The sequence below is a fragment of the Tachyglossus aculeatus genome, chromosome 23, assembly GCF_015852505.1.
Source record: "Tachyglossus aculeatus isolate mTacAcu1 chromosome 23, mTacAcu1.pri, whole genome shotgun sequence".
Classification (NCBI taxonomy): Eukaryota; Metazoa; Chordata; class Mammalia; order Monotremata; family Tachyglossidae; genus Tachyglossus; species Tachyglossus aculeatus.
Window position 1 is genome coordinate 8835423 of NC_052088.1, and position 72089 is coordinate 8907511.

The following is a 72089-nucleotide window of genomic DNA, read 5'->3' on the forward strand; positions in this document are numbered from 1 at the left end:
GTCTCCCCCTTTTAGACTGTGAGCCCGCTGTTGGGTAGGGACCATCTCTATACGTTGCCAACTTGGACTTCCCAAGTGCTTAGTACAGTGCTCTGCACACAGTAAGTGCTCAATAAATACAATTGAATGAGTGAATGAACAAATACCATTATTGTTATTATCATTATTACTGTTATTATTATTATTATTATTATCATTCCCTCCCAAGGCCGACACCCATGATGAATACATTTATCGGGCAATAGTTCATAAGTTGAACAGCAGGGGGAGCAGAGTGTAATATTGAGAATGTGATTGAAATATTAAAAACAAAAGAATTGGGGTTGAGCCATAGGGGAGGGGAAGAAGGAACCAGTTTAGAAACCTTGTGTGCATGTGGAGAGGCCGGTAATTTCATTTCTGGTCCTAAATCCCATGCAGGTGACACAAAGCGGCGTGGCCTAAGCACTTAGTACAGTGCTCTGCACACAGTAAGCGCTCAATAAATACGACTGAATGAAAGAGCAGAAGCCTGGGAGCCGGAGGAGCTGGGTTCTAATTTATTCATTCATTCAATCATATTTATTGAGCAGTTACTGTGTGCAGAGCACTGGACTAAGCGCTTGGGAAGTACAAGTTGGCAACATCTAGAGACGGTCCCTACCCAACAGCGGGCTCACAGTCTAGAAGGGGGAGACAGACAACAAAACAAAACACGTGGACAGGTGTCAAGTCTTCTAATCCTGGCTCCTCCACATTCCTGCAGTGTGACCTTGGACAAGTTGCTTCACTTCTTCTGTGTCTCAGTCCCCTGCAAAATGGGGATTTAATACCTGTGCCCCCTTCTCCATCGAATGTGAACCCCCTGTGGGCCTTGATTATCTTGTCTCTACCCCAGCGCGTGAAATGAATATCACAATTATTATTATGTGTGACCTTGGGCAAGTCACTTCACTTCTCTGTGCCTCAGTTGCCTCATCTGTAAAATGGGGATTAAGACTGTGAGCCCCACATGGGACACCCTCATCTCCTTGTATTCCCCCCAGCACTTAGAACTGTGCTTTGCACATAGTAAGCGCTTAACAAATACCAACATTATTATTATTATTATGAGGGTGGAGATCATAACTACCGACCGCATTGTTCTCTCCCAGGCACTTAGTACAGTGCCCTGCACAAAGTAAGTGCCCAAGAAACACCACCAATTGATCAGTTGATTGATTTTAGGCAAGACCTGCTTATTAGGATCACATCCTGGGGCGCTCCTAAAATCGAAATGTGCAAGCCAGGTCCTTCACTGGACTGTTTATCAAAGGGGCTTGAAACCATCCAGCAGTTTGGGCTCAGCCTTCAATGAGGAAGAAGGGAAATTCAAGAAACATTTTTTACCAGAAAAGAAACAAGCCAGAGCTCAGCAGCTTTTAACCTCCCCTGGTGAGATGATTAAGGATGCAATCACTCTCTGCTACCTAACCTCACCATTTTAGGAAAGCCTCCAGGAGAGAAAGAGGCCTACCTGATTTGGAATACCAAATTCCAAAGCTAAGATCCTGTCAAAAGGATGCTCTTCAGCATATCAAAGAGGCTACATCCCTCTGAACATGGCTAGTATCTGGAAAATAAGATGACTTTGGGCATTGCTTAGATTCAGAACTTTTTTTAATACACGGCAGGCCATCTAACAATGAACAAGTATTAACCACAGTAACAATAACTTGGTTAGTTACTCCGCTCCACTTTTCACTAACCATGCATCACCTATTACAATAAGAGGTATTTTAATCTATGTGGTAGGAAAGTCATAACACCAAGGCTCCTGCTTTACCAAGATGAATGATTTGGCTTTGCCACCAAACAGATTATAAGACGTCAGAGTGCAAACAAATTCCTCTAGAACTTAATTTATCATTCTTTGGTTTTGAAAAGGTGGCTTTTTTTTTCTTAACACGGTTCCTAAATGTTCCATCTTTAGCAGACACTTTTGTCCAGCCCTCAGATGAACATATCTGCAAAACCAGCCCCCAGGTAATAATTCAGTGCTGCTAAAAAGGTTAGATTCTGTTTTCCCTTTAGTACATTAAGTAATCATCACAAAAAGTGCACTGTAACAAGAAGGTAAATCGCCGAAAGGAAATGTAGAAATTAATAAAAAATTCCCAAACCAAAATGAAAAATCTCCCTCCCCTCTTAAACGTATGTACTTTGAAAATGGGTCACCCTCCCTGTGAAACAGCACAGCACACTTGTAAAATGCCAACACTGTGGTGAGAATAGTGAACTTTACCCATAAGTATAGATCCGTCTGAAGATATACCAAAATGGGACTGACTAGCCCCTTCTCAGGAGCCACCCCCAAAACCTGTCCTTTGTAATTAGCGGCCCTCTCTCCGCCTTTGTAGTTTGCTTCTCGACAGACTAGATGGATTAGTTTGGGGCCACTGACCTCCGAGAGACTGAGGCTGAAGGAAATAGTCGACCACAACTCTGCTCCGTTTCAGGTTGGATTTTCCCTGCATGTATGAAAACATTTCTTTGACCTTCTCCCACTCTAGATTGTAAACTCACTGTGGGTAGGAAATGCGCCTACCACGTATGTTGTACTCTCCCAAGCGCTTAGTTCAGTGTTCTGCACACAGTAGGCACTCAATAGATACCATAGTTTGACTATTGGGTCGATTCTTTCCTTGTGGTTACACACTTACTCTCCTTGCCGCAGATGCCTGGTCCTCTCAGACTAAGCCCTCATTTCCCTGTGTATATATATAGAAATATACACACACACACAAACATACACGCATACATACATATAATGTTGACAGCTCAACCCCAGTGTTTTCCAAGCCACTAATGCTGCCTCCAAACTTATCCTGAGAACTCTGACATCAACATGACTGTTTGATTGACTGGATGAATTTTGGGTTTTCCCAAAACCCTGCAAGATCTTAGGCTGGTAGCCCCATTCAGAAGCCAACAAGTAAACTCCTGACTCCAGTAGGATGTAATCTCTTGGAAAATATCCCTACTTCCACCAGGAAGTCTAACACTTTTTAGCCCTGACTTGAAATGAAAAATATGACGACCCATTGAGAGTCCTATTGGATAGAGAAGCAGCGTGGCTCAGTGGAAAGAGCATGGGATAAGGAGTCAGAGGTCATGGGTTCAAATCCAGGCTCCGCCAATTGTCAGCTGTGTGACTTTGGGCAAGTCACTTCACTTCTCTGTGCCTCAGTTCCCTCATCTGTAAAATGGGGATGAAAACTGTGAGCCCCACATGGGACAACCTGATCACCTTGTATCCTCCCCAGCGCTTAGAACAGTGCTTTGCACATAGTAAGAGCTTAACAAATGCCATCATCATTATTATTATTATTATAGAGCTCGGGACTGGGAGTCAGAAGGACCTGGGTTCTAATCCCGGCTCTGATGCGTATCTGCTGGGTGACCGTGGGCAAGTCACTTCACTTCTCTGGGACATGGCTACCTCCTCTGTAAAAATGGGGATGAAGACTGTGAGCCCCATGTGGGACAGGGACTGTGTCCGACCTGATTAGCTTGTATCTACCCCAGGGCCTAGTGTTCGTAAGCACTTAACAAATGCCATCAAATTAAAAGATAATCCCACTTGGGGGCACGTGTGAAGGGTGTGGACACTGTACAGTAAATTTCTCTTTCAAGCTGTTGTTGGTTGAGTTTTCCACAGACATGAAAAGGCATGCTAGCCTTCTTTTTTTTATAGTATTTGTTAAGCACTGACTAAATCAATCAATCAATCAATCAATCGTATTTATTGAGCACTTACTGTGTGCAGAGCACTGTACTAAGCAATTGGAAAGTACAAGTTTGCAACATATAGAGACAGTCCCTACCCAACAGTGGGCTCACAGTCTAAAAGGGGGAGACAGAGAACAAAACCAAACATACTAACAAAATAAAATAAATAGAATAGATATGTACAAGTAAAATAACTGTTCTAAGCACTGGGGTAGTTACAAAGTAATCAGGTTGGACACAGTTCATGTCTCACATGGGGCTCACAGCCTTAATTCCCAATTTACAGATGAGGTAACTGAGGCTGAGAGCAGTGAAGTGACTTGCCCAAGGTCACACAGTGGACAAGTGGGGAAGCCAGGATTAAGAGCCCAAATCCTTCTGACTCCCAGTCCCCAGCTCTATCCACTAGGCCATGCTGCTTCTCAGCTGCTTTTCTTGATTCGATTTTCTATTTCTTGGTCTATCTTGCAAAAGATGAAAAGCAGGGTGGCCTAGTGGAATGTGCACGGGCCTGGAAATCAGAAGACCTTGCCGTGTGCCTTGGACAAGTCCCTTAACTTCTTTGTGCCGCAGTTATCTCATCTGGAAAATGAGAATTCAATCCTGTTCCCTCCTCTAAGAACTGAGAGCCCCATGTGGGACAGCCATTGTGTTCTTTAGCCTTTAAATTCATGCCACACGGAGAGTCCTCTAGCAGTCTCAATCAATGTGACTCAGAAATCGGCAAGATGCCGCCTCTACAGAGTCTGCACAGTCAAGCTGCAAAAATTATTTATGATTCACCAACAATATCACCAATCTTTAGAGTAAACATAACGAAAGAAGAGTTACACTAATTTCAGATGCCTAGCTTCGAAACCTTCTAACTGGCTCAGGTCAGAAAAGCCAAATAGTTCCTGTTAGACCTAAATTCAGCTCTTTAGAAATGATTTTGCTTAATTTAAAGCGTATGTAACTATGCCATGTCACATAAGGTGAGCCACTCCGTGAGAGAAATTCAGATATTCATAAAGGAAAAGGGAGAAACCAGAGAAGATACGACCAATGTAACATCCACGTGTTCGTTCTGGTTTTATGCTCTGTGCTCTCCCGGCCCTTCTGACTTGGCATCCAGCTGGGTTGTGGACATTTGGTGAGGGCGATGCGTTGGTGGGGATGTTTGCTGGGATGCAGCATTGACGTTAGAAAATAAGTCCCCCACCCACATATCTTTGGTTTCAGTTTCTATGTGCAACAAACACAATTATGCAAATATTCCTCCTAGCTGTCCTCCCATCCTTCAATCAGAAGTCTGTAGTGTGAATTGTACCAGCAGCCTGCCGTTCGGTGGAATTCACTTAGGTCTCATATTTAAGCAGAACACATAAAACCTTGAAATGCTTTTCCACAGGTGTCATGGCTTTTTCCAGAAGGCAAGCAGGAGTCTCACGTTCTCCAGCATCAGAACAAGCATCAGAAAGGCACCATCCTGAGTCTTCCCATTTCTGCAACGTGGGAAGCAGTGTGGCCTAGTGGAAAGAGCCTGGGCTAGGGATTCAGAGGACCCGGGTTCTAATTCTGGCTCCGCCATGAACCTGCTGTGTGTCCTTGGGCAAGTTACTTCGCTTCTCTGACCCTCAGTTCCCTCATCTGCATAATGGGTATTCAATACCTGAGCTCCCTCCTCCTTCGAATGTGAACCTCGTGTGGGATCTGATTATCTTGTATCTACCCTAGTGCTTAGTACAGTGCTTGGCACATAGTAAGCACTTAACAAATGCCGATATCACTAATACATTCTCCCCCAAAGGTATTTCGGAACACCTTTATGCTCAAAGATGCCACTTCTTTCAGGTCCGCTTTTTCTGAAGTTCTGGGGACAGATCTGATTTAGGGAATAAGGACGTTACGCCCGCTTTCCCATGGTGTTTACAGAAGGACTTTAAGAAAAAGTCAGCCTCCAACTGGGGAAAGCTATATAAGAAGAGCCTCATCTTGCTATGACTTTCTGTTGAATTTACTTGTAAACCTCCAAATAACATCTGTTCCAGCATGGATTCTGCAGTCAGATCCAGTATATGAAGATTAAGTCATGGAAATTGTTAAAAGTAGCCATAAAGCAGAATGTTCTCTATTTTCCTAAAAATGAATTAGGGACAGCCATTTCCTACTACCTAAGGGCATAAATAATTCTAATAAGCTGTCTCATTTTCCTTTTCATTTCATGATAAATGCCTAATCCACTCAACATGTATGTATTTATTCAGAGAATAAATGTTCTCTCTACCTCTTAGATTGTGAGCCCTAGGTGGGACATGGCTTGCGTCCAATCTGATTATCTTGTATCTGCCCTGGTGTATCTAGCAAGCGCTTGAATACACCCCACAGCTAACCAGAGCTCTGAAACTCACCAAGTCTCCCTCAGCAGATGTGCATAAAGCTGAAGGTCTGACTAACTTTCAGGAGAGTAATGTGTATCTCTCCACACATCCCCTGCCTTAACCAAAAATTTTACTCAACTCTCCATTATGAAACTGATTAGCAGCAGAGTCATTTGAGGGGGTGGTCACAGCTGGGAATCGAGCGGAATGACAGATCCGTGAAATATCGTTTGGTTTTGCGAACTTCTTATTGTTTATAAGTCATTTTTCCCCAGTAAACAACTGCAAACTCTACCCGTCCCCTTCTGTCTCTTATTCCACTTTCTTTCCCTCCTTTCCTCCATTAATTGTGAAGCACAGACCCAAGAAAAGGCTGAGAAACTAATGAAACATATCCTACCTTAGTCTGACACCATCTAGGACCAACAAAATGTGTTATACCTTAGTCAGACCCCGTCTTGGACCAATGAAATGGGTTATGATTTAATTTTACCCCATCTTGGAGAGCTCCACTACTAGAAATCAATCAATGGCAATTATTGGTGCTTATTATGTTCAGAGCACTGTACCATCAATCATTCAGCAAGTGCTTACTATGTGTACCACTCAGGAGAGCACATTACAGCATAGTTGGGGGATACATTCCCTACCCACAAAGAGCTTACACTCTAGAGAGGGAGCAAGCAACACAAATGCACATTTTCACTTTCTAAATAAGTTAATGATGAATGCAATGATTACCTCGGGCTCACAGTTATTTTTTTTTAATCATAAGACTTCTTAACCATTTTTTCCACCTTCTGAATTCTAATCTGGAAATCTCTAGGTCTGTCAATTGCTGGAATATGGAAGAATATGGAAGATCATCAGCTCACTTCTCCTCATAACAGCCCTCGAGTAAAAAAAGAAAGCTTTCCTTATTGTTCCTGTTCCTCTAGAAATCTAGATAGGCAGGAATCTTTTCAGAACCAACAAATCCTAAAAAAGAAAATGTAAACAAAAGAACTTTTGAATGAACTCAGCCTCACATTCACTTGATTGTAAACTGCATGGTAAGCTCCTTGAGGGCAAGGATGGAATCTACTCAGTTGTATGATACTCACCCAAGTGCTTAGTAAGGTGCTCTGCATACAGTAAGCACTCAATAAATATCATTGCGAGAAGTAGCATGGAAAGAACACTGGCTTGGGAGTCATAAGATCATGGGTTCTAATTCGACTCTGCCACTTGTCTGCTGCGTGACCTAGGGCAAATCACTTTGCTTCTATGTGCCTCAGTTATATCCTCTGTAAAATGGGGATTAAAACTGTGAGCCCCACATGGGTCAGGGACTGTGTCCAACCTGATTATATTGCCTCTACCCCACCACTTAGTCTAGTGCCTGGCACAAAGATAGCATTTACAAGTACAATTAAAAAACTTGATTGACTTTGCATCAGCTGAAATGGGAAAATTAAAATAAGGCTCTTTGTCACCCCGTAAATGATCACTCATTTGGATATGTGAACCTTGGTTTCAGATCTATAAACAGAAGCATTTATGAAATTACACTGTTCCCTGAATACTACTACTACTACTAGTAATACTTTTTTTTTGAATAGCACTTTCATTCTTCCAAAACCCTTTCACATTAATTACCTTGTTTTAAACTGACAACATCCCTGGTAAGTAGGGAGAGGCAAGTATGATTGTCCCCATTTAATAGATGAGAAAAACTGAGGCATAGAGATACTAAGCAACTTGCCCAAAGTCCCCCATCAAGACAGTAACTGAACTGGATGCAGAATTTGGTTCTCCTGCGGATAAGCGCATATCCTGCTTCTTTCTGCCTATTAAAAAAAAGGAAGGTGTGAGCTTTAGGGTATTCCAGGATCTTATTTCGGCAGTCATTTGGACCTTCATGTAAATTTTCAAGAAGAAATTGCACTTTCTTCATTAATAAATGCAAACGTACTTGGGTGAGGTTGAAGTCTGGTTCTGAGTACTCAGTTAAGAAATTCTGGTGAGTCCCTCTTCTGGACTGTAAGCTCCTTGTGGGCAGGGAACATGTCTATCACCTCTGATGTACTGTAATAATAATGATGGCATTTATTAAGTGCTTATTATGTGCAAAGCACTGCTCTAAGCATTGGGGAGGTTACAAGGTGATTAGGTTGTCCCACAGGAGGCTCACAGTCTTTATCCCCATTTTACAGATGAGGTAACTGAGGCACAGAGAAGTTAAGTGACTTGCCCAAAGTCACACAGCTGACAAGTGGTGGAGCCAGGATTTGAACCCATGACCTCTGACTCCAAAGCCCAGGCTCTTTCCACTGAGCCACGCTGCTTCTCAGTTTCCTGACACAGTAGCTGAAATCTTTCTCCCCAACAGCTCATTATGTTGATATTTTCTAGACTGAAAGCTCATTGTGAGCAGGGAACACGTCTACTACCTATGTTAAGTTAAGAAGCTTTCCTTATTGTACCTGTTCCTCTAGAAATCTAGATAGGCAGGAATCTTTTCAGAACCAACAAATCCTACAAAAGAAAATTTAAACAAAAGAACTTCTGAATGAACTCAGCCTCACACCCTCAGTGAAACCCTCAGACACACACAGAATTAAGTCCACTCAAATCACAGCTTAAACCAGCAACACCCACTGCTAAGGAAAAAAATGAAAAAGAAAAGGAAAGAAAAAAATCAACACTAGGGAGCTGCTTTCTATTTAACTTCACCAATCAGGAATTTAGCTTAGATTTCAACAAATAAACTTGTCCTGGCAGTTTTAATATCAAGGGAGAATATGTTCAATAAAGGAAGGGGCATCACTATGGAATAAGAAAATGTTTTGGGTTGTTTTTTTTTGCCAACCAAAAATCATGTTTGCCCATCTGAGAAAGAATGACTAAATTTATTCTGTTTCTTTAAATGTGAATTTTTTATTAACATAAAAATAACTTCCCTAGTTTATGAAAAGGATGGAAGGGATTTGGGAGAAGAAAGCATGGTAGTGGGAACTCACTAAATCTGGGTAAGGTTTCTGGGGGCAAGGGAATGTGTCTTTTATACTGTTATACTGTACTCTCCCAACCACTTAGTATAGTGCTCTGCACAGAGTAATTGCTCAATAAATATGATTGATTGATTTTGGGTTTTATACTAAATTTTTAGCATGGTTTTTAGACCTACTATTTCTCACACAAGAATCAAAATCAGTCAATCAATCATATTTATTGAGCACTTACTGCAGAGTACTGTACTAAGTACTCGGGAGAGCACAGGTACTGTAGACATGTTCCCTGCTCACAGTGAGCTTACAGTCTAAAAAATATCAACATAATGAGCTGTTGGGAAGAAAGATTTCAGTTACTGTGTCAGGAAACTAGGAAGCAAATCTGAGTTACAGCTCAAAGGATGGCTCAAATCTTGAATGGGACATTTGCTATAACAATAATAATAATAATAATAATAATAATAATGGCATTTATTAAGTCCTTACTATGTGCAAAGCACTGTTCTAAGCACTGGGGAGGTTACAAGGTGATCAGGTTGTCCCACGGGGGGCTCACAGTCTTAATCCCCATTTTACTGATGAGGTAACAGGCACAGAGAAGTTAAGTGACTCGCCCAAAGTCACACAGCTGGCAACTGGCGGAGCTGGGATTTGAACCCATGACCTCTGCCTCCAAAGTCCATGCTCTTTCCACTAAGCCAGGCTGCTTCTCTAATAATTATAATAATGATAATAATACTAATAATAATGATGATGGCACTTTTTAAGCCTTCACTCTGTGTCAAGCACTGTTATGGATACAATATGATCAGGTTGGACACAGTCCCCGTCCCACAAAGGGCTCCCACTCTAAGGGGGAGGGAGAACAGATATCGAATTTCCATTTAATAGATGAGGTAACAGAGGCCCAGAGAAGTGATGTGCCTTGTCCAAGGTCACACAGCAGACAAGTGGCGGAGCCGGCATTAGAACCCAGGTCCTCTGATTCACAGGCCCGTGCTCTTTCCACTAGACCATGCTGCTTCCCCTAGAAGGCATTTATTGAGTTCCTACTAAGCTCTCGGAAGAGTTTACCAGAAGCAAGACACACATTTGTTGCCTTAAAAGTGGTTACCATCTAAACCATTAAACCTGCAGAGATGCAAAATACCAAGAAGCAGGGATAAAAGCTGAATGAGAATAACAGCATTTAAAACCAACATTCACAGACCGAGAACCGATACGATTTATGAGCTCGATGTGCAAACAGAAGAACAGGAAAACACGTCTCCAGAAGAGATGGAGGCCTTGGAAAGAGGTAACACGATTGATAAATGACCTGTGAAAATCAAAGAAACCTGAAAGCCAACCCCCAGAACTAGACATATACTGGCAGGCAGACACTGCAGAAACAGTCTCCGACAAGCTGTGTTCCATGGCCTGCTCATGCGTTATTTCAAACACGGGCCTGAAATCTGGAAACCAGTTTGCTCATGGAAACATGAAAGTGATCCGCTCCGTGCTTGCAATTTAGTGAGTGTCGGAATCTGAGGAGATGAAGTTTGGATGTTTTGACACTCAGATAAAGCCAATATTGGCAGAGCTTCTGGCCAAGGGCTAAATTCATCTCTGGGAGAAGAAAAAAACCTAAAAACCTCAGGCTCTACTTTTTTGCTATGGCTCAATTTAAAGCCCAGAAGCCAGCAATGAACTATGCAGAGGTGAAAACATTTTGTCCTTAAGACCATGGAGATCTGGGCGCCGAAATGAACTTCGGTTGTCGGTGAGGTCACCCAGGCAACTGGCTTCAGTAACTACACTCTGGATTACAACTTGTCAGCTGTAATGTGTGGAAGCAAATACTTTAAACTCGATGTTGCAAACAAATCAAAACAACTGGGGTTTTTACATTCAGCTACAAACAGATGCAATTCATCCAGGTTTCATATCTCCTGGGCAATCTGACAGTGTTGAGACAGGTCCAGCCTGCAAGTGCTCAAAAGATACTCAAATTGCATGATCTCAGCATACATAGGAAAGTTATTTTATGAAACTTAGTACATCCTCCCAGTGGAATCCTAAATAATCAAGAAGAAGGGATACTGCCAAGAACTAAATCTTGGGCTCTACCTAGAGTAAGTTCTCTGGACTTCAGGGCAAATTTGTGATGAGGTTCAAACCAACAGTGATTAAGAAGGCTGGGAGGGTGGAATCAGCACCTTAGACTTGAAAAATACAATCCTGAACTCCAAATGCTGCAACAATATCCCATAAACAACAACCTAGAAAGCTACGCGGTGTCAAGAAACCCTGAGAAAATGAAATTGAATAGGCCAATTAAGTTCCCATTTCCCATAAGTCATGTAGGTGTGATTACATAGAACCAGTACAAAAAGGGCCTTTATTATTCCAGACCAGGGGATTTCCTCGCTTCTTGGAAGCGGTCGAGGCCACTGCTACATTCCCTAACCTGGAGGATTCTGGATGTTAAAACTGGGAATAACCAAGAGATAGGAAGAGGATCAATGAAGAATCAGAGCAGAATCCCGGCTTTAGGAGCTACTGACTCTGCTTCCTGAATGAGACTCCGGAAAATTTATTACAGTGAGAAGGAGCAGAGAGATCCAGGGATTCTCATGGTAAATCCATCATCATCATCAGAGGAATTTATTGAGCGCTTGCTGTGTGCAGAACATTGTTCTAAGCGCTTGGGAGAGGACAATACAACTGAGTTGGTAGACACATTCCCTGCCCACAACTAGCTAACAGTCCTTCTGACAAACCTCCTATTGGGTCATTCTTTCAGTAGTATTTATTGAGCGCTTACCGTGTGTGGAGCACTGTACTAAGCATTTAGTCTGCTCTCCAACTGATTGCCAGTCAGGAAAAGAGGGAGGAGGTGCCTGGGGGCCTCCCCAGCACAGGCGCTTACTATGTGCCAGACCCTTTTCTAAGCGCTGGGGTAGATACAAGGTTGTCAGATTGGACACAGTCCCTGTCCCGTATGGGGCTCGCTGTCTTCATTCCCCTTTTCTAGATGAGGGAACTGAGGCCCAGAGAAGTGACGTGACTCGCCCAAGGTCATACAGCAGACAAGTGGAGGAGCCGGGTTTAGAACCCAGGTCCTTCTGACTCCTGGGCCTGGGGTCTATCCACTAAGCCACACTGCTTCTGGCTGAATTGACTGGCCTTGGAGAAATGCTTCATCGATGGCCATCACCCTGTGCTCAGTGACCCCAATTTTGTAAATTCAATTCTCTCAATTTTCAATGCAGGAACAACACCACCACCAACAAAAGAAGTTTCACAAAGTTGAGGGAGTTAATTTGATTTAAGGGAGGAAATCACCAGCCAAACTAGTATGAAATGAATATGCGCTGCAGTACGCTCTGAGGAGACGTTACAAAAGAAAAATAAGAAAGGCTCCCTGACGTCAGAGAGGTTTCAAGCTAAAAGGGGAGAGGAACGCATTTAAAAACATGATGATTCAACTAGTTAAAAACACAAGGGCATAAATAACTGGAGTAGAGCAAGTTGGGGGGATCCCCAAATTTTTGAGCTAGCTGAATTGTTTCCAACTCTGCCGGGGAAATCTCTGCCCCTTCCATCCCCCGCACTCCGGGACCGTGGAATATGGGCAGGCCTGCTTCTAGCCAGGCTTGGACTGAAGTGAAAGGGCTGGGAAAACCCTTCAACTCCATCCCTGAATCAGAAATAAGTGTTAGATGTCTGTTGCCTCTCAGGTAACCTGAACTAGTCCGAGAAGATTAAATAACATTCTCACCTCCGCTGTAGCTTTCGTTCAATTCGATAGCATTTATTGAGTGCTTACTGTGTGCGAAGCCCTGTATTAAACCCTTGGGAGAGTATGATACAACAATAAACAGACACATTCCCTGCCCACAATGAGCTCACAGTCAAGAGGATGAGTTTACAGGGGGAGATAGTTGTGTAGAATGGTGAAGCAGAGAAGCAGGGTAAGTCAATCATATTTATTGAGCACTTACTGTGGGCAGAGCACTGTATTGAGTGCTTGGGAGAGTCCAATGTAACAATATAACAGACACATTCCCTGCCCACAACAAGCTCGAAACAGAGAAGGGAGGGTGGGGAATGGTGGGCCTCTTTGCTCTGACAGAGGAGTGTTTGCAATGAAACAGGTTTTCTTGAATGGAGTGGAGATCATTAGTTGGGAGGGAGTACATACATATTTATTACTCTATTTATTTATTTATTTATTTATTTTACTTGTACATTTCTATCCTATTTATTTTATTTTGTTGTTATGTTTGGTTCTGTTCTCTGTCTCCCCCTTTTAGACTGTGAGCCCACTGTTGGGTAGGGACTGTCTCTATGTGTTGCCAATTTGTACTTCCCAAGGGCTTAGTACAGTGCTCTGCACATAGTAAGCGCTCAATAAATACGATTGATTGATTGATTGATTGAGTACAAAAGGAAGGACAGAGAGACTTCAAACAAATGACTGATAATTTTAATTTGAAGTAAAGAGGAACAGGGAGAGACTGAAGAGTTTGGGAAGGGGTGTGATTCCTCACTGTGCTAAGCGCTTGGGAGAGTACAGTAGAACAATAAATAGACACATCCCCTGCCGACAATGAGCTGACAGTCTAGAGAGGGAGACAGACATGAATTGAAAGAAATAAATTAGAGACCTAGACATAAGTGCCGTGGGGCTGGGAGAGGGAGGGGGATTCAAGGGAGTCAGTCAGGGTGACGCCCTCGGTAAGTGCTCAATAAGTATCATCAGTTCATTCGTTCATTCAATCGTATTTACTTAGTGCTTACTGTGTGCAGACCACTGTACTAAGCGCTTGGGAAGTACAATTCAGCAATAAAGGCCATTCCTGCCCACAACAGGTTGATAAAAGAGGCCATGGTGAAAGACTGCTCAGTGTGGGCAGGGATTGTGTCTCTTTCTTGTTCTATTGTCCTCTAATTCATTCATTCAATCATATTTATTGAGCGCTTACTGTGTGCAAAGCACTGTACTAAGCGCTTGGGAGAGTACAGTATAACAACAAAGAGGCCCACTCCTAAGCACTTAGTACTGTGCTCTGCACACAATAAGTGCTCAACAAATATGATTGGGTGAATGAATGAAAGGAGCAAAAATGAGGACCTCTGCGTGCCTGTTTCTTGTTCTGTTACACTCCCCGGCACTGAGTACAGTGCTGTGCACCCAGTAAGTGCTCAATAAATACGATTGAATGAATGAATAATGGGCAGAAGAAGCAGCGTGGCTTAGTGGATAGCGCACGGGCCTGAGAGTCAGAAGGTAAGTCTAATCCCCCCTCCACCACGTCAGCTGTCCGACCTTCGGCAAGTCACTTCACTTCTCTGGGCCTCAGTTACCTCATCTGTAAAATGGGGATTAAGAGTGTGAGCCCTATGTGGGACAGGGACTGTGTCTAAAGCAGTGTGGCTCAGTGGAAAGAGCCTGGGCTTGAGAGTCATGGGTTCAAACCCCGGCTCCGCCAATTGTCAGCTGTGTGACTTTGGGCAAGTCACTTCACTTCTCTGGGCCTCAGTTACCTCATCTGTAAAATGGGGATTAAGACTGTGAGCCCCCCGTAGGGCAACCTGATCTCCTTGTAACCTCCTCAGCACTTAGAACAGTGCTTTGCACATAATAAGTGCTTAATAAATGCCATTCTTATTATTATTATTATGGGTTTGAATCCTGGCTCTGCCACTTAGCTGTGTGACCTTGGGCAAGCCACTTAACTTCTCTGTGCCTCAGTTACCTTATCTGTAAAATGGGGATTAAGACGGTGAGCCCCACGTGGGACAACTTGATCATCTTGTATCCCCCCAGCGCTTAGAACAGTGCATCACACATAGTAAGCGCTTAACAAATACCATCATCATTATTATTTTTACCTTGTATCTACCCCAGCACTTACAATAGTGCTTGGCACATAATAAGCACTTAATGAGCACCTATTATTATTATTATTATTATTAGGAAAGAAGGGGCAGCACGTGTTTCTGCAAGTGGAGGCTGTGATTTGTGAGGGGCCATAGGAAGGTCCGTGGAGAGGGTGTCATGTGGAGGGGTGTACTGTTAAGATCACCCCACCCTCCCATCCCTGGGGTTGGCAGCTCTGTAGATCTAGCTGACAGGTGTTCCAGGATGTAATTGGTGACTACCCAGCCACTCTAAAATCGAGAGGAGGGGAGAGAGGGGAATCCCCCCCATGCCCTGATAACTCAACCCTCCGACAAACTTAATGCTTGAACGAGAGACGCCAGTCACCCACTCTCTCTCCCCCCGCCCCCCACCACACCCCCGCATCAGACTTCCTACCCATCTGGACCCCCGGGTGCCAGTTGGTTTGAAGTCGACAGACCCCAGGTGTAGCCATCTGCCACGAGGTCTCTGAGCCTTCTTCGTTACCCGGAGGTCTGGGGCTGAAATCGTGAATGGTTCTGCTGTTCAGCGGATGGAGGTGCCAGAGTGAAGGAGGAAGATCTGATTCCCCCGACTGCTAATTTACTGCAGATGCACCCTATAATTCCCCTGTAATGTGAGGGTTGCCTTCTTGCAAAACCTCGCATTAAGGAAAACTCACACTCTCCTGTTCTGAAGCTTTGTCCCCGTGTACAAGCGGAGCGGTTTCTTTGATAACGTCGCAGGCCAGGGCTAAGCCAGTTGGCCTTGTCAAAAGAACGATCCCTGATTCCCTAATCACGTTCTAGCTAAAATACGCTTCGAAAACATTCATTATCGGAAGAGCTGAAAGTCAGGGCTTGGTCTAGTGGAAAGAACTCGGGCCTGGGAGACAGAGGACCTGGGTTCTAATTTTGCCTGGGTTCTAATTCTGTGACACCTCGGGCAATTCACTTTGCGGTCTCTGTGCCTCAGTTACTTCCTCTGTAAAATGGGGATTAAGACTGTGAGCCCTGGGTGGGTCAGGGATTGTGTCCACCCCATTAGTTTGCACCTACCCCAGCACTCAGTACAGTGCCTGGCTCATAGTAAGTGCTTAACAAATACCATTAAAACAAACAAACAAATAAAAAGGATGGGCCAGATAGGCTGCCAAGTTACCTCAGGTTTGTAATGTATTTGCGATTGTGGTGTGCGAACACACATAGAAGCCCTCTCCTAGGCCTGGTTTCGTGATTCTATTCCACTACCTAAATTACAGCTGCATGTGTCTGTGTGCATGGATAAATATGTGGGTGTTGTGTGTACGTATGTGTGTGTATGTATGAATAAATATAGAGGTCTTTTATTTTCAAAAATGATAGTATTGGAAGCAGTATGGCTTAATGGAAAGAGCACAAACCTAGGACTCAGAGGACCTGGGTTCTAACCCTGCTTCTGCCATTTGTCTGCTGTGTGACCTGGGGCAAGCCACTTCACTTCTGTGAGCCTCAGTTCCCTCATCTGTAAAATGGGGACTAGGACCGTGAGCCCCATATGGGACAGGGACTGTGTCCAACTGGATTAGCACATATCTTACCCAGCTCTTAGAACAGTGCTTGACACATAGTAAGCCCTTCACAAATACATTATTATCATTATCATTACCATCCTGTTTCAAGTTCTCATCACCTCCTGGCTGGATTAGTGAACACTCCTTCCAATGCATCTTACGTATAGTTGCTTGTACCATTTTATTAAATACAGATTGGAAACACAGCCCTTCCTCAAAAATCTCCAATGCCTAGTCCTTTATTCTTCACCTAAAATAAAAACTCCTAACCACTGGCTTTGTGTCTCTAACAGCTGACTCACTCTCCATCAGAAGGCTTCTCCCTTTTACCTCCCCACCCCAGGTTTGACTCTTTTCTCCTCTCAAGCAGAACTTCCTGTACCTCTCTTGGGAATTCCCTGCCTCTAACTCACTCTCACTGATGTTTTTTCTACAGCCCCAAATGTGCCTCAGCTTTTTCAAACTCCATCCCTCTGCAACTTCAGCCTTCCATTAAAAATCAACTTCAAGGCATTCAATCAATCACTCCATCAATCATATTTATTGAGCGCTTACTGTGTGCACAGCACTGTACTAATAGCTTGGGAAAGTATGACACAACAATATAACAGGCACAGCCACTGCCCAGGACGCAACAATTGAACCCTCACTTTCTAGGTTATCCCATCCCATCAGTTACCTCAGAATGAAAGAAAGCATGCATCTATTCATTCGCTGATGAGTTTGGTTGGCTCAGGAGCCCACGTCGGTTTGGGAATAGCTCATCGAGTGAGCAACTGGAGAGAATGATGAGCTCCCTGCCTGGAATAATAGAATCTTGGACTTCTGAATCATCGTAACGGGAAAACCCAGGAGAGATGTGAGGGTGTTACAGAGGCATGATGATCACAGAGTCTAGACATTTTTGTGAAAAACTTTTTGGCCGTGAATCCAATGTAGGTGACAAGAGAGAGTGACTTGGGGTGATGTGATCTGTAGGGATTTGCAGTTGTCATGGGTTCCAGCCAGCTCTGGACCTTTTCCCATTCCCATTGCCTTTTTCCATTCCCATTCCCATTCCCATTTTTCTCTAACCTAGGCATTCGCTCCCAATTCCTCACCCTTCCTAGCCCCACTTGCTCACCTGACCTCTTGGCCAAGAAGCAGAGAATGCATTTGTTTTATTTTTATATCGTACTCTCCTAAGCACTTAGAACAGTGCTCAACCCACAGTAAGTACTCAATAACTACAACTGACTGACTATGCTCCATGTTGCTTGCTCCAGACTTCTCTAGACTCTAAGCCTTACTGTGGGCAGAGAATGGGTCTACCAACTCTATTGCACTGTAGTCTCCCAAGTGCTTAGTACAGTGCTCTGCATGTAGTAAGTGCTCAATAAATACCTTGGATTGATTGACTCTGACAGGGGTGAAGGATTCGCTACTTCTGCTTGACTAGTCAACATTGAAAAGCAGCATGGCATAGTGGAGAGAGCAGGGGCCTGGGAGTACGAAGGTCATGGGTTCTAATTCTGGCTCCACCACTTGTCTGCTATGTGACAATGGGCAAGTCATTTCACCACTCTGGGCCTCAGTTACCTCTACTGTAAAAAGAAAAAAAAATGGGGATTAAGAGTGTGAGCCCAATGTGGGACAGGGACTGTGTCCAACCTGATTAACTTGTATCTACCCCAGCGCTTAGAACAGTGCTTGGCCTATAGTAAGCACTTAACAAGTACCATAATTATTTATTTATTATGTATGCTCTAGTGTCAAAGAAAGTAGGGCACTGAACTAGAAGTCTGGTAGTAGGACTGATGGGAGAAGGTATAGATACAAGAGGAGCACAAAATTCATTCTAAAAAAACCTATTAAAAAACCTATTAAAAAAACCGCCCTTTCCTCTCCATCCCAACCGCTACCCTGCTCATTCAAGCTCTCATCCTATCCCGTCTGGACTACTGCACCAGCCTTCTCTCTGATCTCCCATCCTCGTGTCTCTCTCCACTTCAATCCATACTTCATGCTGCTGCCCGGATTATCTTTGTCCAGAAACGCTCTGGACATATTACTCCCCTCTTCAAAAACCTCCAATGGCTACCGATCAATCTGCGCATCAAGCAGAAACTCCTCACCCTGCGCTTCAAGGCTCTCCATCACCTCGCCCCCTCCTACCTCACCTCCCTTCTCTCCTTCTACTGCCCAGCCCGCACCCTCCGCTCCTCCACCACTAATCTCCTCACTGTACCTCGCTCTCGCCTGTCCCGCCATCGACCCCCGGCCCACGTTATCCCCCGGGCCTGGAATGTCCTCCCTCTGCCCATCCGCCAAGCTAGCTCTCTTCCTCCTTTCAAGGCCCTGCTGAGAGCTCACCTCCTCCAGGAGGCCTTCCCAGACTGAGCCCCTTCTTTCCTCTCCCCTTCGTCCCCCTCTCCATCCCCCCGTCTTACCTCCTTCCCTTCCCCACAGCACCTGTATATATGTATATATGGTTGTACATATTTATTACTCTATTTATTTATTTATTTATTTATTTTACTTGTACATTTCTATCCTACTTATTTTATTTTGTTGGTATGTTTGGTTCTGTTCTCTGTCTCCCCCTTTTAGACTGTGAGCCCACTGTTGGGTAGGGACTGTCTCTATGTGATGCCAATTTGTACTTCCCAAGCGCTTAGTACAGTGCTCTGCACATAGTAAGTGCTCAATAAATACGATTGATTGATTGATTGATTGACTGATTAACCAATTAGAGAGAAAACGGTAAACGAACCAAAACATCTGCTGGCAGGTGGTAGTCCCCATAATTTCATTTTTTGTGTGTCTTGGGGATTTTTTTCATGGTATTTAAGTGCTGACTATGTACCAAGCACTGTACTAAGGGCTGGAGTAGATACAAGCTAATCAGGTTGGACTCAATCCATGTCCCACATGGAGCTCACAGTCTTCACCCCCGTTTTCCAGATGGAAAGTGAAGTGGACTTGTCCCAGCTCACATGGCCGACAAGTGGAGGAGTCAGGATTCGAACCCAGGTCCTTCTGACTCCAGGACCTGGGCTCTATCTACTAGGTCACAATGTTTCTTCCTTTTACATGGGTGTGGTCATTTAGATACTTGCCCATGTAGTTCAACACCTCAGGCTCACCTAAAATCATAAATGATAAATATGAAATTATTCATAATCAGATAATAGCATTTAATAAGTACTTACTACACACTAAGCTCTGGGGTGGATCTAAGATGATCAGATCAGACCCAGCCCATTTATGCCCATTTTATGCCCATTTTACAGATGAGGAAACTGACAACCAGAGAGGTCAGGCGACCAGCCTAAGATCGGAGCAGGAGGCCAGGAATAGAGCTGGGTCTGCTGATAACTGAGTCCCAGAGCCGCGTTCTTTCCACCAGACCCAGCTAGAAGACAAAAAGCAGTGAGCTTCCCATTCTGTTTACATTTTTTCTACTGGTAGTTTGAAAAATAAAGGTTTCTGAAGGCGCATGGGAGTTATGGCTGGGACAAGGCTGGATTACAGACTCACAACCTTCTACTCTCAGTGTCAGATTCGGGCCATTTCCATTGTGTTTGTGAGCCATTTCTGGCTTCCATAAAAATCCTGCAAAAATGTGGCCTGCTTTTGTGCTGTTCTTAGGTGTAAGTCATTCCAACGCAACTAGCTAAATTGATTTGTTTCTCTGGCAGCAAAAGTAAGAAATTTCTATATAGTCACATACTAAGTTTTGCAAGAAACTTCACCAGAGGAGCAGAAAAGACCAAGGAGAATATTGGAAGAGATGTCATTATCCTGGGGACCAGGACATAAAAGCAGAATTTAGATGGTCTGGATTCGATTCTCAGGATCTTCTTGGTTTCTCAGAGCTGCATTTAAGTTCTGGGAGCCGTGAAATGCCCTTCCCAACTTTTTAAAATTCTGCTCCCCCTTGAATCAAATGCAGACAGCCTCATGTTCAAAATGAAACAATTAGCAGCCACTACCCTGAGCTACATTCAGAATACAATGACAAAGCTCTGTGGGAAAATGGCCAGTTTGATGGCCAAATGAATACTGTGTCCAAGTTGGTTTATTTTCATGGTTTTAGTGATTGCTGCATATATATAAATTATAGATGGAGGTTTATCTCTCTCTACCTCTCTCTATTATATACAAATAATATCTAATAATATATGGCATATAATTATTACATAATCACATACAGTATGTAATATATTATATATTAACAAATATCATAATTATTATTAAAGGGAGGCATGATTGTTATCATTGTCTTTATTATTGTTGTTAATAATAATATATATAATATTATTATTGTTAATAATAATATTAATAATGGTATTTGTTAAGTGCTTACTATGTGTCAGGCACTGTACTAAGCACTGGGGAGGATACAAACAAATTGTGTTGGACATGTTCCTGTCCCACATGTGCCTCATAGTCTTCATCCCCATTTTACAGATGAGGGAACTGAGGCATAGAGAAGTGAAGTGACTTGTCCAGAGTCACACAGAAGACAAGTGGTGGAGCCAGAATTAGAACCCAGGTCCTTCTGATTCCTAGGCCATGCTGCTTTTCAATCTGGGAGATTTCCTCTATCAGGTGGCAATGAATTTGGGGGCAGAGTTCACACCAGACTAGGAATTTCTCGAGCCTTCTCTTGGACAGCTAGCTCTTCCCTGACACCACTCCGGACAATTTGAACCACACTACAATGATGGCTAAGGTCTCTCTCTCTTGCAGAAGAGTCACTGTCAAGAGGCTACACACTAAAATAGCTTTTCATGAAGTACCCCAAAATAAATGTCTTGACTGTAAATGGAACTATGTTATAAGAAATGCTAATTCTGGTTGTGCCCCTTCTCACCATCCCCACAGTGATTTCTGCGTGAAAAGTGTTCATTTTTTCATTTCCAAAACCTGAAACTCTTTCACTTTAATGTGTCAACTTCTCAGTTCTTTAAACTCATTTTCCCTTTAAATTCTAATGAATTGACAGTTCCTGTTTTCGGAACAACCGATAAAACATCGATGTTTAGATGCATGTTAACAATGGACCAATCCCATATCGAGAAAAGGAAGGGGGAGAACCCCTACTTAAATGTCACTCGTTCCGTTTAGTACAGTGCTCTGCACACAGTAAGCGCTCAATAAATACGATCGAATGAATGAATGAATGATCTTAGTTTCCCTGGAGGCCAGTGAAACACTCTATAGAATACTTTAAGAGTTAAACGTGTGTGTTCTAGGATGAAGGGTCGAATGGGAAGAAAGCACTTTTAAGTGTTAATTGCTTGGGTGAAAGTTCAGAGTATGATTCGGTTTTTCTGATGTGATACCCGATTTTACTGTTCTCTCTCGGACTAGCATGCTATTGCAAGCTCACTGCTTGCAAACCCTCCAATTGGAAAGGACTGAGAGATATTCAAAGTAAACATTTTCTTCACAAAGTACTTTAGAAAATGAGCTGCAATGTGGAAGAGAAGGAAGTTGGAATCTTGGTGTCTGAACTTGCTTGACTTTAGTTGCTTCATATCTGAAAGGCTTACCACAGGACAGAAATTCAGGTTAAAAACAAACCTACACATTTAAGACTTTTTTGGTGTCTCCAAAATGATCTGTTGGTTTCACTAAGGAAAGTAGAGTGTGAATCATTAAAATCTTCTTTTGGAATTTGTAAACCCAATAGTATGTGTCTGCTATTGTACTTGAATTCTGAGCAACTGGTCACACAGAATCAGAATCTTCATCTTTTTGGCATCAAATAAGCCTTCACTAATTGTTAAGAGGAATATACATTGTTTTTTTTCATGGTATTTGTTAAGCATTTACTAAGTGTCAACCACTGTTTTAAGTACTGGAGTAGACATAGGATCATCAGGTTGGACACATTCCCTGTCCCACAGGGAGCTCACAATCTTAATCTCCATTTTTATGAATGAGGAAACTGAGGCCCAGAGAAGTGACATGATTTGCCTAAGAAGACAAGGGGTGGAGCCAGGATTAGAACCCAGATCCTCTGTCTTCCAGGCCCATGCTCTTTCCACTAGGCTACCCTGCTTCTCTATGTCTGCAAACAGAAGCCCCACAAAGCCAGTGAATTCTGAGATCAAATCCGTTATCGTCAGAATACACGGAAATCCGTGAAAGCCTCTTGGGGTGATTTGGGCACCTAGCTTGAGTCCCATTATTCCGTTTCTCTTCAATCTGGGAACCATTTCTGGAGCTAGTTCTCCGCCTCATAAACAGACCACAGAAACACTCTTGCCCTCAGCCCTAATCTGCTTTGTTTTTCATGTCTATCATTGTTCTGTGATTTGGCACCAGGCCATCTTCACGTTTGTTGAAGGGGCACTCTTTGAAACGATTGGCTGGGTTTGAAATAACTGACAAGGATCGTAAGCAGCAGGCAATCGAATCCACGTTTAGCTTCACCCTGAACGGGCCCCTGTGGGAACCCCTGGCGCAGGACTGACCAGGGAGAGATTCAGCTCCCTACTTTCAAAGCTTCACTAAAAGCACACCTCCTCCAAGAGGCCTTCCCTTACTAAGCCCTCATTTCCTCTTCTCCCACTCCCTTCTGCATCACCCTTGCACTTGGATTTGTACATTCACTCAACCCTCCCTGAGCCTCACAACACTTAGGTACGTAGCCGCGATCTACGCATTTATATTAATGTCTGTCTCCCCCTCTAGACTGCAAGTTCTTTGTGGGCAGGGAATGTGATGACCCACTCTGTTACACTGTACCAAGTGCTCACCAGTGAGTAAGCGCTCAATAAATACGATGGATTGATGATGGTTGAAGAGGACCTCTACCAATTATGAGCTAAACACATGACGTTTCCAATCGATGAATGAAAACCAGGCAGAATAAGAGACAACACTTCCAGTTTCCATATTTGCCTAACCATAATTTTCTTTCTCTACAGCTTTACTACTTAACTGGAAATGCAGAAGGGCAGATTCGTAATTATTGCGATGTGAATGGGTATCACTTTTCTAGGAGCTGGTTACTTCTGACTCTATTCATTGAGACAACATTACAGATTAATAATAATATTTGTGGTATTTGTTAAGTGCTTATTAAGTTCTAGGCGCTGTACTAATCTCTAGGGTGGATACAAGCAAATCAGGTTGTACACAGTCCCTGTCCCATGTGGGGCTCACAGTCTCACTCCCCATTTTACAGATGAGGTAACTGAGGCCCAGAGAAGCAAAGCGACTTGTCCAAGGTCCCCCAGCAGACAAGTGGTGGAGCCAGGATTAGAACCCATGGCCTTCTGACTCCAGGTCCCGTGATCTATCCATTACACCATGTTGCTTATCACTTGGTCAGCGATTCAGATGGTTTGAATGATTCTTCTAGAGCATCTGTGAATGATGAATAACTTGCCCAATACTCTTCCCCTTGCATTGCCATGAAAAGATCAGGATATTGCAACACCTTCATGGTATCTGTGCACGAAATATTTCAGAGGCTCTCCAATATATAAAACGCAGGAAGCTTTGAAGTGGTTTGGGGCGGCTCTTGTCCTAAACCTTCAATTGCCAGACCCACAAGAGGAGAGACAGAGAGAGGTTCTGAAGAAGTTTTAGTGTTTGGAGCTATATTAAACCAAAAGATAGTTTGGAAGAATGAGGAAAAGTTCAGTTTATCATCTACCCTTCCTCCTTCCCTCTCCGGTGACTAATTTTATTCCGGGGAAGTTCCAGAACAGACAGTCCAACAATATTGACTAAGCTTCCCCAGACAGCCTTAATTGGAAAGGAGGTCTTATTTGGAAGATGAGGAATGCTTGGGAGTGAGCCATGTTGGCTTAATTTCCTTATTTGAAAACTCTTGGGTTGCCACTCTAGCTCACACAGCTGCAGTGAGTAAGCCGGATTGGGATTTGGTTTTCCATCCCAAACCCACATCAGAGCGGGGCTCTCCTGCTGACACCAAAGAGAAATCCCTGCTCGAATCAGCTCTACGAAGAGACCAAGCCCAGAAGAAAGGCTCCAACATCAATAATTTGACTAGGTGTTTCCCAAGCACCAGCAAAAAAACCCCCACTCGATGTCTTTGAAGATGATGATGGCATTTGTTAAGCGCTTACTATGTGCCAAGAACTGTTCTAAGTGCTGGGATAGATACAAGGTCATCAAGTTGTCCCACGTGGGGCTCACAGTCTTCATTCCCCCTTTTACAGGTGAGGGAACTGACATGTTTTGTTTTGTTGTCTGTCTCCCCCTTCTAGACTGTGAGCCCGTTGTTGGGTAGGGACTGTCTCTATATGTTGCCGACTTGTACTTCCCAAGCGCTTCGTACAATGCTCTGCACACAGTAAGCACTCAATAAATACAACTGAATGAATGAATGAATGAACTGAGGCACAGAGACAATTTATCGAGGTACCTGACGTAACACATCCCAGTTGCGAACCTCTTAAGGGTTGCAGCTTCTGAAAGGAGAAATGATTCCTGAGGCCTAGGCAGGCTCTAGGACAAGAATAAGTAAAATATGTCTCCAGTTCCCATGAGTCCCTGAGCTTTCCCTCTTCCCTTTCCCCATCCTACAGTGCCTTCCCAGGTCATCAGTCACTTTGCCAGGATTTCACTGTGCCCACTGCCGAACACGCTACAAAATATGACCAGGCTAACATAAACAAGCGTCTGTTCATTCCAAGTCTACTGCAGGCAATGATAATTCATCGACTGCAGAATTCTGTCTTGCACAAGTTTCACAGGGTGCAGATGAGAAAGTAAATGTACTCCCTGCCCTTGGAGAGTTTATCTGCGAATAAAGAAGCCAGTCAAAATTGCTGCTAATAAGTAGCTAATGCGAGCTCTGTCATCAAAGGACAGGTGATGGTTTTAGCTAGAAATACCACTGCAGGGCTGATTGCTTGATATTGGTAGCATATTCTACGAACAATGTCATCCCGGAACTAAGAGCATTTTAAAACTCAGAGTCACAAAGAACTTCTTGTGCAACGAAATTCATTTTGAAAAGTGTTGACCCATGGTGAATATGTGCAGAGATGCATATGTTCTAATGCCAGTTTCCCTGTCTTGCTTCCGTCATCAAATAATTGAACACACTGGGCAACTCACATAACCGTGCTCCGGTCAAAAGGGCTCTCTGAGAGGAGAGCGCAGATATTTTGAAGAACTAAGGTAGGGAAGGTAATCTGGAGTAGATATAAAATTTTCATGGAGGAAAAATCTAGGCTAAGATTGAGTCATCACCCAAGAGCCCTTAGAAGAGTCAAGAATGCCCATGTCTGCCTGGGTTAGACTGAAGTAGAAAAGAAAAAAGTGATCATTCAATATCTTTTCCCCTCTTTTTGCTTTTTGTCTGTCAGTGGTATTCATTTTTCCAGTGACCCCGATTCTCTCACCTACCTCCGAGCCTCTCCGTGCATGCGGTGATGACAATCTCCAATTCAGTGCAATTTTGGAAGATGAATTCGGGATGCATTCTCCTACTCTTACAAGAGAATTGTGTAAATGTCGCCCAGAGTCAGAAAGAGAATAAGCAGGAGAAAGTTGACTGTTAAAACTGAATGGCAATGAGTCATGACCACAGAAATATTTAAAATTCCAGCCCTCAGACTACAATAGCTGACACTTCCCCGTTTTGGACATCGGATGGCAGTTTCCAGTGAGCGCTCACCACCATATAGGGAGTAGGATGTGGAGAAAAGGCAGAGGGCAAGCTCAAAATGGAGCTTTAATTACCCCTGACATTGATCTTCTGCTAAGGTATTTTCTAACAGTTCTGAAAATGCTCTTCTTTGCCTTTCGATTCTATCTGGGAGGTAACAAATGATATCACCCCTGTTTTGCAGCTGTGGAAACCGGGGGATAAGGGGTGAATTGAGTATCTCAGGTTTTCGGAAAGATGGTAGTAGAACCAAGAATGTGGATCTCCTGTCTTGTAGGTTAGTACTTGACTGAGGATTTTTATCCTGAACTCCAGGTGGTTCTTGGGAAAATCCCCTTTGGTAAATTCCTATGAAGTTGTTCTGGCAAGGGAGGATAGTGATGGTCTGTTCGCTTTAGATAACTGGAGGGTCATTGTTGTGCAGAAATAACGATATGGCTTCACTGTCCCCGTAATGACATTGCAGTTTTCCATTTTGGCCCTATCAGCTAATTCTCCTTCCTGTCAGTCAGTCAGTGGCATTGCTTGAGTGCTTACTGTGTGCAGAGCACCATACTAAGTGCTTGGGAGAATACAATAGAACAGTACCATCAGGGATGATAAAATGGGCCAAGGACCACTTGAGTAAAGGAGACTGGGAGTCAGTCCTCGAGGCCCATGGTATTTATTGAGCACTTGCTATGATCAGAGCGCTGTACAGAATGCATGGGAGAAAACGCTACAACAGAGTTGGCAGACACGTTCCCTGCTCATAATGGCCATGCGATCGTACTTTCCTTCTTCTAAATGACTGTACTCTACTGTATTTATATGTGAATTTCTATTCTATTAGATGATTAGAAAGAAATGGCCAAAGGTTTTAGCAGGAGAAGTCTTTGCTGGAAGAAATGACCATCTGCGGGGTCTACGTTGTAAGCAAGAAAGCTGAAATGGAAGAGTTCTGTTATCCCCATTAAGACTTCCACTGGCAAGAGAATGGAACAGATCTTTTTAATCAAGAGAGAATGTTCCTTTTTCCCCTCAAGAATTCTGAGGCAAGTCTCCCAAGTGACTTGCCCAAGGTGGCACAGCAGACAAACGGCAGAGCCGGGATTAGAGACCAGGCCTTTGCTCTTTCCACTAGACTATGCTGCTTCACTAGTACTGTGACTAGTACTAGCTCAGTTCTAGTATGGACTAGATTCTTCTGAGTCTAACAGGATTTCCCCCTGACTAGAGCCAAACAGACACTGAAAAATGTGGAAGCCAGCCCATCCAAGCACCTGATTTTTCTTTTTTTTCAATAAGCCTGCCTGCCAGGGCCAAGGTTTATAGACAGTGAGGTCCCTTCAAATGCCAGTTGCCCCCTCCCCCTGACCCCCAGAGATCAATACAGGAGCATGGGAGGAGAGGCAGAAGGAGCTGGAAGTTAGGGCAGATTTCAATTTTTTTTTTTTTGCTCTGGTTTTACCTCCTGTGGTGAGTTTGTCTCCCCCTCTATATTGTAAGCTTGATGTGGACAGGGAATGTGTCTGTTGTTGAATTGTACCCTTCCAAGCGCTTAGTAAAGTGCTCTGCACGTGGTAAGCACTTAATAAATACAACTGAATGAATGAACGTTGTATTGTACTCTCCCACTGTAGTACAGTGCTCTGTACCAGTAAGCACTCAATAAGTACCACTGATTGATAAAGAAAAAACATCCGAAAATTGCATTTTACCCTCTTCCTCTTCCTTCCAGGTCACAGAAGGTCAGGGATTCTGTTGTAGACCACCCCCCAAAACCTGATTGCTTCCATCTCTGGGGGTGCCAGAGCAGCCACTATGTAAGTTGATGAGAGACAGACCTGTTAGATCTGGGAACCGGCTGGGATGGGAGCAAAAACCAGTTTCCCAGGCTTTGTCCAGAGGAGTGGGGGCGGATTTAAGGAACGGAAATGCTAAACATCCTTCTGGTAGGGAGTTCTCCTTCGAGCTCACCCAGAAGTCTCTTTTATTCGTTCAGTCATATTTATTGAGAGCTTACTGTGTGCAGAGCACTGAACTACGCACTTGGGAGAGTACAACAATAAACCGACACATTCCCTGCCCACAATGAGCTTAGAGTCTAGAGGAGGGGGAGATGGACATTAATATAAATAAGTAAATTAGTGATATGTACAGAAGTGCTGTGGGGCTGGGAGGGGGAAGAAAAAAGGGAGCAAATCGGGTGACGCAGAAGGGAGTGGGAGAAGAGGAAAGGGGGGGCTTAGTGAGGGAAGGCCTCTTGGAGAAGATGTGTCTTCAATAAGGCTTGGAATGCAGGGGGAGGAAGTGTCTGTTGGATTTGAGGAGGGAGGGTGTTCCAGAAAAGAGGCAGGACTTGGGTGAGAGGTTGGCAGACTGAGCCCAGAAGTGACCAGCTCACAGTGAACACTGTGTGCAGAGCACTATACATAGGGCTTGGGATGGTACCACAGAGTGAGACACCATCTCTGCCCTCAATAATATGTTGCAAACTTGCTCACAGTCTTCATCCCCCTTTTACAGGTGAAGGAACTGACATGTTTTGTTTTGTTGTCTGTCTCCCCCTTCTAGACAGTGAGCCCACTGTTGGGTAGGGACTGTCTCTATATGTTGCAAACTTGTACTTCCCAAGTGCTTAGTACAGTGCTCTAAACACAGTAAGTGCTCAATAAATATGACAGTGAATGAATAATAATAGTTATGATTATTATTGCATTCATTAAGCACTTACTATGTGGCAAACACTGTTCTAAGTGCTCTGGTAGGTACAACGGCTCAGTGGAAAGAGTCAGAGATCATGGGTTCAGATCCCGGCTCCTCCAATTGTCAGCTGTGTGACTTTGGGCAAGTCACTTCACTTCTCTGGGCCTCAGTTCCCTCATCTGTAAAATGAGGATGAAGCCTGCGAGCCCCCCGTGGGACAACCTGATTACCTTGTACCCCCCACCCCAGCGTTTAGAACTGTGCCTTGCACATAGTAAGCGCTTAATGTCATTATTATTATTACAAATTAATCAGGTTGGACACAGTCCCTGTCCCACATGAGTCAGAGGATATGGGTTCTAATCCCGGCTCCACCACTTGTCTGCTGTGCGACCTTGGGCAAATCACTTAACTTCTCAGTGCCTCAATCACTTCATCTGTAAAATGGGGATTAAGACTGTGAGCCCCACGTGGGACAATCTGATTACCTTGTATCTACCCCAGTGCTTATAACAATGTTAGGCACATAGTAAGCAATATAACACGTAGTATTATTATTATTATCTCCATTTTTAAAGATGAGGTAACTGAGGCCCAGAGAAGTGAAGTGACTTGCCCGAGGTCACACAGCAGACATATGGCAGAGCTGGGATTAGAACCCAGGTCTTTCTGATTCCCAGGCACTGGCTATACCCACAGAGCCATGCTGCTTCTCAGTTCTGCAGGGGAGACAGACACCAACATAATTTACATCCTCGACTTATCTCCGGCTCAAGGTCACCATAGACAGCAGCAACTAAGGGCACTGAGTTCTGCATCTGACGCTCTCCTTGCAATGAAGGGCTGACTCAAAAGACAACGAAAAACCCCAAACACAATGAATCAAAGAGGATTTCTGCCGCAACATGCTAATACCCTGCTGCTCCTCAGCCCAGCATGGGGAAGATTCGGCGTCTGCTAAGAATGTAGGGAGGCTACTGATGGACCCTGGGAATTCCAGATATTGAGCCTCCTGGAATTTCACACACTTTACACTGACCTCCCTGAAGCAATCATGGTGTCTCACATGTCATTTTGCGGACGTGCTCTGCTCTCACACAAAAATAGAGCATAAAAACAACAATAATAATAATAATAATAATAATAGCGGTATTTGTCCAAAAGAGAACCCCTTATCTTTCCACCCAAACCCTATCCTCCCCTTGAATTCCCCAATCACCATAGGCAACACCTTGGGGATAATGACTTTGGCATTATCCTCAACTCTTCTCTCTCACTCAACCCACATGTTCAATCAGTCGCCAAATCCCATTGGTCCTATCCTCACAACGTCGCTAAAATTTGCCTTTTCCTCTCCATCCAAACTGCTACTCTGCTGATCCAAGCACTTATCACAACCCATCTTTACTGCATCAGCTTCCTTACTGACCCCCCTGCCTCCTGTCTCTCCCCAACTCCCATTCTTTTTTACTCTGCTTGCCTGGATCATTTTTCTAACAAAAACATTCAGTTCACGTTTCCCCATTCCTCAAAAACCTCCACCAGTTTTCTATCCATCTCCATATCAAACAGAAACTCATTACCATCAGCTTTAAAGCACTCAATCAATTCACCCCCTCCTATCTTACCTTGCAGATTTCTTATTACAACCTAGCCCACACACTTGGCTCCTCCAAAACCTACTCACTGAACCCTGATCTCATCAACTTCACCACCGACTCTTCTCCCTCCTTCTGTCCTGGAACTCTCTTCCCCTTCATATATTAATTAATTAATTAATGATGGTATTTGTTAAGTGCTTACTATGTGAAAAGCACTGTTCTAAGGCAAAACACCACTCCCTCCACTTTCCAAACCTTATTAAAACCACATCTCCTCCAAGAGATCTAATCCCTCTCCCTTCTGCACCGCCAATTCACTAGGACCCGTACCTTTTAAGAACTTGGTATTCACCCCACCCGAGGTCTCCCAGCACTTATATACAGATCTGTAATTTACTTTAACATGTGCCTCTCCATCTAGATTGTAAGCTCCCGATGGGCAGGGAAAGTGTCTACCAAATCTTTTGGCTTGTACTCTCCCAAGTGCTTAGAACAGTGCTCTGCACACAGAAAACCCTCAATAAGTACCGTTGCTTGACTGATTGATTGATTTTTAAGAGTTTATGTGTCAGGCACTTTGCTAAGCGCTGGGGTAGAAATGATCCAATTAGTCCACACACTATCCCACATCGGGCTCACAATCTAAGGGGGATGGAGCCCAGGCATTTTATCCCCATTTCACTGATGAGAAAACTGAGGCATAGAGAAATTAGGTAACTTGCCCGGGGAATACGATCACTCAATCAATGGTATTCATTGAGGGCTGCCCTAGGCGCTGTTCTAAAATGGCATTTACTAACCGCTTACTATAATAATAATAATGATGGTATTGGTTAAGTGCTTACTATGTGCAAAGCACTGTTCTAAGCACTGGGGGGATACAAGGTGATGAGGTTATCCCACGTGTGGCTCACAGTCTTAATCCCCATTTTACAGATGAGGTAACTGATGAGGTACAGAAGAGTTTACTATATTCCAGGCACTGTTCTAAGCGTCGGAGTAGATACAAGATAATCAGACTGGACACAGTCCCTGTCCCACATGGGGTTCCCAATCTTAATCCCCATTTTACAGATGAAGTAATTGAGGCGCAGAGAAGAGAAGCCCGAGGTCACACAGAAGACAAGTGGAGGAGCGGAATTAGAATTAGAGAAGCAGCGCGGCTCAATGGAAAGAGTCCGGGCTTTGGAGTCAGAGGTTGTGGGTTCAAACCCCGGCTCCACCAGTTGTCAGCTGTGTGACTTGGGGCAAGTCACTTAACTTCTCTGGGCCTCTGTTCCCTCATCTGTAAAATGGGGATTAAGACTGTGAGCCCCACGTGGGACAACCTGATCACCCTGTAACCACCCCAGCGCTTAGAACAGTGCTTTGCACATAGTAAGTGCTTAACAAATGCCATCATTATTATTATTATTACTTAACTCTGTGAGCCCTATGTGGGCCCTGATTGTCCCATATTTAACCCAGCACTTAGCACAGTGATTGGCATATAGTAAACCCTTACTGCAATTACTTCCCTGGCTATCCTGATGAATAGTCAAAGTGGCCTCGTGAATACAGCCCGGGACTGGGAGTCAGAAGGACCTGGGTTCTAATCTTGACTCCGCCAGTTGTCTGCTGTGTGACCCGGGCACATCACCTCACTTCTCTGTGCCTCAGTTACCTCATCCGCAAAATGGGGATTAAGAATGTGAGCTCTACATGGGACATGGACTGTGTCCAACCTTGCATTTACCCCAGTGCTTAGTACAGTGCCTGGCACAAAGTGCTTAACAAATATAATAAATTTTAAAAAATCAACTAAATTCCCTTCGCCCACTTCAGAGTTATTCTGTGGGCAGGGAACAGGACTACCAACTTTGCTATACTGTACTCTGCCAAGTGTTTAGTACAGTGCTCTGCACACAGTAAGCACTCGATTCGTACAACTAATTGATGTTGAAGGTAACTGTTACTCCCAATTTTCGTCTATCTAAACAGCGAGGCAACTTTTTTGCACCATCTGGAAAAGTCAGTCAAACGCTTAAATCTCTTTCAATTTTTCCAGGAAGTAATCATGGGCTTGGGTGTGGTCCTGGTTCACGCTCATCATCACCCATGAGGCTGAGGAGGAAATTTGCCACCAATAATCACTGACAAACTTTTATGGCCCACCGACACGATTCCTCTCACTCCCCACACCTCGAATAACTCCCAGAGCTCTTAGAAAGAAGGGCAAAGGATTAGTTTGCTTTCCGCCTCATTCCTGCAATCTCCTCCAAGAACCGATTTCTGGGTCTTTTCAGACGCAGACGGGTAACAGGTCTCAGACAGTTGGTGTTTCAGCCTTGGCAAATGGCCACACACTGAATCAGCTTTCTTCCACTAAATTCAATTTCTAGATTTCTTTCATTTCGCTGCTAGGAGACCAGAAGCAAGGTCATTGCTGGGTCAGATCGATAGATCCATCAGGCAGTGGTATTTACTAAGTGCTTACTGGGTGCAGAGCACTGTACTAAACGCCTGGGAGGGAAACAATCAGTATTCATTCATCCAATCGTATTTATTAAGCCCTTACTGTGAGTGGAGCACTATATTAAGTGATTGGGAAAGTACAATATAACAATGAACAGTGTCATTCCCTGCCCACAATGAGCTCACAATCTAGAGAATGAGCAGCACTTATGTCCATGAAAATTGTAACTTATTTCTTTAGATTAACATCTGTCTCCCCCTCTAGACTGTAAGCTCACTGTGGGCAGGGCATGTGTCCGTTATTGTTGCACTGTCCCCTCCCAAGCATTTAAGTTCAGTGCTCCGCACACAGTAAGTGCTCAATAAATATAAATGAATGAAGGAATTAATGAATTAGCAGAAGGTCTATCCAGCCCACTAGTTGATCTTTGCATGGGATTCCTCATGCATTTGTTGCTTTCCCTGAAAACCAATCTCACCATTATTGAGATAGACTCTCCAAAATCCATAACTGTCCCTTCTACTTCCCTTGTTGTGGGTGGGGCCTACCAATTCTGTTGTGTTGTGCTCTCTCAAGCGCTTAGTATGTTGCTCTGCCTACAGTAAGTGCTCAATAAATACCATCGATCGATTGTCTGATTCCCTATCTTTCTAACAGCCCATTACGTCCCTCCTCTCCACAAAGTGACCAAAGCCCATCTTTAAACTGTTGACTTCCTGTGGTAATGAATTCCATGTTGTTTCCCACTACTCTCCAGCTGAAGAGATGGTTCCTTATGTCTTGTTTGGAACCTGCCAGTTTCCAGCTCCCATAGGAGCCCCACATCTTTTAAAGGAAGCTGGTATCTTCCACTAATAATTGCCCCACTGAACATTGGCCCAGCTGACTAGAACCCAGGTGCCCGTACCCTAATTTAGTCAGTCGATCAGTGAGTTGTATTTATTGAGCACTTACTGTGTGCAGAGCAATGTACTAAGTGTTTGGGAGCACAACAGAGTTGGTAGACATGCTCCCTGCCCAGGACAAGCCGCTGTCTTTTTCCTCAGTTATGCCACTAAAGCAGATTTATGACTGGGCAAAATACTGCTGGATAACCAATATGTTGCACTGAGGCCTGACTCTTACTGACTCTGATATTCCTTTTGGAGACTATTAAATATTAATAATAATAATGGTACTTGTTAAGCGCTTACTACGTGCCAAACCCAGTGATAAGCTCTGGGGCAGATAGTTAATCATATTGAACACGGTCCCTGTCCCACATGGGCTCACACTCTTAATCCCCATTTTTGAGATGTGGAAAGTGAGGCCCAGAGAAGTGTCCCCAAGGTCACACAGCAGGCGGGTGGTGGAGCCGGGAACAGAACCCAGGTCCTCTGATTCCCAGGCTCTATCCGCTATGCCATGCTGCTTCTCTATTTCTCATGTCAGCTGAAGAAAAGGTGCGCCCTGCCCCCCTCAGCCCTCCAACCATGGCTGAGGAACTCTCTGCCTGCTCCCAGCATGCTCTGCACCCATCAAGTATAAAGCCTGTTGTTCTGCCTCTTCGGACTGTTTTCACCTCCAGCAGGCCAGAACATCTGGAAACTACAACCTCGCCTCCCCTGCCATCCTTCAGCGCCCCGACATCCCTGCCAGACCGGATATAAAAGCCGTCGCTCTGCCGTTTCGGACCCTCTTCGTTTCTGGAGCCGAACAAAACATCCGGCATTTTTGGTTTTGCCTCACAGCGTGATTTCGATACCCTCCTCCACATGGCCGAACCAGTTGCCTTCCCTTCGGCTCCCCTTCACACCATTCTGAGGAGACCCCAGCCCTCCTGCTTTCCAGCGGCAACGAGAACAGCATCCGCAGGGAGAGGCCCCGTAGAACCTCGGGAAAGCTGATGGCTGTGGTAGCCATTGCTGTGGACTCTGAATCAGGAGGAGGAATTCTGCTCCTCTAGCCCCAGCTTCCTAGTGATTTTTGGTTTTTATTTTTTATATCATGTATTTGTCTTTGCCCCTTATGCTGTTTTGATGGCTCGGTGTTTCATTGTTTCACTGAATGGGTCTTTCTCCAGTCCTCCCCTCACCCTCACCCTATACTGATAGATTGTGAGCCCCTCAAGGGACAGGGTCTAATTCCCATCATTCCTCTTTTTCCCATCGCTCAGTACAGTGTTCCGCACATAGTAAGTGCTTAAGAAATACCACAGCTACTACTAATACTAGGATGATGACAACGACAGTGGCGATTACTATAACGACCATTACACGAAAACGGAATTACAATGAAAATGGGAAAAAGGAACTCCAGGATAGAGGCTGACTTCACCAAGCCATTTCATTCAACTTTTCCTTTGATTTCTCAAATCCCTACTTGAATTGGTGCTCCCAACCCAATACCTAGAAATAACCAACATCTGAAGCTGAATAAAAATAAGAATCTTTGGAAAAAAACACGCTCGTTTACTACAACAGGCCTACAGTTAAGAGTCAAGGCATTTTCTGTCTCGGGGGCAAAGGGGATCCTCTAAACTACAGCAGGTTGTAGAGAGAATAGAACCGTCCAATGGCTACAAGATATTGACTGCAGATTTAATCTCTCCCTAGCAACAAGACTTTTTAAAAAGCATATGCTGACTCATTTTAACCCAGAAAACCCACACACTCAAATGACTACACTGAAAAGACTTTAGTTCCCTGCCTACCATGCTAAATTCAGTGGGGTGTTTTTTTTTTTTTTATAAAAGCAAATTTACCAAAAATGCTTGTCAAAAGACATGCTTGACATTTTAATTGTTTCATTTACTGTAACTAAATTGGTCTAAAAAAAGTTTCCAACATTGGACTTAAAAATAACACAGATAGTTGCCAGTTCCTAAGCAGATGAAGCAATACCAATTTCTTTTCGATAAATCCACAAACTCTGTCTTTTAAGTTGTATTACATTATCTTCTCCCGCTGCACTGTTAGTGATCTAGACATTTTGATCCAAATGAAAACAGCACCAAAAAATAGCTTCCTGAACCGTTCATTCGGTAGATCAAAGACAAACTTCTGATTCTTCTCTTTAGTGTCCTTCTGCTGAAAATGGGCAGCTCAACTCAAAGCAGAATCAATTCAGGACAACTTTCCACCAACCCTCCGCAAAAATACAGCCCATTTCTGCACCCCTTGGGGCTCTGTACTAATTACCCCCCATCAAACTTTAAATGTTACTTCTGAACCTAAATGGACCTCGAGGGGATGATTCTACAGCTAGACACTATTATCACCACCAAAGTCAGCTACTATATCATCTGTTTCTGAATTATCCCCAGTAATGAGTCAGGAAGTTCCTAACACTCCCAGATCAAAGCACCGCCTGATTTTAGGGATGAAAGAGAGGCACGTTTCAAGTTACGGATCTTCCACGTCTGAACAAAGTTCCCAGGGTGGAACCCCCAGAACTCAGTCAGATCCCGAGGCGAACTGCAAAAACCGAGAAAATTTCAGAAACAGATACTCACCAGAGAGTAGCTGCTCTCTCCTCTTTCCTAAGAACAGAGTGCCTATGGAGATAAATAAGTAGACATTATGCATGCAGGCAAAGTGTCATTTGAATATGAGTTTAAAAAACCTAAAAAGTACCAGCCATACAAGCACAATCACTTATTTTTCTCCATTAAGCAATGATGTCCAAAAGATTAAGACCAAAAAAAAATTTAACCCCCCCCCTCCCCAGACACACACACACACCTCACAGTCTTCATTCTCATTGGAACAAAATTACTCATATGCTGACTCACCCTCTACCACTTCCTCTCACTACATTCTCTTCATACTTCTAAGTTTGGCTTGTCCAAGTTCCCAGGGTCTATAGCTCATTCAGCAGCGATTCCAGGAAGGCTAGCCTTTACAGACTCACTGGGTGGGACGTGTTTTGAACATTCTTTGCAAAGATTCAACGGCTTGACTCCTCTGTCTTGTTCAGCCCTTCGGAGATCGCCTTCAAAGAAAAAGAAAGAGAGAGAAAGGATCTTAAGGCTAAAATAAACATCTGAGAGGGTGTCGTGCTTCCAACCAGAAAACTGTGGCATGTTCATTTACAAAGACCGGTGCCAGTAACATAAAATCGGGCTTGGGAAGTTAAAGATCAGTGATTTTTCTCTTCCATTTGAAGGGTCTGACTTTCCTGTGTGGCCCTGCAGAGTTTGAAGATTGCACAACCCTTCAAATAGAAAATTTCCTAGGGGAAGCAACTTGTCTTTTTCAATTGGAACATTCTTAAGATGGATTTCTGGCAGGCATATCTACTTAAAGTTTTCATTTTTAATAAACGATCCTCTACTTCAGGAGATCTATCCTTCGTGCTCAATCAGTGACATCAGTGTGAATTGAATGAGGTCCCAAAGACTCTTAATTAAAAATTCTCTGTTAATGAAGAGTGACACTCCACTTCTCCTGCAGTTATCTGATCTGAAAATAGAAGGTCTGTTGAATAAGGAATAATTTCCACTTTTCAAACGGCTGGCTAAGTTAGGAAAGGAAGAGCGAAGAAAAGAGATTCATCTGTTCTCGGTAGAATATCTAGAAATCAGGAGGCATTTCTGTGAGAGAGCTTGGGCTGATTCATTGTTTCTAGAGGGTGAGTCACACGGGCTCATTGATGAAAATCTGTGACCTTCACCTTGTCTGGGTGAAGCACTAAAAATTGTCTGGGTTGGCTAATGGAAAGCTCTAAAGTTTAAAGTAGATGGGGAAGTGACGTTTCACCAGGCGATTGGACACAAAGATGCATCTGTGTTCCCAAGGGTTAACTTGGTTTATTGGTTAGGGGGGAGAATGCTGGCCGAGAGATCAGGAGATCTGTCTCTAATCCTACCTGTAGAACACAGAGCCATCAGCAAACGCCAACTAGGTCAGGACATTAGCCCATGGAGCCCCGGTTTCTAATTCTGACAGGGGCAATGGAGGACTGTTGAAGGGCCAGTATGGGGAGAAAGCAGATGAGTAACAGAAACCTAGAGCATTTCACGTAGTGAAGAAACCTGAAGACAGCCGGTTAGTTCGGCAGTGAACGCGACAGTGGCTACCCAAGGTTAATAATTAATAATCATTCTGACATTTGTTAAGCACTTACTATGTGCCACGCTAGGTTGGATACAAGCCAATCGGGTTGGGCACAGTCCCTGTCCCACGAGGGCTCACAGTCTCAATCCCCATTTTCCAGATGAGGTCACTGAGGCCCAGAGAAATGAAGGACTTGCCCAACAGCGGACAAGTGGCAGAGCTGGGATTAGAACTCATGACCTCATGACGCTCAGGCCCGTGCTCTATCCACTAGGCCATTGTGCTTCCTGAGCAGCTGTCTGCTGATCCAAGGCACTGCGATCCAGTATAGGCACTATGCTGCGGTCACGTTGGGCGTGAAGGAATTTGTTGGGTGTACTTCGCAATGATAATAATGGTGGCATTTGTTAAGCGCTTACTACGTGCCAAGCACTGTTCTAAGCACTGGGGGGGATACAATGGGATCAAGGTTGTCCCATGAGGGGCTCACAGTCTTCATCCCCATTTTACAGATGAGGGAACTGAGGCACAGAGAAGTTAACTGACTTGCCCAAAGTCACACAGCTGACAGGTGGTGGAGCTGGGGTTTCCAGCTACACTCTCTTTCCATTGAGCCACACTGCTTCTCTGTAAAATGAGCCTTAATGAGCCGTACCTCTCTCCACCTACTAATTCGGAGCATTCTGGGCACATAACTGCAGGGACCAGAGATGTCACAAACATTTAACGCTACGATTGACTCCTTGTATAGATTCTTGGTCCCAAAGTCTTCAGGCCTGATCCAAGGTCATCAGTCTTCATTACCGCCCCCACCCCCGGACAGCGTGGCTTAGTGGAAAGGGCATATGGGCCTGGGAGCCAGAGGACGTAAGTTATAACCCTGGTTCTGCCACCTGTCTGCTGTGTGACCTTGGTCAAGTCACTTCACTGGGCCTCAGTTCCCTCATCTGTAAAGCGGGGATGAAGACTGTGAGCCCCACGAGGGTCCGGAACTGTCTCCAACCTGATTAGCTTGTATCTCTCCCTGCGTTTCATTGTGGGAAGGGAATGTGTCTATTAATTGTTGTAATGTACTCTTCCAAGTGTTTACTACAGTGCTCTGCACAGAGTAAGCACTCAATAAGTACGATTGAATGAACGGTGCTTTGTACACGGCGCTTTCAAACTACCACAATTATTCTTCTTATTATTATTAATAGTAAGGACAATAATAATAATAAGATTTTCTCCCAGTTTCAGTGGGGGATCTTGCTAGCAGGACAGACCCAGGAAAAGTGCAGAGAGAGTCTCAGGAGTGGTGATGGGTAGCAGTGAACCATCCCCACTCTCTCTCCCATTATTGCTGAGCCAGCCATGTGCAGATAATCAATCGGATAATCAATCAATCAATCGTATTTATTGAGCGCTTACTGTGTGCAGAGCACTGTACTAAGCGCTTGGGAAGTACAAGTTGGCAACATATAGGACATAAGAGGATAAGATAAGGATAAGAGTACAATGGGTGACTGTGGAGCAAAATATAATAATAAAAAAAATTATTCTGGCATTTGTTAAGCATTTATTATGTGCCAGTCACTGTACTAAGCAAATCGGGTTGGACAGAGTCCCTTGTCCCAAGTGTGGCTCACAACCTCTATCCTTATTTTACAGATGAAGCAACTGAGGCACAGAGAAGTGAAGTGACTTTCATGGTCACACAGCAGACAAGTGGCGGAGCAGGGATTAGAACCCATGACCTTCTGTCTCCCAGGCAACCTGCTCTATCCACTACATCATGGTACTTCTCTAATCATATCTCTAGTCATAAAATATCTCTGGGTAACCTCCTCAAAACCAATCAATCAAGTGATGGTAGTTTTTGAGTGCTTACTGTGTGCAGAGCACTGTCCGAGGCACTTGGGAGAGGAAAATACAATAGACCGGTAGACACGAAACCAGCCCCCAAGGAGAAGCAGTGTGGTCTAGTGAAAAGAGCACAGGCCTGAGAGTCAGAGGACATGGGTTCTAATCCCAATTGCACCATTTGTCTGCTGTGTGACCTTGGTCAAGTCACTGTGCCTCAATTACTTTCTCAGTAAAACGGGGATTAAGAGTGTGAGCCCCATGCGGAACAGGGGCTGTGATCAATCTGATTATCTGGTTTCTACCCCAGTCCATAGTACAGTGCCTGGCACATAGTCAGGGCTCGACAAATTCCATTAAAAAAAAATCTAGTAAAGGACCTTACAATCTGACACCGATACGCCTTCGTCTGGCTTTTACATTGGGCTTGAGTGTTGCACTTCCTTTCAATGATTTAAAAAAACAAACCACTGGGGTCTTGGTCATTTATGACGTAGGAGGAAACCTCCAGTCGAGAATAAGAGAAGTGCCTCAGGTCTGAGACTTCAGGGCCAAGTATTAATTAGAGTGAAAGTGTCTTGCTTAGCACCACTCATATTTCCTTGTGCTTGGAAAAGCGAAAGGGGTTTCAGTGATTCTCTAGAATGCTCTAGAACTTGTATGGCCGCATAGCTTCCCTGGGACGGAAACACGATGACCATCCTTTTTGTCAAATGAAAATGTACATATCAGTAATTCATTTATTTATTTATTCATAGTCATGTCTGTCTCCCCCTCTAGACTGTAAGCTCCTTGCAGGCAGGGAATGTGTCTGTTTATTGTTCTGTTGTACTCTTCCAAGTGCTTAGTACAGTGCTTTGCACTCAGTAAGTGCTCAAGAAATACTATTGAATGACTGAATGAAAATGAAAAGGGGGCTGGGAAATCGAATACTCTGCCCTTTTCCAGCTAAGTTTAAAACAATCGACCTGCACTTTGGTGACCTCTCACTCATTCATTCATTCAATCGTATTTATTGAGCGCTTACTGTGTGCAGAGCACTGTACTAAGCGCTTGGGAAGTACAAGCTGGCAACATATAGAGATGGTCCCTACCCAACAGCGGGCTCACAGTCTAGAAGGGGGAGACAAACAAAACAAAACATATTAACAAAATGAAAGGGCACTCATGCCCTTCCCCATTACTGGAACTTCCTCTCCCTTCAAATCTGCTAGAACAAAGCTCTTCCTCCTTCAGGAAGCTTTCCCTGATTGGTTTTCCTTCTTCCCACATCATTTCCTCCCAATTACCACCTTGGCACTTTTGTGTCACCTCCACATTTTCCATCTACATCCAACCATAACACCAGGAGACATATAGATTTACATACTGTTCTATTTAAGCACTTATTGATAAGTCAGTGATATGTATTGAACTCTACTGAGTGCAGAGTACTGTACTGAAGGCTTGGGAGAACATACTACAACAGAGTTGGTAGAAACGTTCCTTGCCCGCAAGGAGCTTACACCATTTTCTTCCAATTTGTCATTTATTTTTTACTGGTCTCCCCTGTTAGCCTAGAAATTTCCTGAGGGCAAAGGATAGTGTCTTTTAATTTTGTTGTGCTTTCCCAGGCACTCAGCATCCACTGTCCATCCAGGACCTAGGGCAGGCAGGTTCTGGATTTAGGAATCTTTTTCCTGATATGCGGTCGCATTAACGTGACTCAGTGGAAAGAGCATGGGCTTGGAAGCCAGAGGTCATGGGTTCTAATCCTGGCTCTGCCACTTATCAGCTGTGTGACTTTGGGCAAGTCACTTAACTTCTCTGTGCCTCAGTTACCTCATCCGTAAAATAGGGATTAAGACTGTGAGCCCCTTGCGGGACAACCTGATCACCTTGTATCCCCCCCAGCGCTTAGAACAGTGTTTCACACATAGTACGCACTTAACAAATGCCATTATTATTATTATTATTTGGGTTAATTCATTCATTCATTGTATTGAGCACTTACTTTGTGCAAAGCACTGTACTAAGCTCATCAGAAAGTACAATACAACAATAAGCAGTGACGTTCCCTGACTACAACGAGCTTACCTTCTAGAGCTGGGGAGGCAGACATCAATACAAATGAATAAAATTACAGAACTGTACATAAGCACTGTGGGATTTTTGAGTGCTTTCTGTGTGCCAAGACCTGTACTAAGCACTTGGCTCTTTTGTTCATGAAATCCGGCCACCTCTGAGTTAGATTTTGATTTGCCTTGACCAGCTCCAAATGTGTCCATACAACCACATCACAAACTATCCAGATAGACTGTAAGCTCACTGTGGGCAGGGAACGTATCTACCAACTCTGTTAAACTGGCCTCTCCCAAGCGACTAGTACAGTGCTCTAGCACACAGTAAGCGCTCAGTGAATAAGATGGATTCATGGATTGGTAGAGTCACAAAGTTTCCAAATTCCCTCCTAATGTTCAATCCAAAGCGCATCACCTTTGGCTTGTAGGGAAGGCCTATTGGTTCCCACACTGAGCGTTTCATAAACGCTGTTGGCTGGCTGAAGAGGAATCTATCAGGCCAAAGAAATTGTCACCAACTCCAACCCAGACTGTCCTGCTTTCCAATGCTATATTTGTTGGCAGTGAGCACCTGAAGCCTAAAAGAAGACAGTATTATTGTTGAGGGCTCTATTTTAAACTTTCGTGAAAACGATCGCTTCGTTTCCGCCTGCTTTATTTTCTTGCTCTCTTACAATGAATATTAACGGTGATGGTTTCAATTGAAACAGCAAAATAGAATATACATATGACTGCCATTCATATATTATATATAATATATTTGTAAAGAGAGAGAGATGTGGGACTTTGCCATCATAAGTCAATCAGTCGATGGTATTTATTGAGCACTTACTATATGCAGAGCACTGTTCTAAGTGCTTGGGAGAAGACAAGAGAAATTAGCAGACACACTCCCTGCATATAATGAGCTTTGTCTTGTCTTATGGTGTTGTCTCCGACTCATGGACACATCCCTTCCAGAACGCCCCTCCTCCATCTACAGTTGTTCTGGTAGTGTATCCATACAGTTTTCTTAGTAAAAATCCGGAAATGGTTTACCATCGCCTTCTTCCATGCAGTAAACTTGAGTCTCCACCCTTGTCTCTCTCCTGGGCCACTGCTGCCCAGTATGGGTAAGTTTTGATTCGTGGCAGATTAACTTCTACTCGCTAGCCACTGGCCAAGCTAGGAATGGGATGGGTAGGCCTCTGCTTGACTCTCCCTCCCATTGTCGAGACTGGTAGAGTGCTGGAAACTTTCCAGGTGCGACCCTGAGAGGGGTATGATGAGGTTACAGACTAACAAAGTCCCAGATTGCAAAGTATTGCTACCCAAGCAACTTGCGTACCATCGTAACATCACAGGGAGATGAGAACAGCAAGTTTTACCTGCAGTCTACAGTTAGAGAAATTGCAGCAAAGTTGGAGGGACTTATTTAGGGCTACACAGTTATTCACTGCACCGTGACAGCCAGAGCGGTCCTCCAGACTTAAGCAGAACCAAAACACGACTTCCATTTTTGTCATCGACTAGGCCTCTTAAAGCCTGCTGCTTTTGTTTTCCCAGCAAATTCCGGAACCAAGAAGGGCCCGGTATTAGAAAACTCGTGGAATGGCAGTGGAAAAGCCCCACTGATTCTGGGAGAATTGCCAAGTTCCTTTTTTTCCGACACTGCAGAGAAAAACATTAAATGTCATCTTCATCCTACAGTTTACAGAGCAGCCCCGGTTTGACATTGTGGATTGTTGCCAAGGAGGAACAAGACACAGTCACTGTCCTATTAGAATTTATTCTCTAAGTGCTTTTGACTGATCAACTCCAGTGCTAGCCAAGTGTTAAGGGGTAAGTGTTACGAAGGAGGAGGAGCCAAAAACTTCTGAAGTAGGAATGTCTCAAAGGAGGGGGACTTTAGTTCATTTATTAAGATTGCCAATGGGCCAGGGGTGGAGTAAAAGAAAGGTGAGAATGATAAGAAACTAGGTGGGGGGAGTGAATTCATTGAGAGCTTGCCTCTTGAATGCAGCACTTGGGAGAGGGCAATAAATTAAATCTACTGAAGTCTTAAGTGCCCTCTTACTTTCCCTCTTCTTTCTCCCCTCCTTTCCTCCTCCTTTTTTTCCCTTCTCTTTTTTGTCCTCTTTCTGTTATTGCTAGACTTTATTCTTTTATAACCTACACGTTGACCCCACCCCTGTTTTAATGTTGCAAAAATTAGGCAAATAAGTAGGGCGATTATCCTAATAATAATGATGGCATTTATTACGCGCTTACTATGTGTAAAGCACTGTTCTAAGCTCTGGGGAGGTTACAAGGTGATCAGGTTGGCCCACAGGGGGCTCACAGTCTTAATCCCCATTTTACAGATGGGGGAACTGAGGCTCAGAGAAGTTAAGTGACTTGCCCAAGTCACACAGCTGACAGTTGGCGGAGCGGGGATTTGAACCCATGACCTCTGACTCCAAAGCCGGGGCTCTTTCCACTGAGCCACGCTGCTTCTCTAATAGATAAGGCATGTTTATCTTGTAATAGAAAAAGCTACTAATGAAGAGGAGCAACAAAAATTAGTTTATAAAGTACATCATCATCATCATCATCAATGGTATTTATGGAGGGCTTACTATGTGCAGAGCATTGTACTGAGCGCTTGAGAGAGTACCACACAACAGAGTTGGTAGACACGCTAGCCTGCATATAATAATAATTATAAGAGAAGCAGCATGGTTCAGTGGAAAGAGCACGGGCTTTGGAGCCAGAGGTCATGGGTTCAAAACCTGGCTCCGCCAATTGTCAGCTGTGTGACTTTGGGCAAGTCACTTAACTTCTCTGGGCCTCAGTTACCTCATCTGCAAAATGGGGATTAAGACTGTGAGCCCCCCGTGGGACAACCTGATCACCTTGTAACCTCCCCAGCGCTTAGAATAGTGCTTTGCACATAGTAAGCGCTCAATAAATGCCATTATTATTATTATTATTATGGTATTTGTTAAGTGCTTACTATGTTCCAGGCGCTGTTCTAAGCGCTGGAGTGGATACAAGCAAATCGAGTTGGACACAGTCCCTGCCCCATGTGGGGCTCACAGTCTCAATCCCCATTTTACAGGTGAGGTAACTGAGGCCCAGAGAAGTGAAGTGACTTGCCCAAGGTCACACAGCAGACGAGTGGCAGGGGCAGGATAAGAACTCATGATCTTCTTACTCCCAGGCCCATGCCCCATCCACGATGCCGTGCATGACTTTACAGTTTAGAAGGGAAGATGCATGAAAACCCATTTGTGGTCCAGTGGAAAGTGCATGCACCTGCGGGCCAGAGGACCTGGGTTCTAATCCTGTCTCTGCCTCTTGCCTGCTGTGTGACCTTGGGCAAGGTACTTAACCTCTCTGTGCTTCAGTTTCCTCATCTGTAAAAGAGAGATTCAATACCTGGTTTCCGTCCTGCCCCACGTGGGCCCTGATGATCTTGTATCTACCCCAGGGCTTAGTACAGTGCTTGGCACATAGTAAGCACCTAACAAATGCCCAAATTACAATAATGATTTTTTCTAAACTGATTTAACACTCACGGAAATGAATTAAGCATTCTAGTCATGTGGTCATCCATTTACTGACAAAAGGCTGAAAATGGATTTGATGATCACGAGCCATAATTCATTCATTCATTCAATCGTATTTATTGAGCGCTTACTGTGTGCAGAGCACTGTACTAAGTGCTTGGGAAGTACAAGTCGGCAACATATAGAGACGGTCCCTACCCAACAACGGGCTCACAGTCTAGAAGGGGGAGACAGACAACAAAACAAAACATGTAGACAGGTTTCAAAACCGTCAGAATAAATAGAATTATAGCTAGAAATAGAATCATAGCTAGTGACAAAGACAACTTTAAACGTTTCCCTCCCTTCCAGTTCCTCCTCAAATGCACTGAAATACAGGTGCTTCTTATAATCCAGGAGAGATGTGATTCTGAAGCAATGCTCCTTATCCACCAGCTTCCTTTCAAACGAATTCCGACATGGATATTTCTTTCGACTTTTCCTACTTTGAGTTCCATTCGGGGGAGAATTCCGACATTTGCATTCGTTTTGTTTCCTATTTTAGGTTCCATTTTGGGGGAGAAAATAAAGTCCACATGTTGGCTCCCAGTTAGGTACAGCTAAACATATTCTCAAACCAAATTATCAGGCCCCGTTCCAAGACACTGCCAAGTAGTTTCATCATCAAGGAATCTGGGAGGGAACCGGACATTGGAATTTCTTCAAGTTTGGTCAGGTTGAGCTGCCTAGATCTGAAAAAGTGGGGCAAAGATGTGATGCTGCAGATTCCTTAGAATCATCACCACGCATCTTTCAGAAGGGGTTTCAGTGGGGGGTTCATTCATTCATTCAATCAATCAGTCAATCATATTTATTGAGCGCTTGCTGTCTGCGAAGTACTGTACTAAGTGCTTGGGAGAGTCCGGTATAATAATAAGCAGACACATATCCTGCAACAGGGAGTGTGGAATGTTAGCAAAATTAACCAACTGCATCTAGTCTTATCTTATGCATACAAGAACTATGTATACAGGGTCTAATGCATACAAGATTTCAAAGAAGCAGAAAACAAGACTAGGGCATATTTGAGGGTGAAGATAACATTTATTTCATTTATCAAGATATTTCACGCTGGGGAGCAGCGTGACTCAGTGGAACGGGCCCGGGCTTTGGAGTCAGAGGTCAGGGGTTCACATCCCGGCTCCGTCAATTGTCAGCTGTGTGACTTTGGGCAAGTCACTTAACTTCTCTGGGCCTCAGTTACCTCATCTGTAAAATGGGGATTAAGACTGTGAGCCCCCCGTGGGACAACCTGATCACCTTGTAACCTCCCCAGTGCTTAGAACAGTGCTTTGCACATAGTAAGCACTTAATAAAATGCCATTATTATTATTTAGAGCAGAGGTCTGCAGTTGCGGTTTGAGAGCCATATTAAAACCATATCTCCTCCAAGAGACTTTCCCCACATAAACCCTCATTTCCTCTTCTCTTCCTCCCTTCTGCATCACCCTGGCACTTGAATTTGCACCCTTTATTCACCCCTCCCTCAGCCCCCTAGGGCTTGGTACATAAATGTAATTTTTTTTTCTTTATACTAATGTCTGCTTCCTCCCTGTGGACTGTAAGCTCATTATGGGCGGGGAATTCTTCTATACTGTACTCTCCCAATTGCTTAGTACAGTACTTCGTACACATTAAGCACCTGGTTGATGTGATCGATCGATCGATTTATTAATCTGGCTCTTCTGGGAAACAGCTGTGGACATTGATCCAGGAAAAGAGGGGGTGTGAAGGATGCCGGCGAGATAAAGGGGGTTGGGAGGGTGGAGGGGAAAATGACAAAGTCACCCAATGCATGGTGCCAATGAATCACCCCTGCAAGTTTTCTAAAATCAATCGTATTTATTGAGTGCTTACTATCTGGAGAGCTCTGTACTAAGCGCTTTGGGGTGTCCAATATAGCAAGTCACAGCATCTGGCAGGGGATGACAGGACTCCACCCAGCCTGAGGCTGCTGGGAGCAGGTGAGGGAGGGGAGGGAGGAGTCAGCAACAAGTAGCCCACACTGGGTCCTCATCTGTAGGGGGGCAGGTGAACTCTGACCCCCAGGCATTCATCAATTCATTCGTTCACTCAATTGTATTTATTGAATGCTTAATTTGGGCAGAGCACTGCTTGGGAGAGTCCAATTTTTTTCTCTCCTCCTCCCCATCCCACCCGCCTTACCTCCTTCCCCTCCCCACAGCACCCGTATATATGTTTGTACAGATTTATTACTCTATTTATTTTACTTGTACATGTTTACTATTCTATTTATTTTGTTAATAATGTGCATCTAGCTTTATTTTTATTTATTCTGATGACCTGACACCCGTCCACATGTTTTGTTTTGTTGTCTGTCTCCCCCTTCTAGACTGTGAGCCCATTCTTGGGTAGGGACTGTCTCTATATGTTGCCAACTTGTACTTCCCAAGCACTTAGTACAGTGTTCCGCACACAGTAAGAGCTCAATAAATATGTTTGAATGAATGAATGAACAAACAGACGCATCCTCTGCCCACAATGAGCTTACAGACTAGAGGAGGGAAGACAGACATCAATACAAATAAATAAATGACAGATATGGACATAATAATAATAATAATGATGTCATTTATTAAGCACTTACTATGTGCAAAGCACTGTTGTAAGTGCTGGGGAGGTTACAAGGTGATCAGGTTGTCCCACGGGGGGCTCACAGTCTTCATCCCCATTGTACAAATGAGGTAACTGAGGCCCAGAGAATTATTATTTTATTATTATGGCATTTGTTAAGCGCTTACTATGTACATAGCACTGTTCTAAGCGCTGGGGAGGATACAAGGTGATCAGGTTGTCCCATGTGGGGCTCACAATCTTAATCCCCATTTTACAGATGAGGTAACTGAGGCCCAGAGAAGTTAAGTGACTTGCCCAAAGTCACACAGCTGACAAGCTGCCGAGCTGGGATTTGAACCCATGACCTCTGAGAAGTGAAGTGACTTGCCCAAAGTCACACAGCTGACAATTGGCGGAGCCGGAATTTGAACCCATGACCTCTGACTCCAAAGCCCGGGCTCTTTCCACTGAGCCACGTGGCTTCCCCAGCACATAAGTGCTGTGGGGCTGGGAGAGGGGAAGAGCAATGGGAATAAGTCTGGGCGACGCAGAAGGGAGTGGGAGATGAGGAAAGAGGGGGTTTAGTCTGGGAAGGAGGAGATGTGCGTCCAATAAGGCTTTGAAGGGGGGGAGAGGAATTGTCTGTTGGATTTGACATCTCAGAGCCCCTGCGGGGGCACAGAGGACAGGCAGGTGGTCTCAAAGGCTACACATAGGCTGCTTAGAAAGCTCACCCCAAATTCCCTCTAGTCCCTCAAGACTGAAAACTCCTTGTGAGACTGATGTGGGCAGGGAATGTGTCTTATTCTATTGGACTCTCCCAAGCACTTAGTACAGAGCTCTGCACTCAGCGCTCAATATATACTTAGGACTCGGAGCCCACTGTTGGGTAGGGACTGTCTCTATATGTTGCCAACTTGTACTTCCCAAGCGCTTAGTACAGTGCTCTGCACACAGTAAGCGCTCAATAAATACGATTGATGATGATGACTCAATATATACTTAGGACTCAATATATACTTAAGACTGACAGCCTAACTGACTGCCTAATGAGGAACGGGAACTGTATTTGGCCTGAAATAACTCATATCTACCCCAGCGCTTAGTACAGTGCTTGGCACATAGTAAGCGCTTAACAAATACAGAGAAGCAGCGTGGATCAGTGGAAAGAGCACGGGCCTTGGAGTCAGAGGTCAGGGGTTCAAATCCCGGCTCCGCCAATTAGCTGTGTGACTTTGGGCAAGTCACTTAACTTCTCTGTGCCTCAGCTACCTAATCTGTAAAATGGGGATGAAGACTGTGAGCCCCCCGTGGGACAACATGATCACGTTATAACCTCCCCAGTGCTTAGAACAGTGCTTTGCACATAGTAAGCACTTAATAAATGCCATTATTATTATTATTATTATTAAATACCATTATATTAAAACCAACTGGTTCACAATGAATAAAGCTACACTGATGTAGTAGAAGCAGGGTGACCTAATGGAAAACCCATGGGATAGGGAGTCAGAGGACCTGGGTTCTAATCCTGCCTCTGCTACTTTTTCATTCAATCGTATTTACTGAGCGCTTACTGTGTGCAGAGCACTGTACTAAGCACTTGGGAAGTACAAGTTGGCTGCCTGCTGTGTTTCTTTGGACAAACCTGGGCCTCAGTTTTCTCAACTGCAAACCTGTTCTCCCTCCTATTCATTTTCGTTCATTCATTCAATCGTATTTATTGAGTGCTTACTGTGTGCAGAGCACTGTACTAAGTGCTCGGGAAGTACAAGTTGGCAACATTTGGAGATGGTCCCTACTCAACAGCGGGCTCACAGTCTAGGAGGGGGAGACAGATAACAAAACAAAACATAGACTGTGAGCCCCATGTGGGACAGGGACTGTTTCTGACCAAACTATCTTGGAACTACCACAGAGCTTGATGCATAGTAAGTCCTTAACAAATACCATAACCATAATTACTATTAATATGTGCTTAAATTGTTCAATCTGTGCACCAACTGGTCAGAGTTTCATTTTGCTTGGCTTCTCTGCACATAAAATGTTGCCAACCCCTGCATTAAGGTAAATCAAAAGGAGAGTCAGTTCATTTGGGGCTGTCCTAAGACACTTTCTGATAATAATAATAATAATAATAATAATAATAATAATAATAATAATATAGTTGTGGTTGAAGTGCTTACTATGTACCAGATACTCTACGGAGCGCTGGGGTAGATACAGGAAAATTAGGTTGGACACAGTCCCTGTTCTATTTAAGGTTCACAGTCTAATAGGGAGGGAAAACAGGTCCGATGAGTTAACAGGGACAGAAAGAAGTGAAGTGAAGCAGCGTGGCTCAGTGGAGTCAGAGGGCTTTGGAGTCAGAGGTCATGGGTTCAAATCTCGCCTCTGCCACTTAGCTGTGTGACTTTGGGCAAGTCACTTACCTTCTCTGGGCCTCAGTTCCTTCATCTATCCCCCCCATCTTAAGTCCTTCCCTTCCCCACAGCACATGTATATATGTTTGTACATATTTATTACTCTATTTATTTATTTATTTATTTTGCTTGTTCATATCTATTCTATTTATTTTATTTTTTTAGTATGTTTGGTTTTGTTCTCTGTCTCCCCCTTTTAGACTGTGAGCCCACTGTTGGGTAGGGGCTGTCTCTATATATTGCCAACTTGTACTTCCCAACTGCTTAGTACAGTGCTCTGTACACAGTAAGCGCTCAATAAATACGATTGATTGATTGATTGACCTGTAAAATGGGGATCAAGACCGTGAGCCCCACATGGGACAACCTGATCACCTTGTAACCTCCCCAGCGCTTAGAACAGTGCTTTGCACATAGTAAGTGCTTAATAAATGCCATCATCATTATTATTATTATTAAGTGCCTTACCCAAGGTTACACAGCAGCCAAGTGGCAAAGCTGGGATTAGAACACAGGTCCTTCCTGACTCTCCCAGGCCCGTGCTCTGACCACCAGGCCAGGTTGCTTCTTTATTTGAAGCTAATGTAGTGGTAGAAAACTCTCTGCTCTGGAGATGGGATTCCGTTTTAATAATAATGCAACGGTAGAACTAGCCAGAAGAGAATGACAATGAAGCTGTAGGAGTTATTGTAATTCGAGCTGCCAGCAGATACCTTACAGAGGTTCTGTTTTTCAAAAAATGAACAAAAACAGAAACACTGTATTAAATTTGTCTTTCTTCCTCCTTCGTAGAGTTAGAATTTGCCAAGATAACCTCTACTGCTACTAAATAAACATATAAAACTGCAATATCTTGGCCTACTAAATAAAAGTAAACATTTATGAGTGAAGAAGAGTATTTTTGCGCAAACTTACACGGGATTAAATACACAATATCTTGTTCCAATAAAAGATCGTGCCAAATGGCAAAGACAGTCACTGCCAAATCTTTCCCAAGTTAGTGAATGAATCATCCTAGGGGAAGGTGATCTTTCAAAGTGATTTGCAAATAATTGTTGGCCATATAACTGTTCGAATCAACCTTACCCCTTCAATTTTCTCCAGGAGAATGCCTTCTTTACGACTGCATGCTTAATAAAGCACTTAAACATCTTAATTAACTTTGATATTGGGTATGGGTAGAGCACAATACCAAGTACTGGGGGAGAGACAACATAATCAGATTGACAAGGACCCTGTCCCAAATGGGGCTCACTGCCTAAGTTTGGAGGGAGAACGGGTGCTGGATTCTCATTTGACTGATGAAGAAACTGAGGCACCTAGAAGTCACTGGCCTGAAATCACACAGCCGGCAAGTGGCAGAGCTGGGATTAGAACCCAGGTCTCCTGATTCCCAGACCGGTGGTTTTTCCACTAGGCCAAGCCATTCTCCTAAGGGTGTGAGGAAAGTGGATGCGGAGCTTGCCTGTTGATGGGCAGAAATATCATTCCGATGATGGCGCTGCTCTACTAGGAATGCTAATATTGGGAATGTGGAATGTTCCTTTGCTGGTCTGGCTTTACATCCCCCCCTACCCCTCCACCTCCAAATAGCTTTCACATTTATACGATTAAGCCAATGGAGAGGATGTATTTCCCTCCCCCAACTTCACAGAGCAGAGAAGATGTATTTCCCTCCCCCAACCACACAAAGCCACTCTTGTTTCTACTGATGTAAGGTGTCAAAGAGGAGCAAGGTGTCAGGAAGCAGCTGGCCCCTTGCATTTTTCAAATGGTACTTATTAAGTGTACAAGCAGCAGCATGGTGCATGGGCCTGGTTGTGAGAAGGGCATGGGCTCTAATCGCGGCTCTGCCACTTTGTTGTGTGACACGGGGAAAGTCACTTCACTTCTCTGGGCCTCAGTTATGTCATCTGGAAAATGGAGATTGATACTGTGAGCCCCACTTGGGACAGGAACCATGTCCAACCCGATTTGGTTGTATCTGCCCCAGTGCTTAATATAGTACCTGGCATATAATAAGCTCTTAACAAGTACCTTAATTATTATTATTAGTATTATAAAGTGGGAGGAAATTCATCTCCTCCAAGAGGCCTTCCCGGACAAAGCCCTCCTCTCCTCTTCTACCACTCCCTTCTGTGCTGCTCTTACTTGCTCCTTCATTCATCTCTGCACACAGTAAGTGCTCAATAAATACAATTGAATGAATTCATCCACCCTTCCATCCCCACAGCACATATGTATATATTGGTATATATCTGTGCTTTATTTATTTATCTATCTGTTCATTTATTTATTTATATTATTGTCAGTCTTCTCCCCCTCTAGACTGACAATTGCTGTGGGCAGCAATGCGCCTGCTGTTATATTGCTCTCTTCAGCATGGCTTAGTGGATAGAGCATGGCAGTCCAAAGGTCATGGGTTCTAATCCCAGCTCTGCCACTTGTTTACTTTGTGGCCTTGGGTAGGTCATTTCACTTTTCATTCATTCAATTGTATTTATTGAGCTCTTACTGTGTGCAGAGCACTGTACTAAGCGCTTGGGAAGTACAAGTTGGCAACATATAGAGACGGTCCCTACCCAACAGTGGGCTCACAGTCTCGAAGGGGGAGACAGACAACAAAACAAAACATATTAACAAAATAAAATAAATAGAATAAATATGTATAAGTTAGAGTAATAAATATGTACAAACATTTCATTCATTCAATCGTATTTATTGAGCGCTTACTGTATGCAGAGCACTGTACTAAGCACTTGGGAAGTACAAGTTGGCAACATGTAGAGACGGTCCCTACCCAACAACGGGCTCACAGTCTTGATAAGTCCGTCCTATATATACATATAGTACAGTGCTCTGCACATAGTAAGCGCTCAATAAATATGAATGAATGAATGAATGGACCTCAGTTTCCCCCTCTGTACAATGCAGATTAAAAGTGTGAGCCCCACACGGGACAGGGACTGCGTCCAACCCGATTGGCTTGTATCCACCCCAGTCCTTAATACAGTGCCTGGCCCATAGTAAGCGCTTAACAAAGACCACAGTTATTAGTATTGTATTCTACTTTCCCAAGTGCTTAGTACAGCGCTTTGCACAAAGTAAGCACTCAAGAAAAGGACTGAATGAATGAATGAAAGGAAAGAAGTGGGGAAGAGGAATTCTAGAATAGGGACAATGGGAAGAGAAGAGAGTGGGCAGTGGAAGAGACCGAGGTGGAGCTGGAGGATCCCCAGGAGCCAGGAGCCAGCCTGTCTGCCGTTTGATCTTCACACCCTCCCCCTCCAGCCCCCCCAACTCCCTCCCAAGGGCCTGCTCCCCTTTGATCTTCACATATCTTCCCCTCAGGGAGAGCTCTTCCCTCAGTCTGGGCCAGATCTCCCTCTCATTCCCCTGAAATTCATATACTGAGGAGAGAGGCCGGCCCCTCTGGGAGGAAAAGATCTTGGGTTGGGCTTATGGTCAGGGCAGACAACAACAGATCCCCCCACTAAGCAGAAGGGGTGAAGATGGGGGTCCCCCACAGGATGGCCAAGGTCGGGGGAGTGAAGCAAACCACTCCTCAACGGCTGGAGCCTGCAATGTGCCCCCTTTGGATGGTATTTGTTAAGCGCTTACTATGTGCCAAGCACTGTTCTAAGTGCTGGGGTAAATACAAGGTAGTCAAGCAAACCATTCCTCAGCAGCTGGAGCCTGCAATGTGCCCCCTTTGGATGGTATTTGTTAAGTGCTTACTACGTGCCAAGCACTGTTCTAAGCGCTGGGGTAAATACAAGGTAATCAGGCTGTCCCAGGTGGGGCTCACAGTCTTAATCCCCATTTGACAGATGAGGGAACTGAGGCACAGAGAAGTGAAGTGACTTGCCCACGGTCACACAGCTGACAAGGGGCAGAGTCGGAATTAGAACCCATGACCTCTGATTTCCAAGCCACTCTTGCCACTTGGCCAGGCGGCTTCTCATTCGGGAATGTGCTTTAGAAATCAGCAGCAGAAGGTGGAAAGAACAGGAGCCTTGGGATTTGGGTTCTGATCCTTTGCCTGCTGTGTGGCTTTGGGAGAGTCACTCCCCCACCCCTCAACCCCCGCCAGCCCCACAGCACTTCTGTATCTATCTGTAATTTCATTTATGTGGGTTGATGCTTGTCTCCCTGGCTCTAGACTGTGAGCTCATTGTGGGCAGAAAATATGCCCGTTACATTGTTATGCTGTACTCTCTCGAGTGCTTAGTACAGTACTCTGCACACAGTAAGTGCTCAATGAATACAACTGACTGATTGACTGACTGAATGACTAAAGCAGCGTGGCTCAGTGGAATTCATTCAATTGTATTTATTGAGCGCTTACTGTGTGCAGAGCACTGTACTAAGTGCTTGATAATAATGATGGTATTTGTTAAGCGCTTACTATGTGCAAAGCACTGTTCTAAGCTCTGGGGGGCTACAAGGTGATCAGGTTGTCCCACGTGGGGCTCACAGTGTTAATCCCCATTTTACAGATTAGGGAACAGGCACAGAGAAGTTAAGTGACTTGCCTAAAGTCACACAGCTGACAAATGGCGGAGTTGGGATTTGAACCCATGACCTCTGACTCTAAAGCCCCTGCTCTTTCCACTGAGCCACGCTAATGAGCCCGGGCTTTGGAGTCAAAGAGGTCGTGGGTTCAAATCCTGGCTCCGCCACTTGTCAGCTTTGGGACTTTGGGCAAGTCACTTCACTTCTCTGGGCCTCAGTTCCCTCAGCTGTAAAATGGGGATGAAGACTGTGAGCCCCACATGGGACAACCTGATCACCTTGTAACCTCCCCAGCGCTTAGAACAGTGCTTTGCACATAGTAAGTGCTTAATAAATGCTATTATTATTATTAAAACAGGGCTCATTAATGCTCCTCCCTCCTGTTTAGACTGAGGACCCCTTATGGACCCCAAGTCCAAACTGATTATTATTATTATTGCTAGTAGTAGTAATATATTTGTTAAGCTCCTTCTACATGTCAAGCACTGTAATTAAGCACTGGGGTAAATACAGTGCAGGAAAATAGTAAGTACTTATAAAAACCATAATTATTATTATTACAGAAACACTCTTGGCCGCATGATTTCCCACCAGAACTGGCCATTTGACTACTGAAGGAATGCATCGGCTATAGAAATAGGAGAGGCTGAGTGCCCCCTCCCCCTCACTTCCACCCTTCCCCAGTTCAGGAAATGGAACCTGTGCTCATTTTAGGTGGGGAATGTGTCTGCTTATTGTTACATTGTACTCTCCCAAGTGCTTAGTGCAGTGCTTTGCACACAATAAGTGCTCAAATAATAAGATAGAATGAATAAATGCACAAACGGAAACAGAAGACGGGGAAGAAGATAGAAAAGGAGCTCTGAAGAGTTGGTAAACACATTTCCTGCCCACAATGAGCTTACAGTCTAGCAGATGGGACTGGTATCTATTAATGTCTGATTATAGGTAAGTAAATGCTGTGGGGCTGAGGGTAGGGTGAATACCGGATACCAAAAGCCAGAGAGACATGGAGAGAGCAAAAATGAAGGCTAAACAGGAGAATTCAGGTTAAAATCTTTCCCCAACTAGATTGTAAACTCCTTGAAGGCAGGGACCTTGTCTACTTTATTGTAGTACTTAGGTACAGTGAAAGCACAGAAAAAAGTGCTCAGTAAATACCACAGATTGATTGTACTATTAATGAGTACAGTACAACTCCTAAGTATACAAGAGAACAGGGCTAAGAAGGAGGAGGATTGCCTTGGGTCACTAGTTTTTTGTTGGTGGTGTGGTTGTTTTTTTAATGGTATTTGTTAAGTGCTTACTATGTGCCAGGCACTGTACAAAACACTGGGGTAGATACAAGCTAATCAGGCTGGACATAGTCCCTGTCCCACCTAAGGCTCACATTCTTAATCTCCACTTTACAGATGAGGTACAGATGAAGCACAGAGAACTGAAGTGACTTGCCCAGGGTCACACAGCAGACATGTGGCAAAGCTGGGATTAGAACCCAGCTCAACTCAACACATTCATACAATCGTATTTATTGAGCGCTTACTGTGTGCAGAGCACTGTACTAAGCACTTGGAAAGTACAAGTTGGCAACATATAGAGATGGTCCCTACCCAACAACGGGCTCACAGTCCAAGACAGAGCTCCTTATCTTCCCTCCCAAACCCTGTCCTCTCCCTGACTTTCCTGTCACTGTGGACGGCACTACCATCCTTCCCGTCTCATGAGCCCGCAACCTTGGTGTCATCCTTGACTCCGCTCTCTCCTTCACCCCACTTATTCAATCTGTCACCAAAGCCTGTCAGTCTCACCTTCACAACATCGCCAAGATCCACCCATTCCTCTCCATCCAAACCGCTACCACGTTAGTAGAATCACTCATCCTATCCCGACTGGATTACTGCATCAGCCTCCTTTCTGACCACCTGCCTCTCCCCACTTCAGTCCATACTTCACTCTGCTGCCCGGATTACCTTTCTACAGAAACGTTCAGGGCACGTCACTCCCCCCTTCAAAAATCTCCAGTGGTTGCCTATAAACATCTGTATCAAACAAAAACTCCCCACTTTTGGCTTCAAAGCTAGCACCTCGCCCCCTCCTACCTCACCTCCCTTCTCTCCTTCTCCAGCCCAGCCCACAGGCTCCGCTCCTCTGGTGCCGCTAACCTCCTCACTGGGCCTCATTCTTGCCTGTCCTGCCATCGGCCCCTGGCCCACATCCTACCTCTGGCTGGGAATGTCCTCCTCCTCAAATCCGCCAAACATTCACTCTTCCCCCCTTCAAAGCCCTACTGAAGGCTCACCTCCTCCAAGAGGCCTTCCCAGACTAAGCCCCCCATTCATCAGCTCCGGGTCAACTCGACTCACTCTCTTTGCTCTTCCCCCGCCTCCCCACCACACAGCACATATGTACATATGTATATATCTATAATTCTATTTGTTTTTATTGATGCCTGTTTCCTTGTTTTGATGTGTATAGATCTATAATTCTATTTATTTTTATTGATGCCTGTTTACTTGTTTTGATATCATCATCAATCGTATTTATTGAGCGCTTACTATGTGCAGAGCACTGTACTAAGCGCTTGGGAAGTACAAATTGGCAACATATAGAGACAGTCCCTACCCAACAGTGGGCTCACAGTCTAAAAGGGGGAGACAGAGAACAAAACCAAACATACTAACAAAATAAAATAGAATAGATCTGTAGAAATAAATTAAATAAATAAATAGAGTAAAAAAATATGTACAAACATATATACATATATACAGGTGCTGTGGGGAAGGGAGGGAGGTAAGATGGGGGGATGGAGAGGGGGACGAGGGGGAGAGGAAGGAAGGGGCTCAGTCTGGGAAGGCCTCCTGGAGGAGGTGAGCTCTCAGCAGGGCCTTGAAGGGAGGAAGAGAGCTAGCTTGGCGGATGGGCAGAGGGAGGGCATTCCAGGCCCGGGGGAGGACGTGGGCCGGGGGTCGATGGCGGTACAGGCAAGAGCGAGGTACGGTGAGGAGATCAGCGGTGGAGGAGCGGAGGGTGCGGGCTGGGCTGTAGAAGGAGAGAAGGGAGGTGAGGTAGGAGGGGGCGAGGTGATGGACAGCCTTGAAGCCCAGGGTGAGGAGTTTCTGCCTGATGCGCAGATTGATTGGTAGCCACTGGAGATTTTTGAGGAGGGGAGTGATATGCCCAGAGCGTTTCTGGACAAAGATAATCCGGGCAGCAGTATGAAGTATGGATTGAAGTGGAGAGAGACACGAGGATGGGAGATCAGAGAGAAGGCTGATGCAGTAGTCCAGACGGGATAGGATGAGAGCTTGAATGAGCAGGGTAGCGGTATGGATGGATATCTGTATTGATATCTGTCTCCCCCCTTCGAGACTGTAAGGCCGGTGTGAGCAGGGATTGTCTCTCTTTACTGCTGAATTATCCTTTCCAAGAGCTTAGTACAGTGCTCTGCCCACAGTAAGCGCTCAATAAATACGATTGAATGAATAAATGAACCCAGATACTGACTCCAAGGCCCTTGTTCTTTCTACTAGGTGAAACTGCTACACAAGTAGATCCTACCTACTTACTCTATTGTAGCCTTCTTAGTACAGTGCTCTGCACAGAGAAAATGTTCAATAAATACCAAGGGTTGATTGTACTACTAAGGAGTATAGGAGTTTGAAAGCAGTGTGGCTCAGTGGAAAGAGCCCGGGCTTTGGAGTCAGAGGTCATGGGTTCGAATCCCGGCTCCCCCACATGTCTGCTGTGTGACCTTGGGGAAGTCACTTAACTTCTCGGAGCCTCAGTTACCTCATCTGTAAAACGGGGATGAAGACTGTGAGCCCCACGTGGGACAAACTGATCACCTTGTATCCCCCCCAGCACTTAGAACAATGCTTTGCACATAGTAAGCACTTAACGAATGCTATTATTATTATTATTATTATTATTAAATGTGTCTTCCAGCTCTGTTCTATGGTACTCTCCCAAGTGCTCTGCACATAGTAAGCGCTCAATGAATATGATTGATTGTTTCTAAGAATGCGAGAGACAGAGGCTAAGAAGGAGGAGAAGTGTCTTGGCTCACTAACCTTGGAAAAAAGCCAGCGGGTAAAGGTCACAGGAGGGTGGGCCCCAAAGGAGTCATCTGGGGGAGAACTTGGAAGGGTTGAGAGCAGGGAATATGACTGTTAACTCTGTTGTATAGAGAAGCAGCGTGGCCTAATGGAAACAGCACAAGCCTAGAAGTCAGAGGACCTGGGTTCTAATTCCGGCTCTGCCGCTTGTCTGCTGGGTGACGTTGGGCAAGTCACTTCACTTCTCTGGGCCTCGGTTCCCTCGTCTGTTAAAATGGGGATTAGGTCCTTCTGCTTCCTACCTACAGTGTGAACTCCACATGGGACAGGGACTGCATCCCACCTTGAAGATACCCGGCTCCCCCACGTCTGCTGTGTGACCTTGGGCAAGTCACTTAACTTCTCTGAGCCTCAGTTACCTCATCTGTACAATGGGGATTAAGACTGTGAGCCCCACATGGGACAACTTGATCACCTTGTATCCCCTCCCAGTGCTTAGAACAGTGCTTTGCACATAGTAAGCGCTTAACAAATGCCATCATCATTATTATTATTATTACCCCAGTGCTTAGACCAGTGCCTGAAGCATAGCCAGCACTTAACAAATACCATAATTATTATTATTACTCTCCCAAGCACATAGTACAGTGCTCTGTGCCTAGTTAGTATTCAAATAATACCACTGATGACGAGAAGGATAAATCTGATGGTCGGATAGTAGGAGTTCTTTCAGAATATATAAAGGAGGTATAAGAGTTTCTTTCTTGAGTGATTAATGTTTCTGCCCTGCAGACCAGCAAAGAAAGCTTGGAACTGCTTAGGGATTGGCACAACTGTTTTTTTAACGGATGACAAAGAGGATCACTCTGGGACAGAGGGGATTTAATTGTAGGAGAAGAACTAATCATGGCATTTATTGAGCACCTGCTGAGAAAGAATGTCTGGATCATATTCCCTGCTCAAAACCAGCTTACCCGCTAGCAGCAGAGGTGGACATAAAAGTGTATCGACTAAGAGGGAGATCACAATAAATGAATGGAGTGATTAGTCTAACCTACCCTGAATAGTCAGGGGCTGAGGATGATATCAAAATAGAGATGGAAATATGAGAAGCGGAGGTTGGTTTGATCTAGTTTAGGCAGTTGGGAATTAGGGATACCAAGTGTGAATTCCTCGACAGCATGGTGCCTTTTATTTTTACCCATATTGTCGTGCCACTCCTGCAATCCAGGTAAAGTTTCTCTCCATCTCCCATCTCTTTCTGCCCTCCATCTCCTCTTCAGCTCTTACATTTTTTCCCCATTTACTTGAGTTCTGGACCCCCTCCCCTGTATCACCAAATCACTGTGACCCCTACCCCCTATTTGCGCCTCAGGCCCCTGAAGTTTCTTAGTTTTTTGTTTTGTTTTGTTTTTATGGTATTTGTTACGCACTTGTGAGCAGGGAACACATCTACCAACTCTGTTATATTGTACTCTCCTAAGCACTTAGAACAGTGCTCTGCCCACATTAAGCACTGAATAGCTACAATCTATTGATTGATGTGTCATACTGTTCTAAGCACTGGAATCAATCCGAGTTTTATCAGGTTGGACACAGTCCCTGTCCCACCTGGGGCTCCAGTCTGAGTAGGTGGGAGAACAGGTATTGAATCCCCATTTTACAGTTGAGGAAAGTGAGGCCCAGAGAAGCGACTTGTCCAATCAATCAATCATATTTATTGAGCGCTTACTGTGTGCAGAGCACTGTACTAAGCGCTTAGAACTGCAAGCAACTGACAGATCCAGGATTAAATAATAAAATAAATAAATAATGAGTAACGATGGCATTTGTTAAGTGCTTACTATGTGTAAAGCACTGTTATAAGCGCTGGGGAGGATACAAGGTGATCAGGTTTTCCCATGTGGAGCTCACAGTCTTAATCCCCATTTTACAGATGAGGGAACTGAGGCACAGAGAAGTTAAGTGACTTGCCCAAGGTCACACAGCTAATTGGCAGAGCTGAGATTTGAACCCATGACCTCTGACTCCCAAGTCTGTGCTCTTTCCATTGAGCCATGCTGCTTCTCTTAGAACCCAGGTCTGCTGAATCTCAGACCCGTGCTCTGCCCACATGGCCACGCTGCTCCTTTGGGCCACACTTGCTGCTTAAAGTTCCCTTTTCCAGAATCCTGGCATAGTGGATTAAGCACAGGCCTGGGGGTAGGAGGGTCATGGGTTCTAATCCCGGCTTGTCTGCTTTGTGACCTTGGGTAAATCACTTAACTTCTCTGTGCCTCAATCACCTCAACTGTAAAATGGGGATTAAGACTGTGAGCCCCACATGGGACAGGGACTGTGTCCAATGCGATTTACTTGTATCCACTCCAGCACTTAGTATAGTGCCTGGCCCATAGTAAGCTCTTAACAAATAGCATTAGTATTATCATTATTATTATATTCTTTGCCTTGTTTCAACGCTTCAGCTGGCCCCTTTTCCACCCCTTGCTCCCTATTTCCATGACTACCAGAGCAGTGGGAATGAGGTTGGACCTAGGTGTTAAGGAATTTGGGAAGTCTTTTCTTTTCCATTCAATCGTGACGGCTGAGGGCTTACCATGAGCAGAGCACTGTACTAAGCACTTACTCTATTTATTTATTTTATTTGTACATATTTATTCTATTTATTTTACTTTGTTGATATGTTTTGTTTTGTTCTCTGTCTCCCCCTTCTAGACTGTGAGCCCACTGTTGGGTAGGGACCGTCTCTGTATGCTGCCAACTTGTACTTCCCAAGTGCTTAGTACAGTGCTCTGCACACAGTAAGCACTCAATAAATATGATTGAATGAATGAATGAGAGTACACTATAATGGTAGACACAATCCCTGCCCACAAAAAGCTTACAGTCTAGAACGATGGGCATTTATGTGAATAAATAAATGACGGTTATTCATTCAATCACATTTATTGAGTGCTTACTGTGTGCAAAGTACTGTACTAAGCACTTGGGAAGTACAAATTGGCAACATATAGAGACGGTCCCTACCCAACAATGGTTATGTAACAAGCGCTGCAGGGCTGAGGGGGAGGTGAACGAAGGACGCAAATCCAAGTGCAAGGGTGACACAGAAGGGAGTGGGAGAGGAGGAAATGAGGGTTTAGTAAGGGAAGGCCTTTTGGAGGAGATGTGCCTTCATAGTGGGGAGAACGATTGCCTGGCAGATATGAAAAGGGAGGAAGCTCCTGGCCAGGGGCAGGACGTGGGCGAGGGTTGGGTGGTGAGATAGACAAGATTGAGTTATGGTGAAATAAGTTAGCGTTAGAGGAGCTGGGTTATAGTAGGAGAGCAGTGAGGTGAGGTGGGAAAAGGCAATTGAGTGCTTTAAAGCCGACGGTGAGGAGTTTCGGTCTGACACAGAGGTAGATGGGTAACCACTGGAGCTTCTTGAGGAGCTGGGAAATGTGGACTGAACGTTTTTGTAGAAAAATGATCCAGACAGCAGAGAGAAGTTGGACTGGAGTGGGGAGAAACAGGAGGCAGGGAGTTTAGCAAGGAGGGTGATAAGGTGATCAAGGCCGGGATAGGATAAAATGCTTGGATTAAGGTGGAAGCAGTATGGTTGGAAAGGAAAAGGAGGACTTCAGTGATGTTGGGAAGGTTGAAACGACAGGATTTGGTGACAGGCTCCACAAGCCTTGACAGCTCCGGAGGTGGTGGCAATGAACGAGCCACAGTGGAGAAGCAAGTGAAAAGTAAAAATGCAGTATTGGACAATGAGAGATGCCAGGAAGGAAAAGAAGGGTACATGGGAGCTGGAGGGGAGAGGAAAAACAATGACAGGACTTTGCAGGGAGCCTGGAATGTTTCAAAAAGTGCCAGGGAAGAATGGTGGGAGAAGGTGGAGGACAGAGAGGATGGAGAGGGGATGTGGTGAAGCTCCTGGAAGACTGGAAAGCTCCCTGTGGGCAGGGAACATGTCTACCCACTCTGTTGTCTTGTAATAATAATAATAATGATGATAATGATGGCATTTATTAAGTGCTTACTATGTGCAAAGCACTGTTCTAAGCACTGGGGAGGTTACAAGGCAATCAGGTTGTCCCACAGGGGGCTCACATTCTTAATCCCCATTTTACAGATGAGGTAACTGAGGCACAGAGAAGTGTACTCTACCAAGCGCTTGGTACAGCGCTCTGCACAGAGGAAGTGCTCCACGAATACCACTGATTGGTTGATTGGTGGACTGATTCCTCACCGACTCTACTTTTGGTACAAGCAGAGGTGGCCATGCCACTGTGGGCCCCAGATGATAAATCGATCCATCAATCAGTGGATTTACTGAGTGCTTACTATGTGCAGAGCACTGTACTAAGCGCTGGGGACTGTACAATGCAACAGAAGTAGCGGGCACATTCCCTGCCCATAACGAGTTAGGCTGATGGTTGTCTGGAGGGATTGGATGGGATGGAGATTGTAGCTCGTCCTCTAGACTGTAAGCTCATCAAGGGTAGGGAACGCGCCTGTTAATTCTGTTGTATTGTTCTCTCCCAAGCGCATAGTGCAATGCTCTGCACATAGTAAGCGCTCAATAAATCGCGTTGATTGATGTGAGACGGCTGGGAGCTATTGACCAGAAAACCGTCTCTCTCCCTTCTGCATCGTCTCTGCCCTTCGATCTGTGACCTTTGGCTGTGTGGCATTTGCCCCAATCTCAACCCCACAGCACTTACCCACATACCTATAAATCATATATTATAAATGATTGATTTATATTAATGTCTGTCTTCCCCTCTAGACTGTAAGCTCATTGGGGGCAGGGAAGGTGTCTACCAATTCTGTTGCTTTGTACTCTCCCAAGCACTTAGTACGGTGCTCTACATGAGGTAAGTGATAAGCGCTTAGTACAGTGCTCTGCACACAGTAAGAGCTCAATAAATATGATTGAATGAATAATTGGCCGGGATACAGGCCACGGCTCGAGCAGTGACAGATGGAGAAATCGGAATCATAACTGTGAGCTCACTGTGAGTAGTGACTGTGTCTACTAACTCTGTTAGATTCTATCCATGTTCGAGAAATCGGAATCATAACTGTGAGCTCACTGTGAGTAGTGACTGTGTCTACTAACTCTGTTAGATTCTATCCATGTTCCCCCTCTCCTCAAGAAGCTCCAGTGTTTGCCCGATAAACACAATCAATTGATTGATAACTAAAATGTGCAGGAGGACTGAGGTGTCACAGCATATAAAATGAGAGAGACTTACTTCTCTAACTTTCTTGGTTAATGGAAATGGGAACCTGGACACCATCTCTGGAATGCTGCAGAGGCTTGGAGAATGGGCATGGAATTAACAAATAAAAGGGCAAGAGAAGCAGCGCGGCCTAGCAGTAACAGCCCAGACCCCGGAATCCGAAGGACCTGGGTTCTAATCCTACTCCGTCCCCAGTCTGCTTTATGACCATGAGCAAGTCACTTCACTTCTCTGCACCTCAGTTCTCCTGTTCTCCCTTCTACTTAGACTGTGAGCCCCATGCGGGACAGGGACTGTGTCCAACTTAATTCACCTTTATCTACTCCAGTGCTTACACAGGTGTTTGGCACAGTATGCATTTAACAAATTCCATTAAAAAAATAAAGAGATTTTATTAAAACATCAGAAGGCCCACAGATGGAAGACTGGATCCAGAAGGTTTACTGAAAGAAACAACTATTCTCTCGTGAGAGAAATGAGGCTAAAAATAGTGCACTAAACTTCAGGGTTGATCCAATATAAGCAGATTGGACTCAGTCCATGTCCCACATAGGCCTCCCAGTCTAAGGAGGAGGGCGAAGAGGTATTTGAATCTCCTCTGTACAAATGAGAAAACGGAGGCACACAGAAGTTAAGGGACTTGACCAAGGTCACACAGCAGGAAAGTGGCCAAGCCAGGATTGAAACCCAGGATTCCTGATTCCCAGATCTGTGTTCTCTCCACTAGGCCATGCTGCTTCTCTAGATGCAACAGGTGGGGGATACAACGGGAATTAGGGATACAGTGCTAGACTGGGGAATTTAGAAGGATCAGGACCATGAATAAATAAACGACATGAAGAAACAGAGAGAGAGGTGAGAAAATTATTTTCAAAACAGGAGGTTTTGAGGGGTTTAGTTTGTTGATTAAATAATAATAATAACTCTGGGAATTAAGTGCTTACGATGTGCCACACACTGTACTAGGCGCTGGAGCAAATCGGGTCGGACACAGCCCCTGTTCCATGTGGGGCTCGCAGCCTCAATCCCCATTTTACAGATGAGGTAACTGAGTCCCAGAGAAGTGAAGTGACTTGCCCAGTGTCACACAACAATCAAGTGGCAGAGCCGGGATTAGCACCCAAGACCTTCTGACTTGGAAGCCTGTGCTCTATGCACTCTGCCTTGCTGCTGCTTAAGATGCTGGCGATGCTGAGACCTGAAGTTGGATCTACCCCAGCGCTTAGAACAGTGCCTGGCCCACAGTAAACGCTTAACAGAAACCCTTAAAAAAAACGTGAGGCCAGACCGCCTTAAAGGAGGCTCACAAATCCAGCGTTAATTTGACTTTTTGTTGAGAGGTCCAGACGAGACCCAAGCTTTGTGGAAAACTGAACAGTTCAAATTGTAATCCCGCCCATGTGGGCAGTCAGTGTAGGAAACAACATTATCAGCAGCAGCAAATGACACGGGCCAAGAACAATGGCGTACATTTCCCGAGAGTATTCCAGAGAACATTAAAAAAAAGAAGCAAATAAATGAATTCCATATTTTCCATCGAGGCCAGTAAAAATAACAATTTACTGTACTAGCCATCTCTAGCTTCTCTAGCCCTCCTCTGAAGCAGCGTGGCTCAGTGGAAAGAGCCCGGGCTTTGGAGTCAGAGGGTGATGGGTTCAAATCCCCGCTCTGCCACTTGTCGGCTGTGTGACTTTGGGCAAGTCACTTCACTTCTCTGTGCCTCAGTTCCCTCATCTGTAAAATGGGGATTATTCATTCATTCAATTCAATCGTATTTATTGAGCGCTTACTGTGTGCAGATTAAGACTGTGAGCCCCACGTGGGACAACCTGATCACCTTGTAACCTCCCAAGTGCTTAGAACAGTGCTTTGCAAATAGTAAGCGCTTAAGAAATGCCATTATTATTATTATTATAGTAAGCGCTTAACAAATGCCATTATTATTATTATTATTATTATTATCATTATTATTATTATTATTATCTCTACAGTTGCTTAAGGTGCTTTTCCGACATTAATTCACATCTATTGACTCTGTTACATTGTTTTCTCCCAAGCACTTAGTACAGTGCTCTGAACACAGTATGCGCTCAATAAATACCATTGAGTGATGGATTAATTGTTACGGTCCAGTTACAGTCAGCTCTGCCACACCGTGGGTAGTCATTTAACGTTTGGGTAGGATGCCATTTGGGAATTAGAGGTAGCCCAACAATAAGGACATATTTGAGTACTGTGCACCACAATATTGGGAGAAATTGCTTGTGCTCACGCACAAAGCATCTGAGTGGGTCAGTACTACATAGTAAGTTTGTCAACACCAGATTCTGACAGAATGCAGGCCACATGTCTAAAATAACTGGGTTGTAATATGTTTTTACTATTAGGTTTTCTTTCTCCCTTGCATTCATTCATTCATTCAATCGTATTTATTGAGTGTTTACTGTGTGCAGAGCACTGTACTAAGCGCTTGGGAAGTACAAATTGGCAACGTATAGAGATGGTGGATAGAGCAAGGGCTTAAGAGTCAGAGGATCATGGGTTCTAATCCCAGCTCCCCCTCTTGTCTGCTGTGTGACCTTGGGGAAGTCACTTCACCTCTGTGGGCCTCAGTTCCCTCATCTGTAAAATGGGAATTGAGACTGTGAGCCCCATGTGGGACAGGGATTGAGTCCAACCCGATTTTCTGGTGCCCACCTCAGTGCTTAGTACAGTGCCTGGCTTATAGTAAGTGCTTAACAAATACCACAATTGTTATTATTATATGAGACGGGGCAGTGTCCAACCCAATTGGCTTATATCCACCCCAGTGCTTAGTACAGTGCCTAGGGTATAGTAAGCGCTTAACAAATACCACAATTATTATTAGTAGTAGTATTACAACCCAGCCTGGGCCTGGAGGGGGAAAGCTATTAGATCATCTAGTTCCCCCTCCCTCTGCAAATGTCTCCCCATCCCAACTTTTCCTGGGAGACCTAATCTGGAGTTTTGGGATTTCAGAGCAAACAGACCTCTCTCCATTAACTCCCCAATCTTAGACTGCAGATTTTGGGAATTTCCAGTCCCTAAAAGGAGAAATGAAAATAGCACCAGGCACTGTGGATCACAACTGCACCAGTGCAGTGAGGGGAAAATCTGTACATGCAAATGAAGAGGAAAGGACTGCAAAGTCACTCTTTGATCGCATCAGCCATATCGGCTCACGTTGATAAAATCTAACCATCGGTAGTTTCGTAAACTTACCACTCAGATGTCCAGTAAATACATCGAAATTAAGGGGCTGCCTCGAAAACCAATCAATCCATAAATGATATTTATCGAATGCTAACCATGTGCTAAGCGCTTGGATGCTTTAACAGATGTTAAAGTAGCGCTTGGAGGAGTACAATATAAGAGTCGGCAGACACATTTCCTACCTAAAAGGAATTTACGGCCTTAAAGGGGAGATGGACATTAAAATAAATTACGGATGTGTGTAAGCTCATTGTGGGCGGGGAATGTATCTGTTTATTGTTCTGTCATACTCTCCCAAATGCTTAGTACAGTGCTCTACACATGACAAGCACTCAATAAATATGATTGAATGAATTAATGAGTGCGTCCTATGGGTGGGGTGAATAAAGGTTGGAAATCCAAGTGTAAGCATGTCACAGAAAAGATAAGGAATTAGAGAGGGAATTGTCTATATTCCCTCGACAAATAAGAAAACCAATGTACAGAAAAGTTCAGTGGCCATTATGAAAAGTCCACTATTTATAATCAATATCATTATAGTTATAAAAGTAGATGAGCAGTGGCCTTGAAGGTGTGTACACTAGCTATGCCTTGCTTAATGAGGCTATCCCTATTCCAATTCAGAAATATTAAAAAAACTCTAGAAAGTAGCATTATTTCAATAAGTGTGACTATGATAATTGAAAATTTCCAATTCTTGGATATTAGGAAGCCCAGAACTTTTCTTTTTCACCGTGAGCAGAGGCAGATGCAGGTATTTGAAGAACTCTGGGGTTTTTTTTTAATTATTTACAGCAACAGGGAGTTACTGGAGGTTAACAAAATGCCACAAATTTCTGTTGTCTTGAGCAATAACTGTTTGATCTGAAGCTAGCAGCCATGGCCCCTACTGGTCCACATCTATTTCCTCTGATTTGTAAACCTGATTTCTTGCCAAGGGTAATTTTTTAAGCAGTATCAACTTCCTAATTCTCATTTTATGATAATTCCCACTCATACACACACACCCACACGATTCTGTCTTGTTTTTTCGTAGTAACAAAGGTTCATAGTAATAAAGCACAACCATTTTTACCAAACCAAACATAGCATATTTGCAAGAGTTCTTAGAAATGTCATTGCAAGCAATTAAATCAACTATTCTGCAGTGTCCTATAGTTGTCTAGCCTATGTTCTAACCCACACACCGGAATCTAGGTAGTTTGTAATTCAATTAATCAATCAATAGTGCTCAGTGAGTGCTTACTGTGTGCAGAGCACTATGCTAAGCACCTTAGTACAAAAGCAGCATGGCTCAGTGGAAAGAGCATGGGCTTGGGACTCAGAGGTCATGGGTTCAAATCCCAGCTCCACCGCTTGCCAGCTGTGTGACTTTGGGTGAGTCACTTAACTTCTCTGTGCCTCAGTTACCTCATCTGGAAAATGGGGATGAAGACTGTGAGGCCCACATGGGGTAAGCTGATCACCTTGTATCCCCCCCAGCGCTTAGAACAGTGCTTGGCACATAGTAAGCGCTTCACAAATGCCATCATCATCATTATTATTATTATTACAGTACATCAGAGTTGGTAAATACATCCCCTAACTGCAAGGAGCTAAGCGAGGTAAATCTTGCCCCTCTTATTTTCAGTCAAACCAACCAATTAATCAATAGAATTTGAGAAGCAGTGTGGCCTAATGGATAGAGCATTAGCCTGGGAGTTAGAAGGACTGATGTTCTCATCCCAATTCTGCCACTCGTCCGCTGTGTGACCTTGGGCAAATTACTTCACTTCTCTGTGCCTCAGTTCCCTCATCTGTAAAATGAAGATTAAGAGTGTGAGCCCCAAGCGGGACAGGGACTGTGTCCAACCTGATTATCTTGCATCTACCCCAGGGCATAGTAAAGTGCCTGGAACATAGTAAATGCATAACAAATGTCATAAAAACAGAAATAGGATTTATTGAGTGCCTGTTTTGCAGGTGGTGGAATCCTTAGCATTAGCAGTGGAATTATGATTCAAAAGGGGATTGAAACCTAGTTTTCTATGTTTGACAAGTTTGTTCCAACCTATTTCACTCCCCAGCCAAATTGTGATACACTTAGTGACCCTGTTCCTCCTTCACTTTGAACCATGGAACCCTCATCTACCACAGAATTCAAGCAGCCTCCAATATGTAGGAGAGAGACAAAATAATAATAATGGCATTTATTAAGCACTTGCTATGTGCAAAGCACTGTTCTAAGCACTGGGGAGGTTACAAGGTGATCAGGTTATCCCACGGAGGGCTCACAGTCTTAATCCCCATTTTACAGATGAGGTAACTGAGGCACAGAGAAGTTAAGTGACTTGCCCAAAGTCACACAGCTGACAATTGGCAGAGCCGGGATTTGAACCCATGACCTGTGACTCCAAAGCCCGGGCTCTTTTCCACTGAGCCACGCTGCTTCTCGACAAATGGCAAAATGGCACCGCTCCCTTTCAGAGCCGTCTGAAAAGATTTTTCACCCGCTCCGGCCACACTACAGACTCCAGGGTTCCTGGGGAAGACCTTTACAATTCCCCAAGCTCGGGCCTGGGATTCAGAAGGACCCGGGTTCTAATCTCAGCACCGCCACTTCTCTGCTGTGTGACCTCGGGCAAGTCACTCCACTTCTCGGTGCTTCGGTTCCCTCTTCTAATTTATTTATAAATTTATTTATAAATTTACTTATTTATCTATAAATTTATTGAGTATTGTAAAACGGGGATTAAGAGTGTGAGCCCCTTGTGGGCCAGGAACTGAGCCCAACCTGATTGACTCGGATCTACCCCAGGGCTTGGAATAGTGCTTGACACAAAGTAAGTGCTTTGTGATCATAATTATACTAATATTTGCCAAGAGATTTCCTGTGTGGCAAGCACTTTTCTAAGCACAGGGGAAGATTCAAAATGACCAAGTCAGACCCAGTCCCTGACCCACACAGGGCTTACACTCTATTTAGGAGGGATATCACGTACTGAATCCTCATTCATTCAATCGTATTTATTGAGTGCTTACTCTGTGCAGAGCACTGTACTAAGCGCTTGGGAGGTACAAGTTGGCAACATACAGAGATGGTCCCAACCCAACAACAGGCTCACAGCCATTTTACAGATGAGGCAACTGAGGCACAGAGACGCAGTGTGGCTTGGATACAGCACAGACCTGGGAGTCAGAAGGATTCATTCACTCAATCGTATTTATTGAGCGCTTACTGTGTGCAGAGCACTGTACTAAGCGCTTGGGAAGTAAAAGTTTGCAACATATAGAGACGGTCCCTACCCAACAATCTAGAAGGGGGAGACAGACAATGAAACAAAACATATAAACCAAATAAAATAAATAGAATAAATATGTACAAGTAAAATAAATAGAGTAATAAATATGTACAAACATATATACATATATACAGGTGCTGTGGGGAGGGGAAGGAGGTAAGGCGGGGAGGATGGGGAGGGGAAGTAGGGGGAGGGAGGGGGATTTGGGTTCTAATCCTGGCTCCATCCTACTCCTGCTGTGTCACCTTGGGCAAGTCACTTGGACTTCTCTGGGCCTCAGTTACCTCAACTGTAAAATGGGGATTAAAACTGTGAGCCACATGTGGGAACTGGACAGTGAACAACCTGACTAGCTTGTATCTACCCCAGTGCTTAGTACAGTGCCTTTCACAAGGAAAGCCCTTAACAAATACCATAAAGAAAAACAGTTATCGGCAGGCATGTGAAGACAGTGTGGCTCAGTGGAAAGAGCACAGGCTTTGGAGTCAGAGGTCATGGGTTCTAATCCCAGCTCCCTCACATGTCTGCTGTGTGACCTTGGGCAAGTCACTTAACTTCTCTGAGCCTCAGTTACCGCATCTGTAAAATAGGGATTAATATTATTATTATTATATATTATATATAATTATATTAATATATATATTATTATAATGATAGCATTTGTTAAGCACTTACTATGTGCAAAGCACTGTTCTAAGCACTGGGGAGGTTACAAGGTGATCAGGTTGTCCCATGGGGGGCTCACGGTCTTAATCCCCATTTTACAGATGAGGTAACCGAGGAACAGAGAAGTTAAGTGACTTGCCCAAAGTCACACAGCTGACAAGTGGCGGAGCCGGGATTTGAACCCTTGACCTGTGACTCCAAAGCCCGGGCTCTTTCCACTGAGCCACATTGCTTCTCCAGCGTGATTAAGACTGTGAGCCCCACGGAGGACAACGTGATCACCTTGTATCTCCCCCAGCGCTTAGAACAGTGCTTTGCAAATGCTATCATTATTATTGTGTGATGGAGTCAGGATTAGAACCTGGGTCCCAGGGCTCTTTCCTCTGGAACACACTGCTCCTATGCACATACATACACATACAATACACCCATGCAATAAAACACATACGATAAAAACAATAATAATAATAACTGAGATGGAGAATATGCTCCTGTTAACTACCAGGCAGTTTTTCCTCCCAGGTAACATTTAATGCCTTTCTGAAATACTGCACTGAGGGAGAAAAGGTTTAAGATTCAATTTGTGAATACTATTTCCTCTCTCAGAGAGCTGGCTGCTTCACCACCCAGCCCGAGATAAGAATTAATAAGCCTTAAGAGCCAGC

The 72089-nt window shown here is 44.3% G+C and overlaps 1 non-coding gene across 1 annotated transcript; it reads right to left on the reverse strand.

Annotated features, from left to right (window-relative positions):
- Positions 1–42992: 42992 nt before the first annotated feature.
- LOC119944907 lies at positions 42993–43130 on the reverse strand. Its single transcript, XR_005456048.1, has one exon. It is a non-coding gene; the product is annotated as a small nucleolar RNA SNORA7 (small nucleolar RNA).
- Positions 43131–72089: the final 28959 nt, after the last annotated feature.